The sequence below is a fragment of the Pieris rapae genome, chromosome 1 (assembly GCF_905147795.1).
Source record: "Pieris rapae chromosome 1, ilPieRapa1.1, whole genome shotgun sequence".
Taxonomy (NCBI): Eukaryota; Metazoa; Arthropoda; class Insecta; order Lepidoptera; family Pieridae; genus Pieris; species Pieris rapae.
Window position 1 is genome coordinate 6,022,206 of NC_059509.1, and position 71,632 is coordinate 6,093,837.

General features: G+C 32.4%; 1 protein-coding gene across 7 annotated transcripts; it reads left to right on the plus strand.

The window, feature by feature from the left end:
- Positions 1-702: 702 nt before the first annotated feature.
- LOC111004098 (band 4.1-like protein 4) lies at positions 703-41,697 on the plus strand. Of its 7 annotated transcripts, none has more exons than XM_045629385.1 (21): positions 703-1,031; positions 10,516-10,626; positions 14,658-14,762; positions 15,468-15,589; positions 20,357-20,454; positions 27,360-27,480; positions 28,220-28,307; positions 28,563-28,715; positions 29,649-29,803; positions 30,489-30,586; positions 31,332-31,410; positions 33,091-33,279; positions 33,699-33,848; positions 34,980-35,052; positions 35,488-35,573; positions 36,393-36,575; positions 37,202-37,330; positions 38,182-38,415; positions 38,760-38,991; positions 40,036-40,208; positions 40,707-41,697. In XM_045629385.1, exons 2-21 carry the CDS (start codon positions 10,540-10,542, stop codon positions 40,720-40,722), a joined length of 2,571 nt encoding a protein of 856 aa, XP_045485341.1. In that variant the 5' UTR covers positions 703-1,031; positions 10,516-10,539; the 3' UTR covers positions 40,723-41,697. The 7 variants fall into 7 exon arrangements, with proteins under 7 accessions (XP_045485341.1, XP_045485348.1, XP_045485354.1 ...); XM_045629392.1 differs by having other exon boundaries at positions 38,760-38,826; XM_045629398.1 differs by having other exon boundaries at positions 38,781-38,826.
- The last annotated feature ends 29,935 nt before the right edge of the window (positions 41,698-71,632 follow it).

A 71,632-nucleotide genomic window follows, 5' to 3' on the forward strand; every position in this document is an offset into this window, starting at 1 on the left:
AATTTTACAAAAACTACCAAGAACGTGTAAGGAGTTATGTTCATCATGCTCATATAGTATTAAGAGCAAACTCGCTTCAACTATAAAAAGAAGCGGAATAGAAGACAAGACTTTCATTATAATGGAACAAAAGAAAAATTCTATTTTTTACAATCAAAGTTCTGTATTGTCTAGAAAAGGACATAATAGTTCATTTAATTTTACATAATTAACATTACAAAAAAGCCTGAGCCCTACATCCTAACTACATTTATGAAAAATACTGTAGCGTACTCTAGTGAAACTATTTAAAGAATTGTAGACAAATATTATTTACCTTATGTATGTCTACTTCTGTTTTGCCGTCCTACAATTTTTATTTCAACGTAGTTCTGTTATTTGGGAATAGGTGGCACTATTTACTAAATTTGGTTTTTAAATAAACTGTAGGTGGCGCTGTAAGTAAAATATAAAATTGTAAAATTATAATTGTTACTTACTAGGTACTACGAAGTTTTTTCATTTGAATTTCGAATAAACTATGTCCCGATGGTTGAATAAGATCTAATAAGGAAAATAAATAAGATAGCGATGTACATGATTGAAAATAAAGAAACGTCTTAAGATGTAAACGCGGGAGGCCGGAGTAAATGCGGGTTCGGCTTGCCTCCGGTGACCGGCCCCGCCATCACAAAGTCCCGCGGCCCGCCATCCGCTCATTGCTCGAACGTCGAGGCGGCAGTGAATATTTGTACGTCGCGGTGACAGGTGGCACGTCACACCCTCATCGTTAGTCGTATACGCGATACCACCTTTTGTTTATAAACTTGGCATTCATCAAGAAACTAATAAACATGAACAAACCGGTTGATAAGTGACTTTACTAAAATCTTCATGTAAAAAGTTTCTTGAAAGTACTGTGAAAGTGCACAGAAAATACCGGCTCCGCGAGTCATGTCCACAAGTACGATTTGAATGCGAAATTGTCATAAAACTATGTTCGGGCCCGCGTATGGATATTAGTGTGGAGACTGGATAGACCTTTGGAATTTGTAAGTGCGTCTATGTTTGTTTGGATAGAGAATACTTAACTACAGCATAGCTGGGGCTATGTTCTTTTATATTGTAACGGGTAATTTGTGTGTGAATCAGAGCGCGGGGGGAATTATGAGGAGGGCTTAGTTTCATTAAATGTTAGTTCTGACAATTGTTGTGAGCAGCAGAGCCTGGTCATCGCACGAGGCCTTTAGAGTTGAATGGCCGGTATGGCAGGCCGGTCACGAAGTTCTTGCATTAATTTCTCACATTGACAATTATCTAATTCCTCAATTGACCCACTGTAATTTATCCTTGAGCTCTACTTGGACTTTTTAGAAAAATAATACTCCTAGTTTGATGACCTTTAGTGAAGTATCCTTTAGGAATACCTAAGTAGTTTGGTTGTGTCCTTAGTTATCAAAGTTCAAGTTTATTCAAGTATCAATCGGTAATCGTGATTTCAATTCAAATTAATCTATTTTGTTGGGCCTCCTGCCTCACTCGCGTTTAAACTTAAATATACACGTAATCATGTGACTAAATTTTAAAGAATATTTGAAAAAAAAACGGCATATTTGGTCTATTAATACATAATTAATGAATGTTTGCCCATTTCATGAAATGGCCAGGTTTCGTCAATGAACTTAAACGAGCTTGATTACTTCAGAATACTGGACCTATGTAAAAAAAAACACTTTCAAAAAATATGTGTCCAGGCCTTATTAAGAAACAAAAAAAAGTTTCAAGTCAACCTCAATTAAAAACGGGAATTTTTTAGGTAACAGTACATTACACTTTTCATTAACTGGAATACAGGCAAAAGCCTGAAATTTTTTAATGATAAATTGAAAAGCAAATAAATGAAAACTTGACTAATATTCTTAAGTACTTGTATTCTACTAAATATTAATTTTTCGTCTGTTATGGGATTGTATTTATTACATATATTTTTATCCCTGCAGTAAGGTTCTGTTTGATATTTTATTAAAATATCACATAACGATAACTATCAGGCCATACCGTGAAATACAATTTTAACAATTTTAAATTTGTGATCAATTTCACGATCAATAACGATATTGACATCTACTAAAATGAATCAGTTACTGTCTATCGAATTATAAAATAATAGCGTTTCTAAGCAATTATAGCCCTAGCAACTAGTAATCACCGAGTTTTTCCTTATACCTATTTATCTGGTACTTTTGAAGCTACATTATAGGCATATATACATATAAACCTTTTTATACTTAGCTACATGTTAGAAGGCTGACTTAATAGAATGTGTGGCGTCTGAGTTATAAGTCATATGGTTAGGGATGACAGCATCGAGTATGTTGATCTATTTATTTATCTATTAATCTATTTATTTTAGCCTATTAGATTTCTAAAGTGATTAAATTCAGTAACAGCGTTCCATATAAACTCAGATAATTTTATTGGATACTTATTTCGGGAGGATTTCATAATTCAATGAAGTATTTCATATAAAATTAATTGCTAACATATAAGCAATCTTAATACATAGTAAAATACTGTCGAGTCCGTTTATTACTATGCGTTTTCCATTACCATTCAAACGTTACAGAAAAATATTTAAATTCAATCAAAGAAATTCAATTACAGAGATGAGAATTGTTTTACATTTCCTTTTCTATATCCACGTATCACGGAACTGTTGGATAAAATTGAACTTATGACTGTTTAATCACTTTGATTAATTAAGTTCTTAAAGCTTAAGTAATTACATTGGGACCATTTAATAACAGTATGAATTACTTTTAGAGGACCGCGACTTTGGAGGTTTGCCAGGTCAAGAGTCCTCTTGTCCTCGTTGCGATTTGTTAATCGCATTCCTCTTTAGGAACCACGCACTCGAGATTCCACTTCGTCTCCCTTATCCAGATTTCATCTATGAAATACGGCTTTATAAGACAAATTAAAAGGAAGAAAAAATGCGCATATTTTAGCGTCTTATTGACGCTTTGATGGTGTCTTGAATAAATTAGGGGAAATAAATAAACCTGTTAATATTTGCATAATTCAATATCGTCTTGTATTCTCGTCTAGGGTCTATAAGTATAAGGGTTTATTTTTATACTAGAAATATAGAAAAAATATAAGACTTCTTGCGCAAATTCGGTTGATTGGTGCACAAATGTTATCTTAATTAAAGGTAGTACAGAGTTGTTGGTTTTTACATTGTTATTTGTGATGATGTTAGGTAGACTTTTCAAATACACCTATTCCCACATAAAGCACTTTATGTGTATATAATAAGACATAATTACACACATACAGTATATATATATGTACTATATATATGTATATATATTTTAAGTTGGATTAAACTGCCCACAGTGTACAAATTTCATGGAAATCGGTTAAGTAGTTTAGTAGTCCATGGCAACGTGACACGTAATTTATATAATATTTAAATGTCGAATCAGAATATCTTTATGTTAAGGAGTATTTTCTAATTTATCATTACTGCGTTATCTTCAATGCGGACACGGTTATTAGTTTTAATGACTTTTTCCTAATACGTACATACATATACATAGTTTAAAAATATAAACATAACTCCAGTTGCATATATGTTGTGAATCGAAGCTGAACGTGGGCGCGACGTGATTGTCATGCATTTACCACAAAGGTACCATCTAACGTTGGACAATGCCCATTTCCGATTAGCAGATTCAATTGTGTCCGCGTCGCTCCAAATTTATAACGAGGTATAGCAACAAAGACTAGACTAGAGCTTACGTATAATGAAAATGCCTTATAGAATATATTACTGTACTACTTGTGACCTTAATGGCTTAATCAGAATAAAGTGGGCGGCCTTTTACAAGTAATATTTCTTTATTTGACTTAAAATAAATAATAAATTAATAAACTTTGAAAATAAAATTAAATATTTTCAAAGAAAGTTTATTAATTTTAATTAGAGTAACGTTTAAGTTAGTAAAATAATCTTAAAAATACTGGTACTACGTAACACATTGTTGAATTTGCTATTTGTATTAAAAATTAAAAGTAAAATCTTTTTGTTGTAAATCCAGGTTGTGACCCATTTAAAAACCCTTTACAAGAAACAATAGAAGTTTATGAAAACTTTCATTACTGTTTCTGAAATAAGTAGTTATGGAAAGGCCTATACACCAAAACAAATGCTTTCAGTATTTATAAAAGGAAATAAAGAGTAATTATTGTGAACTAGCACGCATAAGCGCGGTCTACTTGCCGCTGAGTCGGCCTCTCAGGAACATTGCGGTCAAAACTTTCGATAGAAATCGAACTAATATCGTTCCATCTGCTTCACGGTACACCACTTCAGACGGTGAGATCCTCAAAGTTCCGTTGTTATTTAATTCAGCCTCTCGTTATGCGGGTTCCCGAAACGCCAAGCTACAAAACGAAGATGTTTCATTGTTGAAAGTTAGAATTTGCGACGATCGCGTTTAATTTGAAACATTTAGAGCGAAGGGCCTTATTACACAAAGTGAGTGCATGAGCGCCGGGGCTCTGTAATCTGTAGGGTTCTTCGTTACTAGGTACTTTACAAAGCTCTGAGGGGAGACCGCTGAATACTGGGATTGTTTTTTGTTTGTTAGCAAGCAAATGTAGTTAGTTTATGTTGAACTACCTGTATATTCAAAGAAAAACGCCTTTTTTAACGGATTGAAGTTATGTATTATTGTAAACGTATAATTATTGAAAATCTGTTAAAAAAGTGTTTTTCTTTAAATGTGTAAAAGTTATGTTAATAAAAGACAATAGTACCTGTATATTCACCAAAAATTGTGAAATCACAAGGCACAGTCATTATAGGGTAATCTATTTTCATCTTGGTCCGCTTATTAGTGTAGACACTGTAATAATCAGTGCGGCGAACTAGTTAATTCCCATGCCAGTTTTAAGAATTTTAAACTGTGGGCGTGGACAGTGTATGGGCCTTCACTCGGCTCACCGATTGTTTCGAGAGCGGGATCGCCGCGGGCTACCTGCTGTAATTTGTGAGTCAAGAAATTACTTGTAATAATGTAAGTCAGCGGCAAAAAACGTCTCGAGTCAAAGTCAAAATAGTAGTTAGGTTCTGATTCACACGATTCGTTTATTATATGCCCAAGCACTCTGGCCGCATTTTGTTAATCATTTTTTTACAAATTATCGTGACATTAAATCGATAGCCACAATTTAATGTAGAATTAAAAATAAATTTTATTTAAATTAAATTGAATATAAAATTGATAACAACTATATATATTACTATAAATGTCTGCTATTGCTACTACATTTATTTGTATAAATTAATAGGTTATGTAAATATATATCGATTTTTATACATAAATAACATATTAAACAGAAAATTGTTGCCTTCTACAATAATATTGATATACATATGTCTTTGCTAGTTTTTAAAATTCCCAAGCACTGTGAACAATTTGCTCTAGCAACGTATGTCGTTATATCATTCGTAAGCAATTCGTGCTTCTGGCTCCTTTCCAAGCAAGCACTTGAGTTCAAGTCATTTGTTAACTTTATTTCAAGGATACCTTCGATATTTGTCCTAACGTTTGTCTCTTTATCTTAATACAATAGTTCGGAAAATATTAAGACCCTCTTAATATTTACCCAATAGATAAGATGAAGATTGGTACGTTGTTTTAGTTTTTATAATGATGCAAACGATCTTTTTGATATATGTACATATATGGCCGATTTAATAGTCCGTCTGTTTACCTTTGGTGGTTCGGACCAAACTATATTGTCGTGGGTTAACCACAACGCGTTTCCCCAACTTACTGACACTGGCGGTGACTTTGTCAAAATGTTAATTCTTCTGCTATAATACATATTTATACACTATTAAACGGATATTAAAAGCTTTGGCCTTCTTTGAGGCATCTTTATCAAATCACAACGAAAATGTACTGGTGGTCGCTATGTACGGATGTTTGACAACAATATTATATTCTATTTTAATAAACAATTAAGTATACAGTATTTACAATTTTCCTAACCTACAAAGTAATAATATAATTAATTAAAATTAAAATCAAAACAAATTTTACAAGGTACCTTTAACGCTGGCAGCATTTCCTCTCTGGGTTCACCGTTACTATCTACTAGGCGCCAACTTAAATCTTTAATAAGCACCTGTGCACTTGAACCCGACGGCCAAGAGTCTCTACTCCAAAGGGAACATAATATTCAGACCCCCCTAATATGTACCCAATAGATAAGAAGGAATTTAATTTGGTACGCCATTGCGTTTGGTCGATTTTTTAATTCCTATAATGGTGCAAAAGATCTTTTTGATATATGTATATGGCCTTTACCATTGGTGATTCGAACATCGATATGTTAGTCGCGAGTATAATATATAGTACGATATTTCTATGATTTTAGCAATTGTATCTTAAATAGCACTAATGAAATAAAACGTTAAAGCTGTATAAATTAATTTGGTTTATAGCCAATAAAACACTTGAAAACCTAATTGACTCAGGTTTGACGGTAAAGCAAGTTTATTGGAAGCGCGAAAAGTGCTTGGTCGAGTGGAGGTTTACGAGCGACGTCCGCCGAGATATGGCCTCTCAGATCAATTTATTCCCTAACGTGAAACATCACCACCTATGTCCCTACACACATTGCGTGTAACTTATTGCCACATAAAATTCGAGTCGGGCCATTTGACATAATATGTAGGCACTTCAATTTCTGTTTTAACAGAAAATTTTCGTCTGCAAAATTACTTTTTAGATAAATTATTCATTCCGTACAACTCTTTATTAAGTTGCTCAATTATGACTCGCTCCTAAGCTTTGTCTTTGAAACTGCGTAGCCAAGCGTTTTGTGTATCTTTTGTTTTCTGAATATATAACTAATTTAGTAAGTGTTGGAAATATGGAACTCGTATGAAAAGCTTTTATAGAGATTGGACTTATCTGTATTTAGTTTTAGTACTGAAAATGTTTTCAATACATCATAGCGTTATATCAACAAATTGACGGTAGAATAAATGAATTCACGATCTGATAGTCAAACGTATGTCATTGGGCATCGAGTCTATCCCCTCATAGATATGTACAATCTACATTTGAATTGGTATAATAGCTATATATAATATGTTCATTGCTTATACCAGTTCGTCCATTAATCATTCTACGATTGAATGTCACATAAACAATTATTCAATAGCATTTTGGATGTGCTTTCTCTAATAAGGGTTTCACTATGAGCTTAATTTGTTAGGTTGTCTTTTTAAGAGTATGTGATAAAAAAATTCCTAATCTATACCGAGTGATTATGTAAAAACAGTGTGTATTTTAGACATTTGACAATAGATTGCAAAGATCACGCCTAGAAAACTAGAGTAGGATTGATAAGTCCTGAAATATCACCCCCACAAATTCACAAAGATGCAATGTTGCCGTGTTGTACATTTGCATACACTATGAACTATTACTCCTTTGGGTATGGTATAAAGCTGTGTGTCTCTGGGCATCAATATGCACAAGGCAGAGGCGTGACGGCATGCAGTGGCGTCCGCTTCGCCCGTCGCACCTAACTTTGCTAACGTCATATTACTATTTTGAATCTTCTATTATATTCAGTGTGTACGTAAAGGTCTCTTAGGTATTCGTAAGTCTACGAGGACGTAGTATGACTAAACATTGTCAAAATGTATACATTCGGGAGTAAAGTTCGGTACTTAAAAAAATCAAACCATTTATTACAATAAGATCTCCTAAAATTGCACTTTTGAACGTTGTATAAAATATAAAGATGATTCTAGTTGCCCCTTCCAAAAGGTAGCTAAGTGTGGAGAAGATACTTCACACATACTCTTTTAAAATAGGATTTACAATATTTGCATACATTAGTTAAATATATGTAAAGACAATACATATGGCTATATCTAAATTTAAAATTATAAAGGACACATACACCAATGGCAAAAGCCACAACCGGTTGGCAGTGAAAATTAATTAGAACATAGTAAAGGAGATTAAAATAATTTACTTTCATTAATTCAGTTAACATAATATATAGATATGAAGGTATATATTGTTATATGAGTACACAAGATCATGTTGATACTGTTTGCCTTGTAAATGTTACAACCTATTTCCTCAGAAATCAGAGCAGTTAATTGATTTGAAATTAGTCAGGCAGCTTCGGATTTTCCTAATTAAAGTAATGATTTATAAATTTGGCACGCATTATAGATATAGATATTTTTGGAACGTAACGTCTGTAGTCAGTTAAATAGCAAACAAAAGTGTTACAGTCTTAATCTTTTACATTTTTTTACATATTGGGATGGATTGGTCTTTCGTCGATGCTCTTTAAGCATGCAAGCATCGAAGTAAGCATGATTTCTAATTGAGTGTTTCGTTCATAGTATTTTTGAAGCGAATAACTTTTTTCTTATGGGACAAACAAACGGGTGGATGGGTCACTTAGAAACAAGTGCTCGCTGACGCTTACTGCAACGCCAACGCTTACTGGTGTACTGCTGGCCTTCAAGGGCCCACAAAAGGTGTCCGCTTTTTAAGTTTCCTACGTCGTACCTGTCTTGTTGGTATAGTGCGCGGCAGTGCCTCAAAAGCAGATAAAATTTAAAACTTCTGTAGAATTAAAATAAATTCAATATTCAAATATTTCTAACAATAAATATTCTGTCGCGCGAAATAAAAGTTTCATACAATAATACATTCAACACGAAGCATGAATCCATTACATTATTTTATCTAGAGTATTTTATTAAAGTTAAGTTGTTTATGCCACCCACTCAGCCTGCCAAATAACAAGAAAGAACGCGCGACGAATTTTAACGTATTAAGTATTTACATTTTATTTAAATGCAAAGTTTTATTTTTAAAAACAACCAAATTCCAAGAACTTTAATACTCTAAAAGAAATGCCTTTTGCTTGAATACATAAGCCATATAAGTGTTATGATACCAGTTATAACGCAAGAAAATTACTTTTATTGTAACAATGGAGTTCCCAACAGTACCATTAAATAGAGGAATTATTAAACAAAGAAAATTGTAGCGATGTGTTCTGATGTCGTCCCAACACAATTGTTCTTTCGCTAAAAGTGCATTCACATAGTTGTATATATTAGCTTCTGGCATTGACGTAGACTGTCTGACTAAATTACACAATTTACGTTAGTAGTACAGACAGTTTAAGTATCAGCGTATACCAAGATTATTTTCTTCTCAAGAATTTGATTATTACTTTAAATAAAATATGTGAACTAAATATTACAGTTGGCTGGAAACTTTGAGAGCTAAGTTATCTGCCAAATAGAGGGTTTTAAGAATTGAAACGTTGAAATTGAACCATTACACTGGAAATTCGAGCACTAGTTTATAAAGATTAAACGCCTTTCAAAGGCTGATTGTTTAAAGCCAATGCATTTATTCATAGTATTTATAATTTTAAAAACCATCTGTTAGTAAACAACTCAAGCATCCAGTGGTAAATTGTTTTCAACTGGGATTATAATAGTGTTATAAAAAGTAATATGTTCTTCTTACAATAATTATATGCAGAACGCTACTCGTCCTAATTCGTATCGTAGTTTTGTTTAAAAATATTTTGGAACTTTCAGTTTCAAGTTATGTCGGGCAATAGAGGCTTTAATCTCTCGCAGGATCGCTCGGATTAATAGGTCCTATTGCCGTCTTTGTTGTTTGTTTCCAACTTCTCAGTTTGCTCCCTGCTTTGTTAGAAGTTTCGTCTTGCACTATAATATAGTTTTCACCGTGTTTTAATGTTATTTGTTTGTACGTGTAGTTTCAAACTCATTACACTTCTGCATTGAATAATTAGATACTTTTACCTCTGTACATAAAACGAGATTTAAAAGCATAATCCGATAGTACAGGTACTTTTTTATTAACGTACAGGATGAAAAGGGAAAGTTCAATTAAGCGGCGGAAAGTCTGGCGTTCGGTAGTCACAATACGCGTCCATCAATACTCACTAATAAAATTGTATGCTAACATGAGCTGGAAAAATCCCGTCAAATCAAATCCGCCTATTAGAGAGGGTGCTGCTACTAATTAAAATAAAACTGTTAAAACAGCGAGCGGCACTCGCGTTTCCCTGGACTAACTTTTAACGAGGATATATTTGGTTTCGACCAACCCTTTGGTGATTTTACTATTGAGTCTCGCTGCAAATAACTCCGTAATTGCCTTCAAACAACTTTAGCTTTGAGAGAGAAAATGTATACGTTCATATTTTAGAATACCTGTAATACAAGATAAACAACATTAACAAGGAATTCGTGTGTGTTAAGCTTACAGCAGGGAAATGACTTTGTGCCAAAATATCCAAACCTTTTGTAATATAAGAATATTTAAGTGCAGTTTAGAGATATTTGTTGAAAAACATAATTATTATTAAATAAACATACTAAGTAATGTATTTTCACTTGTAAAATTTAAGTTCGGCTTTTCTTTGTTTCAGTTGAAGCGACTCAAGCTAAAAAAAATGATGGATTGTCTGTGCCCTGCGCCGCGAACTTTGGCTTGTCGCGTGGTTTTTCTCGATGAAAGAGAGTTACTTCATGAAATGCAGGTAAGAATAACATTATGATAAACATATTTACGTGTTTATTAGAAATATGGTATATGACCGTCATTTGTTTTATTCTATTTTAATTTATCTATACTAATAAAATTATAAAGAGGAAACATTCGTTCTTTTGTATTGTTTTTACACAACTGGACCGATTTCAAAAAATTGTCACCGTTAGAAAGCTCCATCTTCACTGACTCACAGTCTTAATTAATTTTTCAAAAATAATAGGTATCCCTTATAAAATGCAATAATATAAAGTGTGAAAAAATTATCCATAAATTATCCTGTCATCGCATACGCTGTGGAAACTATTGATAATAGAAAAAAAACCATGTTGTACAATACTATAGAAAGTATCTACAAAAAAAGTTATACCCTTGGGCAAATGTATGTGGGCCTATCCCGAGTCGAACTCCAAAAAATAAATTATTTTGCTGCCACAAAACAAATCTACGTCAAATGTTGTGTATAGGGAGTTCGAAGACACTGACGTTCTTCAAATAAATATTTTCTCTTCTCTTATTTTATAGAAGACATGTTTGCATTTTGAATTTTTGTTTTTATTTTTAACAATTTATCATAATCATGCTAAAAAATCCTAATCCACACTGTTACTAGAACTTGAAATCAAAAATTTTTCAATACATGTTACAAACTTGAAATTCTACGTAAAATTTGTTACGAATTTAAAATTGTATTGGCGGTAAAGTAAAATCTGAATAATTTGATTAGATTATGAATGTATGTAAGAGGAAATGGAACTAAACAGTTACTTCCATCAAAACAAAAAAAAACCTAAGTAAAATAAAATTTTATGTTAACAAAAACATGTATATTACATATATAGTCTGACTTAGTAAACTTTCCACTACCACGAGATCGGTGTGTACGCAAGTAGAACCGCGGGGCATTGCTAGTAGATAATAAATATCTTGTACAATGTTTAAATATATTATATAAGTACCGTAACTCCTCAGTGAAGGTGGATCAGTCATATTTCTGTCGCTGTTCCATTTTTAAAACAAATAACCTATTTAGCCTTCTGTCGGGAAAGCCTGTTTTCCGGGACCCTTTGACTCAATTATTTTACAAATATAATACTAATACAGTTGAAATATGTAGTAATATTTTCCTAAGTCAAATCGCTTTTTCGCAAAAAGAAAAGATTATTTAAAGCTCACAGCTGCCCTTTGGGACGCCAGCGGTATTTTCAATTTCGCCGTATCATGAAACAACGCATAGATTTTTTCTCCATTTCTATTTCATCACTTTTGAAGTGCAGCTATTCTGAGGCGAATTATTTGAAGTACACCCGGGGGTTCAAGAAAGGTCTTTTATATGCGGGGCCCGGGTCCAAGGTGCGAGCGATGAATTCACTGAATCGTACGTCTCTATGAATATTAAATTCTATTTGGCTCGCATTGTCGTCGCGTGGTGAATGTGAGAGTGGATCGCGAGTGTCTAGTACGGACTGTTTGTCCTCCCCACGTGGCAACATTTACATTCTACTTAAAACATACATAAACATGGTCGAATTCAGATCTTGAACTATTATTGTACTGTAAATCAATACTGTGATATTAATAGAAATAATTGATTTTATTATTACTCAAGATGTGATATGGATGATGGTGTAATGGTTGCAGCTCCTTACAAATATTGTGTAAAAAAACTTGTCGATTAAAAAGAGTGGCGGAGAGTTTATTGCCAGTTCTTCTCTTTCGTTCTACGCCCTTGATTTAAGAACTCGTAGTAAATGTAAAATTAGAATCATTGAATAATGTACATTTGTGTATTTCTTTTTTTTTTTGACGTTCATAAGTGTATATTATGTTAACTATATGAATAAATGATTTTTGATTTGATACTAAGGAATTATACAAACGCGTTCTAAAATTACATATTGATTGCATATGGTTAGCGGTACTTAACTTCCTTAATAAAACATGTTTTTAATCAAAATAATATTTGTTAAATAATAACTAATTTAATTAACATTTTTAGGCTTAATGACTTCTATGTATAGTTCCCCTAACAAATTTTCCCAAATTAAACGAATAACTCAGCCATTTTTTTAATGTTATATAGAGGAAAATCTCTTTGTGTAATGGTAAAAACTTGTAAGTTGTTCGCGAAACAAATACAGAAGCCGATAATATATTTCGCTAAAATCGTCCAATTTGGACGAAGTGCCGACGACGAGTTCGACGTTTCCGTTAAATTGTATGGTTATTTTAGATAAATCACCGTCCTTTTCTCAGTTTCCTTATCTAAAAAGGAGCGTTTATCACAAACACGACAAGTTTTCTCTAACAAACGATTCATATCAATGATAGTTTCAGAACTTATTGATTGCTGTTTACTCTTCCTATTACTAAAATGAAAACTCTCGTTCAAATAAATCTTAGGGCGCACAGTAATTTACGAGCAAAGCTAAGCGTAGAAATTGCGGGGTCATTGTGGAGTGTATTGTCACGGGAGCAAATTGAGACGACAACATTTCACGGTCTACTGCCTAGAATCTAGATGTGCCTGTTTTATTGAAGGCGTTCACAGCCTTTAACACAGCAACGAAGACAATTACCCTGGTAATTTCTTTAAACAATGACTTGGAGAATATTTCCCCGGAGTCTAATTGATGGGTAATTACTTAATTTTCCACGTTTTTATGAAGTTTCTAGAGTAAATCATTTCCGTTTAGTAGTACAAAAGTTAATTAAAGTGAAATTATGATTACTTCAAAAACCGTAATTTTGTGGGGATGAAAGGGAGTTTAGGAAAGTATTCGGGGGCTTGGGGGCGATATAAGAATTTATAGGGTCATTGTATAGTCGATTACGTATTTGGGAAATTTGTTTAAATTGCCACATCGACATTGTAGGGTTGCTATATATTTTCAGAGTTTAAAATTAAATGTTGCTGTCGACAAACAGTGTCGTTTTGTGTAGATAGTGCGCGTGGCCCGAGGCACATCGCGTGCACAATACAGAACCTACCATGTCTACCGTCAGATTTTCAAATGGTTACTTGTTTTTTTAACTGAGCATACCCGCTCGGAGCAAACGCGCTCTGTTATTAAATCATTTATTATTCAACTCTACGAACTGTTTCGCAATTATCCCACAAACTGACGCAGAATAACCGAATGTTGATATATGCCGTTTGTGTTATATCGAAACTAACCGCTTAGTCGTATTTGATTTAATTTGTTACGGCAAATATTTTACTTTTGTGGACAGAATAATAAAATAAACACCATGACATTTGTAATTGAAGTTTGAGTGATAAAGCTGCGTTCGTTTTTAGTGTCATACATTATTAAACACATAGGTATTTATATCGTTCGTACTCTACGTAATATTATCTAAACAGATAAGTTACAGGAAGTCTGAGATTAAGATGATACGTTGTCACAGGAAATTAAGAGGTCGTATTAAGAGATTTCTCAAGTATTATAATATAATACGCCATCATCCCGCGTTGAAGCGCGTGAGAGTTGATTGTGCCCCATCATTATATTCAACATCGCATCACTACTGGTCTTACAGGTCCTGGGATCGCGTGCGAATTAGCTTAATTGTGGAAAGCTCGGTATCGAGAAATGATAATTGGAGATAGCTGAACCGTGGGAGATCGATTTCGAACTGATTTTTTTTCTTATTGCGTGCCTTTCCACGGTTGAACTAATTTATTCGCTGTTACTATTTTGTACGTTTCTTTTTAAAGTTTTATTTTAGTAGATTTTTAAAGTCCAACTGCCGTGCACTATAAAACGATTCTTTATATATAATTGCTTCTCAACCGTTATAATATATAAAGACTATTTATTTAAAAATGTATATTAATTATTATTTTGATAAAGGATCAAATTATTATTGTTCTGTGCAGATATAAATAATAGAAATGTTCACAGATTTCTAAACAAAATGAATAGCACAGCTTTTTCCTTCAAAAGTTTCTTCAAAGTGATTGTTTGCGCTCGGCAAACAGTTTCTATAAAATGATACTAATACTGGTTTTGTTTTCAGGACAATAGTACGGGCCAAGCGTTGTTGGACGTTGTCTTTAGACATCTCGACCTTTTGGAGACGGCTTATTTCGGACTTCGCTACGTTGACCAAGATAACCAAACGGTAAACTTGTTTTAAACATCTTGTTTATATAGTATTGTCTTTTATTTACAAGTTTAATTATAAGTTTAAATATAATAATACATATCTATAATCCGTTAAAAAAGTGTTTTTCTTTAAATCTTGTTTATAGTTTTACTACCAGTAGAATACTACCAGAAATATTTGGTTTACTATATTATCCTTTATATTCATTAGGTTATAGTAATAGAACACTTTAAAATATATTTTTATCTTTTATACTGTGATATTTATGTCTCCTATGATAATAGAATACATCTAAGTAATTATATTATTAGCCGTACGAAGCCAGCTGCGAGCGCTAGTTTGAAATATTTTGGAAGTAAATAAATAACCTATGTAAACAAATAATCTAATAGCCTACCAGCAGTAAAATAACTTATAAAATGTGGGAGTTTTTTAACTCTTAACAACACATTATTACAAATATATCCTCTTTACGATATTAGTATAGATCTATTAGAAAATGTTAAGTTAGCTTCTTTTCTCTAAAAGTATATTTTGCTTATAAATAATAACAAAAAAGTTAGGCAATTTATTGTAATTCTACTCTCGTAAGTTGTGGGTAAGATGCACTGATCAATTACGTAATATTTCAGTTAAAATTATTTTTGTATTTCGATTTAATTTTATTAAATTTAAAACCATTTTAAGTGCTGGGTGCCATTATATTAGTATTTTTTTTAGCACTGGTTGGATGCCGGAAAACGACTTCGGCGTCAACTGCGTGGGTCGGATACTCACACTTTCTACTTCGGAGTTAAGTTCTATGCAACGGACCCATGCAAACTCTTAGAGGAGATAACGAGGTATTTATACATATCTATAGAAAGGTCATGAGCCATGACCATGCATATTATAATTTTTTAAAATTAATATAAATAATAAATGTATTTGATGACATTCGCGACAGTGTTCATCTTTATATAAATACAACTAAATCATCTATTATTGTATTTAATTGTTAGTAATAGAAGAGACTTTTGCCGCCCATTGATGTAAGGGAGGGATGGACGAGAAGAAAAAAATACTCTTCCACTTCTAATTTCCAATATGTGTGTGGGAATTTATATCTTAATTCAAGGATTATAATGACAAAGGTTGAGAATAGCGGTCTTACTGCTAAAAGCAGTTTCTTCCAGACAACTAAGACGTAATAATGAAAAACTTAATAAAATGAAATGGGAGACATACACATAACATAACTGCTAGATATATAAAACTACTATGTATGAGCAAAATATAAGAAATGTACGGTTATTCGACGTCTTAAGTGTCTCTCGTCATTTTACTGAGTTAATTACTATTTGCTTTTATATGAAATATCTTACCTAACGACATTTCCACGGTTATGACTTATGAAGGACTTCAGATTAAGTTCTGCAAAAGGTTTAAGAGTCGAAGTTTTTCAATGTTGTAAATTTTTCATTAAAATGTAAAAACTTTTTACAAGTTTACAATCTTGGTTACAAGGTAAATTTATGATCATATTTCATAATTAAAATATGCAATCGAATAATAATTTATATGTATTTTAATTTTTATTGGTTGTCATCCAATCAACTTAAATTCTTCTGTCGGAATCAATGCTTAATAAATAACCCAAAATCCTGATTTAGCTAACGCCTAAATATTTTTAGTTTAAAAATGTAAGGATAAAGAAAACTATATCAATGTTATTTTGGAAACACGAAAAGCATGGGTTGCGGCTATAAGTGATAATAAAACACATGTGCCCTGTACGTGTAACTGTCCACTCAGCAGTATACTACCCTTGAAACTGTAACTGTTATGGGTAGTAAGTGCTCGCTCTGTCCGTTACTGTCCGAGATCTGTGTAATAAAAACCCTCCGTGTTATATAAAATACACAGTTTTTTGGGTTTTTAAACAAATGACTCGCGTTTTTATTGAGTTGCAAGGCTCGCCAGGCGCTTTTATTCGATATTACAATATTATGTTTATACAGGCATTTTTATATATATGTAATTACTTTGACAAACTAAAACCTATGAAATCTCTTAAACATAAATTTTATATTCGCCTTTCAGCTTAAACAATTAACACAATATGCCAGTTGTAACAATGAGCTTATTTTTTTATTTACTATTTAATATTTTAACTAGATAATAAAGGCAGCATGAATGTTTCCGCACAAGTTTTTCTAAAACACACAAAAAAACTTGAAACTTATTTTTGGTATTAATTGATATCGGGATATTTAATGACCAATGTGTAATGGGCCTAAAGTAAATGTGTGAATTATTATTATTAATTAAAATTATCTACTATACAAATTTTATTATAATTTTGTACATTCAATTTCAGCGTTAGCATGAGTCAGACATCTTTAATTAAAATAATAAGAAATAAACAAAGTTTGTGAACGATGTTCTTTAGTAAGACTATCATCCCCTCACAGAAGTTGTCTTGAAAGTTAGTAAAATCCTATTCGCGTTTACAAAGCACTTTCTCCCTTTGTTAGGTCGAAGTAATTTTTTAAGTTACAGGCCCTTTATTAAAGTTTTTACTTCGAAGCTTTATTGTGAGAACTCGATTGACTTTAGTGTTGCCCAAAATCGGTCTTGGTCTTGCAGTCTTGGTCTTGTTCTTGCATTTTTGCAAGACCAATACCAATACCAAGACCGCCTTATCGTAGCAAGACCAATACCAAGACTGAAGCCTGCAAGACTTGAGCAAGACAATACTTAAGCCTGCAATACTCTTGCGTCTTGCAGTTAGGAAAAAACTGAGATTTGGGCGTTATCAAATTTTCAACTTTATCACTAGAAAAATAAGGTTCAAGGTTGATTGGGAAAATGTGACGTTCTGCGAATAAACTGTTGGTCGGTCGGTGTATTATATACCTACATATTTGATAATTTACCGACAAAGACGCCGCGGTTTGCAACAAGTGTATCACAGCATTTGACACGCTGTCACGATAGTGGGTGATTTAAACAAATTTGAAACGTGGAAAAACTCCAAATATGAGCGACGTCATATTGCTTTACGAATTTGGTTTTAAAATCACACATTTCCAAAAATCGAGATTTGCAGTGTCGGTTTATCATCTTCTATCGTATCTTCTCTAGTAGCTAGTAACCTCCATAAAAACAGCAGGCAACGTATAGTTCCAATAAAAAAGGAACATAATAAACAATATTATTTGCATAATTATCTACACTTTATTTTTGCGTAGGCACAAAACCTATTTGATTTTGATTCTCATACTTCTGTTTTTTAATCTTTCAAAGATTTATTCTATCTATCAAAGAATGCCGCATTTTTCTTTGTCGGTCTTCGGCTTGTGTGCTTATAAATATGAGTTTTTATTTCAATTTCAGTCATTTCTAATTGAGTTTCGCTTCGAGTCTATCTTATTTATTATTCTCGCCCATTTACCTAGCTAGGTACTCTAAATTCTTATTGCTTTCGGAGTGAATGTTTACAATTTGACATGAGTGACGAATAAATAGCAATAGGCTAATAGGTATTTGCAAGTCTTGCGAGACTTGCGAGACTCTTGCTGCAAGATCAAGACCAAGACCAAGACTGAGAGCGCAATACCAATACCAAGATCAAGACCAGGTGTATTGACGCAAGACCAATACCAAGACTGGTCTAAGTCTCGTCTTGGTCTTGCATTTGGGCAACACTAATTGACTTAATGTATATGTTAATACAAAAATGCTTTAATTTCATAAACATATATAAACTTCCATTTTAGAGCATCGTTCCTTTTTTTAATGGTCTATTATGAAAATAGTGTAATTATTTCTGTATACACATTTTAAAAACGTAAGTCATTGAAAAAAATATGATTTATCAAAATACATATATTGTCCTCCGTTTTATTTGTGTATTCGTTTTAAAAAAATGTTTTTACTATTGCATTTCTAAGCTTACTATTAAAAACATTATACATGATTTACACAATTTAATGTAACAGCTTAATATATATGTATACGGTATATAATCGTTTCGTTGTTATGTATTAATTGTAGTTGTTATTAATTCTTTGTTAAAAAATAATTTACCTTGTACTGTGGTGTAGCCCTTTAGGCACCAAGGTTAAACCCCTTAGTGGGTTTTGGTGTTTACATACTTAATAAATAATAAAATATCATATAACATGTAGTTAAAATAGGGGAAGTAACAAAGACAGCCTAAGAGCGCTCTCAGTAAGCCCGGTGAGGTCGTAAACACGTTACTCTGATAAAATGAATAGTTGAATAGAGTAGGCCGGCATTAGAGTACTTGGGACTTAGCTACATTCAATATAATATTCCTACGACTTTCATAAACAATTTTAATTGGACGGGGGATCCTTATACATACAAATGATGTCTCCATTTACTTTGTTATAAGAGTTAAAAATATTCAAGGGGAATTTTAAAAATACCACACCGATGTTGGTTTATTATTTCGCTGACATTCGCTAAGCCATGTCAGGCCTCCGCAAAAACTGTCTGCCCTTAAGTTAAATAAAGCCGCAGTTTATAATCTTTGAAAATCTTAACTTGATGGTCTTTTAATATTTAATTTCCTTCTAAGGGCGCTCCACGACGCTTTCATTAAGTCCGCTTTGGCTGAAGAAATATTAATGGTTTCGTATCTCTTAAAATATTCTGTCAGATCGAAAACTCAGAGACGCGACAAATATTGTCGTTAACTTAGAAGTACTTAAAAATCATTCTATATAGACTATACAAGTTATAGTTCTATATTTGAAATTATTTAAAAAATAACAGTGAATTCTATTATTTTCTATTGAAGATAGCCACAAATTTGTATTTACATAGTATTCGATCACGTTTTTCTTAAAATTTTATTAATTAATAAGTAAAGCCGTATTTTTTCATATTCATTTCTGGACATTTTTCTGGACGTTTTACTTAGAGCATATTCTATTGAAAACCATTGATATTACTTTAATTAGCCGTAAACTTTGTATGTCACTAATTTTCCAGCTAAACCATGTAATTTTACCATAAAAAAACACAAGTGATTTATTTAGGCATATTTAAAATGTATTTATTATAACATCTCAACTGATTTTAAGCACTATATCTAGCCAAACCTAGTGCTCTATTAAATATTTAATTTTTACGCACCTGGTACTGCCGGTGACCTCGGAGACAGTGCCTTCTTTGCTCCACTAATAAGTTTTGCAATATAGCGAGAAAATACTGCCAGCATTAAAGCTACGCTGCTTCAACCATTTTCAAATGTATATTCGATTTATATTTATATCATTTTTAATTATTATTATTACTTACTTGCCTATTAGAAAAGACAAATGATCACGAAACAAAAATCTCAAGCAGCAACCTAAAAGGTTTAGCGTACCTGGATTTATATTAAAATGTTCTCAACCACTGATCAGAATTCTTAAAGTATTATCTACAATGTTACAGTGTGTACTAGCACTTATCTACAATATCCACTTAACACTTATGACAAGATTACACTTGCTTTGTTCTTTTGTCTCCTCCGTGATGTCGCTTGCACTGGTCATTCAAGCATGGGAAGGGGGATTTTATAAATAGATGAAAAAGAAAGTCGTTGTTTCCAGGTACCAGTTGTTTCTACAACTAAAGCAAGATGTTCTGCGTGGCCGGCTGCCTGTAAATTTTGACCTCGCAGCTGAGCTTGCAGCCTATGTCTTGCAGTGTAAGTATCTCATTATTTTTCATTTAAAGTCTCGAAAATTATACTGTTAAAAATAACTTGTGTAGCTAATGTATTTGTGGTAAAGTGCAATAGAAACTTTTGATATAATCTTTTGTTAAATAAATGTTAATTACTCTTACTTAGATATTATATTGTTCTTTAGTCTCGTGCCATATTGGAAACGTATGATGATGTTTGATTAAACATACATTTTTTTTGTTAATGTTAAAGGAGAGTTGAAAATTTATTTCAGTCAAAATCTACACATTTTGATATCTAAACGTAGATTTAAAATACATATATCTAATGTCTCAATTATATTAATCTATTGGATAATCACGAACAAATTTACATAAAACATCAAAACTGGATTCAATCATAATATATAAACTTTCAAATAACCGTAATAAATGTAAATTAATGCAAAACTTAAACTATACATATTAATAGTAATATGTATGAAATACTTTCAAACCGATTAAGTATATTTGGAACTGATCTATTGAAAAAAAGATTTGGGCTGTAAGTCAATAGTATTTTTTATTAAATGCATATGTGAATCATAAAGAATTGAAGGTTACCTAGAATCTACGGTAACCAGTTATGTATGTTTTTTGGAGATCTTGCGCATGTATACTTAACGATTAATAATATATTGTAACTCTTTAACTGAAAACCACATAACATTTAAGCAGTTGGTAAAGTTTCTTTGTATATTATGTTTTAAAATATGCTAATGTAGGATCGTAATCTCGAGGAGTTATGAGGTTGATAGATTAATGAGTTTGCTTTATTGATGATGTTTCTACATACGCGAGTAGTAGTAACGAGTGCTTGACTTGACTCGAGACGATAATTCGGCCAAAAAGGGTCAAAGATGGGTCCACACGATGTTTTATTTTACTGTACAAAACAGTAAATAACTCACCAGTAAACGAACTCATGATCTCGCTTGACCAATTTCGCCACCACGGCTATGAGAACCTCGATTATGATTTTAAAACACATGGAGAACAAACTTATAATTTTATATCGATATTCTATTTTTAGCCTTTTATTCATAGTCCCTACATAGGTCCCACGTAGTCACTCCGATAACTATCTGTCAGGTATAAGTACAGATATTTTACGGTGGTGATAACTTGAGGAGCATATTAAGCAGTTCATATTGTTGGCTGTGGATGAAAGCATTGTTTAGTTGGCCTAACGCCAAACGTATGTAACAAATAACATAGGTTATGGGGTAAGGAGAATTTAAAAATGGAAAATTACTTTGACAATCCAGTACACAATAAAAAGTAATTGCCTTAATTTCCCGTGGGCACACTTATGCTCGACACAGGCAGGTGATAAATTTAAAATTAAAAAGTTAAGGTGATAATGGTAATTACTTAATTTTTTTGTGCAATACAATGTGTATTATTTATTATTAATTAAAAATATTAATTAAGCTCGCTATAACATGTCACTACAATATAAATAATAATTAAATAGTATTGCTAATAGGTCTCTTAGCTAATTTTAGGGCATTGAAGTAAGTCGGAGTCATGTTATGCTAAAAATTATAAAGCGATATCAGCAAAGTATAAACTGTATAACTTTTAAATAAAAATTGAAATGTACCAGGTACGGTACTGTTAGTTCTTACTACTACTACTGTAAGCATAGGCTTAATTGAAATTACATAGTAATTTTAAATAAATTTTGTAATTAAAATTACATGGGCGGCGGTATCACTTAACATCAGGTGAGCCTCCTGCCCGTTTGCCCCCTGTTCTATAAAAAAAAAAAAAGTAATACGTCGTATATTTTACTAATGAGAAAATAAGTAACGTTTGGCGGCCTTAGTAATGGCCTCGAAGTAACGAATAATACAGAAGGCATCCAATTAATAATAATTAAAGATGAAATGCTAGAGCGGAATTTTTAAACACATCTGTTATGGTCTGTACTGCACGAGTGTTTTGTTTTATTTTCTTATTCGATTGGCATATTTAAAATCAACAAGGCAGTCTCTTGTGTAAGCTTTTGCTGTCAAAACCCGAATGTTTTTACAAATCCCGCTCTGAGAACTAGGCTCAGATTTTTAAACTAAACTTTGTTCACAAGCATTTTGTTTATGCTTATGGTTCTAGATAAAAATAGTGAGCTATTTTTAGAACAAACCTGTAAGACAATTTATATTATAAGAAATCGAAAATTGTCCTATCAGAAAATGCGTTGCTAGAAACAGAATTTTACTAGATTAGATTAGGTTTTATTACAAAAAACTATTTACTAATAGAAAAATAAAAAACATATCTGAAAATTGAAATTTTAATTTATTTATCAAATATTCAAGTCCCATACTTATGATTAATTGTACTTAAATAAATTAAAAAATACAATTTCCATACAATAATGAGACGTATGTACATAACAAGGAATTACACAAATACGTAGACACAGTATTAAAGTAGCCATACATTGTAAAATGATTGAAATTTGCATGAATTAACACAAATATTGATTACTCTATAAAAATTGTCTCATTATGAGTTCAATGAAACCTTTTGTTAGGCGAATACTATTGAAACTCATTTGATGCTTCTGACGGACGCTGTTCGTTAGAAATGTTTTCCGTGGCTGCATATTGCGATAAGACAAAATGCTTATTTTTACGTCATTCATTGCGCCGTCAGTGGCAGTACCTTGAAATAATTAAAATTGTTAAACATAAACTCATTAACTGACTATTCTTTAGTGATTTTCTTTCATGAGACTACAGCATATATAGTGCCTGTATTTGTTCCATAGACAATGTTTACTGTAATGTAAACATTGTCTATAAGTATCTTATTACAACTTTGTACAATAATTTTATAATTAATTAAAAAATTTAATTTAGCTATAAAAATAATTGATACTTATTGAATACATTGTATAAAAGTAATAACCGTGTATTAAAATAACTGGCTGAAAATAGGTGTCACGAATAAAGCAATCACGTGGTCACTTGTCAAATGCGGTAATAAAAACAAAAATGTGGAATGCGCGGGAAATGGGAATTGAGTTTGTAGTTTCTTTGTGTTTTATTATTATTATTACATACATGAAGTTGTGTTGTTAACATGTTAGTTTCTGTTCATCATCATGTTAGGTTCATGCTTTTATGTACATAATTGAAATTCTTAAATTTAAACGCAACAAAATATGAAACGGTTTGGAAAAAACATTATCTGCCTCTAAGCACTGATAATAAAACGTGGATTAAAGTTAGTACCCTCTTTGTTACCATGGTTACGATGTTATTTTCTAATAATGGATGTAGCCATGGCAACAAATACCGTACTAACTTTAATCCACGTTTTATAATAAGGGCAGGGCGTAAAGGTATAAAATAAAGGATATATATAGGATATCAATTAAGTTATTCATAATATTTAAATTATTTAGACGGTCTTCATTATATGACTAATTTATTTATTTCATCTTAACATGAGCAATACTAACTTACTTTTTACTTGCTCCGTTTATTAGGACCTTTGATGGTACCAGAAGACAGTTAATTAAATCTTGACTCGAATATTTCCATTAATATTTATGTATTAATTATACGGGAGCATAATTAAATCTCTCCCCATATTGTTATGTAAGAGAAATTTTAGGTTTTCTTGATCTTTGTCAAATTAATAAATAATATGTACTTATGTCAAAGAACATAGAAGTATTTGGTACATTTTGATTTCTTATTATATTTTTATAATTCAAATAGACTTACGGCGAATGAGATTAGATGAAATTTTATAACGTTGTCTATATGTTGCTATTAAGCCAAGCGACAACGTAATGGGAATGGGTTATTCAAAAGGTAAACGAGCCCTCAGCGTACATCGTTTGCATCTAATCTCATTCGCATCAGCAAATGTCCCAGCTTCAGCTCCCAAGAGATACGACCCCACCCTAAACTACTTTGTAAGTGCAACGTTGTATGTTACTGTAATAATTAATTAATTATTTTTTCTAACCATTATCATTGTTATACTCCTTAGATAAACATGTGTAGTGTTACTGTGCTGTAAATCTGTTGCAACGATAAAATAATAACTTTATCAGTTTTTAACCATTTTAAGAAAGTGTGTTTTTCTAGGGTATAGTTAAGAAAACAAATAACTATCGTATTGAAAAAATATTGTTAGTTAAAGCATACATATATACATATACATATATACAATGCGCCTAAAAACGTAACCGTAATGTGGTTTTGCTACTCTTATAAGCAAAATGAGAAGGAATAACCAATGGAAGACCTATACATATATCCTGACGAGTCGGAATAACTTTGTTAATGGGTTTTAGGGTATGACGTCATCGCAGGTTGTAGGTGTTGCTTCAGATGTAGGTATTTAGTATTCGGTCGAAGTTCTACCCTATGTAGCTTAAGCCTTACCGATTTTTCCACAAGCATAACACTATAATAGAAAACAACAAAATGCTATTTGTCAGGAAACATCGATCTATACTAAGGGATCTGTTCTTGAAGTTGCTCTCAGTTTGGTAATTATTTTAGACAATGGCCCTTTCGTAACAGTTAACGTTCAAATTAATCAACATCACGCGCAATTGCGCAGATATTTAAGTAAACGACACCACGCGATGGTCGTTGAAAGAGCATTCAATCTAGCGTAAAGGCGATAAAAGTTTTGAATTACTATAACATGTAAAAAATAATATGTGGTGAGGAAGGTATTTAAAAACAATGTTAAGGAGGATATAATTATTGTATTTGCAATAATATTAATAATTAAAAGTATCACCCTTAATTTGTCGAGAAAGAACTATGTATTGAAAAAGTTAAGTTTTTTTTTATAGAACAGGGGGCAATCGGGCTGGAGGTTCACCTGGTGTTAAGTGATACTGCCGCTCATGGACACTCCTAATGCCAGAGGGCTCGCGAGTGCGTTGCCGGCCTTTTAAGAATTTGTACGCTCTTTTCTTGAAGGACCCTAATGTATGTAAAGTAATGTAATCATGGTCACGGTAAACGGCATTTTAGTAACAATCTTTTTTCTTTTTTTTTCTGGCCCTACAGTAACAATTTTATATTTACGATAGGGGACCGATGTGGATACGTAGGTATAGGTTTTAAGCTTACACAATTACAGTCCTGCAAATTTGAAAAGTAAGTGAGAACGAGTGAATAAAATGAAATGTCGAATTTGTATTGTTCTATCTTAAGAGTGTAAGCGGTTGCACGAGTGTTTAAATATAGTCGCTTTAAAATTTATGTTCCTCGTCCACCCCGCAATAAAACAAGTTACATCTTAAATATTGCGATAAAAATAACCTCTCACATTCTTAAAATTTTAAAGGTTTTTTGGGATAATTAGAAAGTCATGCTGTATATTATAAATAATAGATGTAAGTATTATAAATAAAATGGCCGATGTGATTAAGAAAAATATACAACAATACTTGTTCTGTAGGTACAAATTCCCTACGAATGTGAAAACGTATCGTGCCAAAAATAATTTGTAACGTCATAAGTTACGGAAGAATCTTTTTCACAAATTCACCAGATGTTGCAATTTCCGAAGCTGAAAAAAAAAAGATAAACGACGGGAAATAAGTGTCAGCATCACTCACGCCCTTAGTTTTTTCTAGTCTCCCAAACATGGCAGTTCTTTTCTCTTTACATCCGCCGTTTTCCCTCACAAGTAGCTTAGTGATCCACTTCCCTATAGTATCGAGAAAATACAACACGTTAGCTTTCACTATTAAGCTTCTTATATCGTCTGGGATAAGATTACATTGTGTGTATTTATTTAGGACGGCAATTCTCCCTACTTAAGTAAATTAATTACGTTTTGGTACGGTTCGTTATAGTGATATAATCAAATGTACATGACTTAGTTTTGATTCAGATTAGGAAGAACATTCGTAAATGCTGATTCTTTACAAACGTTTCTGAGTGTAATATAAGAAAATAATCTATCCTTTGCTAATATAACCTCTTCCGTAACAGATAATAATACAAAGATAATTTGATAGTATAATTAAGAGCTGCGTTCGTTACTTCGTGTATTACTTATTAATTAAGTTTTTATTTTAATAAAACTGGTTTTATTCCTCACGAATCATCATTTAATTACTCGATTACAATAAAATCTCGAAAAGTTTATTACAACTTGAGCTTTAAATAGTTTTACTATTGGGATTTAAGTCGTCATTGTACACAGGAATGTATGAACCTACCATATAACCAACGCATTGTCCATATTAGAGATGAGGCTTATTCCACATGGCCTAAATACAGATACGTCAAGCCAGCTCTTAGAATAATGAGAGTACTACTATAAGAGATTACCTGTTTCATAATGGATTTGACTTTGTCTATTTAATTGAGTGTTGTGCTGGATTAGAAAATGCATTAATATTTTCTCCTTCCGAGGCCCATTCATCTTTAACCAATTCATTAAAAACAAAATTATCACTAACATTACAAAAATCACATTACATACTTTTACTAAAAAAAACTCAAACAATATCTTGTTAAGCTGTCCTATACTGATACAGAAAACATTCTTATTGTACAATAATAGTATAGCTATAAATGTATTATGTAGAATTAATTAAGCAATACTGTTTAGATGTGAAAAGGAAGAGACTGGCTGCCCACAACACAGGGAATCCTAGTGTGGGGGCCAGTTCACACTACTTTATCGAAACATTCCTGTATATTGTGTCTAATAAAGTAAATTCTTCTCAAAAAAATAAACCTTGATGTTTTAATACATATATCTAAATAGTTTAAATATAAGCTCTATTAACGATAATCTGAATTTCAAAGGATATGGATGCCTATTCCTTACCTAAAGACGTTGGAATTTTTCAGCATTGTTAAACGTTTATTATTTTTATTACAGCTGAATTAGGAGATTATGATTCAAGAAGACATGGTCCAGGGTACGTTTCCGAGTTCCGAATCTTAGCGCATCAAACCCCTGAACTTGAAGGACGAGCTGCTGACATTCATCGGACATTGAAGTAAGTTTATCAATATTGAATATCGTATATTATGACGTCTGCAATAAAAGAAATCGTTTGACAATGTAATCTACTGTTTGCTTGATATATTATGTATGTGTTTTCGTATATGTAGTCAATCGTATATAAATAAAAAGAAGAAATGGAACTAGATTTAATAGTAAAAAAGACTAGCACATCAGCATCCGCCACGACGCCTCGCGGCAAGCATTTGGCATCGCAAAGCCACAATTACATGCAAATTGCGTTTATCTATCGTTTAAATGCGCCACCCATTGCATTTCTTGATAAATGGTTAGTTATTTTAAATTACGACACAAATGTGTGCTGAATATACGTTGCACCACCCATATCTAGTTTATAACTAGAATTTTTTTATAAGTAAAAAATTAACATATAACTCTTATAGGTAAGGTTAACTCGAAAAACCTCGTTACCATTTAATTATAACCCACCCTTATAGATAGCTACGAAAAATTATTGTATTAGTAATGATGCTGCTACAGCATATCTAGATATGTACGCTGTTCATGACCCTGTCTGTAGTGCAACTACGGACTTTGCTTCTTAGATATGCTTTATATCTAAGTTTAATTTTTTTAGAAAAATATGATTGTGCTTGCCAATTAATAATAGTAGTATGGATGTGTCAAATTGTAATCAAAATGTTTTATGGATATTGAGTTAGTTGCCATATTGATACTAAAGCAACAATAAAAATGTCTTGCGATTTTTACAGTGGCATTTCCCCCGCGCAGGCTGAACTAAGCTATTTGGACAAAGTGAAATGGCTAGACATGTACGGTGTTGATCTCCACCCTGTCTTGGTAAATATATTTCGTATTTTACTTTATTACCATATACCAATGTATCCAAAGCCAAAGACTCCGGCAATAAACAATTTCCCGGGAATAGATTCTTTGGCTCGATCAACTTTACTTTGTAAGTCGAATTTATGTAAAGACAATAAAAAAAATACTGTCAAGGATGAGGTTTGTAATAACTCGTAGTATGAGTTCACAAAAATGGCTTTCTGCCACCATATTTCAACACTGTTTCTTTTAACGAGCTATTTAATGCAGGGCGAAGACAGCGTGGAGTACTTTTTGGGACTGGCGCCAAGTGGCCTGTTGCTTCTACGAGGAAAGCATACAGTTGCCACTTATTATTGGCCGCGAGTTTCCAAACTTTACTACAAAGGACGATACTTTATGATACGAGTCGCTGACAAAAACGTGAGTGAGCTATTGCATGAACTACAAGTATAAATTATCTGCTATTAAATACTTCAGTGTCCTATAGTCGCACTAAGCTGTCCAGAAACAAAAAAACACACAACTTAGTTCTATGTTCTAGAACTTGCTAAGATGCATAGGAATCTACTTTATAATATAAAGGATACAACTTTTATAATAGAAAAATATATAGGCATTTTTATTATAACAACATAAAGAAATTTTTTCGCGATCTTTTATGTGATTACTGTCAGTACTAAAATCTGGCGTAAAACGACAATAGTAGGTTTGGTAAAATAAACATTGTGCGAATTGAAAGCTTGACCCGTTTCTCTATCTGATAAGGCGTCAGTCAAAAGACGTGGCCTACGTTTTCTTAAGACATTCGTAGCAGGCAATTACAGATAAGTCAGAGAACTAAGCGTGCCATTTACCGCACTGTCGAGTGAAGTGATAACCCACCCTTATTTGTATACGCCTTTGAAGTGTATAAAAATAGGGGAATGAACTTGAAATTGCTTTTAAATTTATTCCCTGACAGAACATTGATCAAAGCTCGAGAATTTTATTTATAAAAGTGTCGTCGCTCTATAAATTTATCTATTAAAATTGTAATGATACGTGACTTTCCATTGGCGTTGTAATTTCTTTTAGTTTATTTTAAATTCTGAAATGCCTGAAATTTGGGTTAGAAGATAATTAAAAGTCATAAAATTATCAAACATATACTCCAATTATGAACATCGTATTTCTTAATTTTTAAGCCAATTATGGCATTTCCCTGCGTTTCCTACATCTTTCCAGTATTCGATTCAGCGAATGCCCTGGTGTAACAAAATCGTTATAACCTTCTCCAGTGCTTAACTAAGGTAGCATTTACTCAAGTAACGGTGTTAAAAAAAATTATCTCGGGGAAAATCGCTTTGGTTCTAGAATGACACATCTACCTACGGTTTCGAATCTCCCACGAGAGCAGCATGCAGGCACTTATGGCGTTGTTGTTCTGATCACCATAACTTCTTCCGCCTCCAACAATCGTCGCCGGCTTCCGCGGATATATTCACATTGGGTTCCAGATTGAGAAATAGGTATTATATTATTTAAATACATCACTTGTTTAAATAATCTTAACAATAAAATATAAATGTAAAAATTTTGTCGTTAATAAATGGTTTAATTAATTTTCATAAAATTATTTTAGCTGTGTTAGCAACTTTATTTTTCAGACATAACACGGACTGCTTTGATATGCTTGTATATACATATTTGTTGTTTCTCCAGATTTCTACTCATCTAATACATATTTATTGTTTAAAGATTTGTACTCAATGTTTTTTTATTAATTTAAAAATACCTCTGTTGTTTGTATTTAATACTTAAAAAATGTGACGGACCTTCTGGATTCTTCTGTATTTTATTTATGACTGAGTGACGTGAGTTTGCTTTACTCGCGTTTTCTCAACTCTGTGAACGTCGCCGCGTCGATGGAGGAGATTAATGCGCTGCATTGTTTGACTTCTGTATATGACACATTTTTTTGCATCAAAGACATGCAGATTTCTTGAGCAAGTTTTTATTTATTACATAAAGTAAAAAATGGTATGATGAAATATATGTATTTTTATCTAAAACCACAGATTTCACTGAATACTTCTCCTACAGGAAAATATTTACGGCCTCTTTTAAATGTTCTATTATTCATAGACTATAGGAACAAAACCGAATTATAAGGCAAACGATATTTACTGGCTTTCAACAAACTTATCTTTGTAGTAGCGGGCGCGGAGCTCGGCCCCGTCCACCGCCTAACTTCACGCGGACTCCCTCCAGGCGATACATACGGCATGCTTCATATACATCTCTTCATGACAGTAAGAATATTTCTATTAAAAATTATAATCAAATTAGTGATACAGGATCAAACTATACACAAGTACTATTTTTAATTAAATAATCCGTTAATCAGGGATAATGTAGCATTCTTATGTTGATAGAATTTGGATTTGGTTCGGTAGTTTTTGAGTTTATTTGTTACAGATCGTTTCTCGTGATCGTCAAACATGTTTTGAGAATTTTCTAGACTTCAGCCCTTAAACGAATTAATAATTGAAAGGATAAGATGGCTTGCTCTTCATCTAAATCCTAGAAGAACTACTAATAATACTTACGAAACTTATCCTAAGATAATTGTGCAACGAAAATAATGTATACATTTTCTATTCAGCCTGCATGGTTATAGGTAATGTATTAATATAAGAGTTACGTCATTAACATCGACTTGTTAGGGACGATACTTTAAGTAAAATATATATTATAAATAAAACTTTTATGAAACGATAAAAAGTCAAATACGACATAAAATTATTCATCCTCTTGATAAGAACTTCTATTGACATTCTTACATGAGAAAATATAATTTTCTAGAAAAATAAACAGTTCTTTTACATATATAATCTATTGTGAAACATTTATCAAGCGTCTAAAACACAAAAACAAGTTCATAAATCTTGACAGCGAATAACTCTCTAGTGTAAGGGTCAACGCAAAAACATGCAATATTTGATATATTGCACGATATTTGAAATTATATATTAATTGGCGCCAAAACATTTTCAGTTCCAAAGTTAGAAGACTTAAGAATCAAAGACTGCCCCCCTGAAATGAAACAACCTACCTCAGTGCATCGCCCGAATTCGTAAGTATTCAAATTAATTTAGCGAATCATTTTTTTCCTTACATCTTTGATTATGCTACTTTTGCTGTTTCTTCAATCTTATATATAAAATTCTCGTGTCGCGATGTTTGTGGTTAAACTCCTCCGAAACGGTTTTCCCGATTTTCATGAAATTTTGTGTGCATATTGGGTAGGTCTCAGAATCGGACAACATCTATTTTTCATCCCTAAATATATTTTTTTCAATTTTGATTTAAACAAAAAATTATGATACAGCATAAGGACATACATATAACCCCTAATTTTCACCCCTCTACGATCAACCCCTATTTTTTAATTATAAATGATATACATGGCAAAACGATGTTTGCCAGGTCAGCTAGTTTACTATAATTTTCTTGAATTGTATGCTACAGGGCTGTCATGAAGTGCTCAAGGTAAATCAAATATTTTTTTTTATTCATACACGTAATTAACACTTATGAATGTCAATTTGCAATCTTGTTTACTGGCATATCTTGCCCCACACTTCGCCACTCTTTTTAGTTCTAGTTTTTTGTTCATTAGGAAATTTTAAAGTAAAGCACACATACTTTACTTAAATTATAAGTAATTATTTCTTATTTTACTCATTGATATGATAAAGTCTAATTAATAGTAACGGAATCCGTCTCGAAAGCTTAATTACATACTTTAGATTATGTGGTTTTTATTTAAGCTTGAATCGGTACTCTCTGTCCTTGTGAGGAAAAAATAACAGCTTGTCTCCTAGAGTTATGGAAGCTGGTCCAAACTCAAGCGGTTAAAATATTTTATTTGTATCTCTATAAAAATTATTTTGTTATTAAAAAGCGTTGCGTTAGAATAACTAGTGAGGAATAGGGAAACTGAAGGAACCTACTCTATCAGAATTTTTGTCAGTCTGATAGAGTAGGCAACAGCAACAAGCCACCGGACGTCAAATATTGGGTTTAAAAATTGCCTTCTACGGTAGTTAAGTGGCACTTTTCATTTGAAGCGAACTCGTATTCATTCCGAACATACGAGCACCTAGATACTGTAATAAACTGAAGCCTTTTACAGACTTCGACTGCATTTTCATGCTAGTATGTCAAGTGTGTAAAAATACTATTTTATTGAAAATATTGTTTTATTATGGCTTTAGGAAATTTTTATTTTTTTATTCATTATTAAGATCTTGTCGAGGGTCCAGAATAAACAGTAGTACTCCTCTGGTACTAAATTTATGTACGAGTTTCACTACTAAATTACACATCGTACCTATAGGCTTTTGAATTCATTAATACAAATATATGTAACGGTATAAAGAAGTGAAAAATGGTATAAAGAAGTACCTATATTTGGCAATAAGTTCATTACATCGACCATATTAAAAAGCTGGCGATAATAACTAAGAATTTTATATACATTTTTGATACATGTTTTATTTTATTTTAACATGCACATGTATTTCTCTTTGACATTCATAGTGTTACACTTACAAATAATATAATCAATTAATGTTTCACATTTCGGCTTTTCAAAATACAATTTTATATTGCATACAGAGTTGTAAAACATTTTTAATAACCCATATGCAGGATCAATAATCACGGTTACAATATTCCATTTAATTATCCATGTAGCTACACATTAGCACCAAGTTAATTAAATTAGATCTAAGCGTAGTATATTTTATAGCATCAACGGCGAAGCAACCTGTGAACCCATACATACAACGGGAGGATCGCCGCGATCGACGCGATCAGCACCGGCGCGTCGTGGCTTATATTCCGCTTCACCAACAGCCCACAGACCACCGCCTGCACCCAGACACAGATCTGCGTCCGTTGATTCGCAGAGCTCGAATGATTCTAGGTCAAATCGAAAGTAAGTTGTTAATTTTTTCCTTTTAATCCAGTGTTATTATGATTCCTTTCCTAATACACCACTAGGTGATTGGCCTAATTCTCTTGATTTTGGGTCTAAGTCATGCCGTATTACGTAAGGACTGTAGGTGTGAGGGTTCTGTGATTACGTCATCAGTAATTATTTACTTTTTTACACATTTAACATTGTCTATGCTTGAAAGCGATACGCATTTTCGAGGATCCCTAAATAAATGTTTATGCACTATTATTTTTGAGAACTTTGCTTATTTTTACCGAGAAGAGGTAGGGTGGGATAAATTGCAGTAAATCTGCTTATGTACGGCCCTTAACCCCATACTTAAACGCGAATTAATATGCAATAGAGGTGTCGAGTGGCTTTGGTAGAAATATTGATAAATTAAAAAAAAAAACCTCTAGACACAGACATAGATCGCGCCGCCAGCAATCAGACGCGGAAAGTGAGTTGTCCCGCGGCTCCGGCCGGTCCGGGCGAAGACATCGACGTCACCGGTCACGTCATAAGAACGATTCAGCTTCAGAGAGGGATGAATCACAGCCTGAATCCAAGTGAGTATTTCACAAAGACCTTTTTAGTGGCATTGATTCTTTTTTTCATTGTCTATCATGTTATTTGTTCATAATTTCATTAAAAAATATAAAAAACACCTCGTTTTCTGGAGTTATTTTGTTATTTTATTTTATTTATTTTTACTCTTGCAAAATTCTATACAATTAAAATAATGAATTTATAATAGGGCCACCGGGCATTAAGTATTTGTATCTGTATTTTTTCTTATTATTTACAAGGCATTTTATTTATTGTAAAATAATTTACTTTTTTTTTAAGCAAGTAAGGTATATAATATTAGTAAAATATTTTTTTTTCTTCGCGTGTTGATAACGGTTGATCCACTAAGAGCTCGTTAGAAAAGCAACATCTTTTATTTAAATTACTGTAAAATTGTGAATCTTTTTGTAATTTAAACTATAATGAGATGGTTGCGTAATATGATTTTCTATTTCTCTTTTTCTGTGTGTAATTTGAAGTAAAAATCTAAGGTTTTAATAAAAAAAAAGCTCTAAAAGTATGAGGCAATCAATATTAAGAGAAGACTTTTAAACACCCATTAGATATAGAGAAAAAAACCCTCCGATCTTTAATACTACATAATCAGACTATCGTGTTAAAAAAAAATATTTGTCTCCTGCGAAATCGAAAGCTAAAACTTTTGAGTTAAATTTATTGCCGTTAACCAAATATGTGTTTGGCTCACAAAGTTCAAAATTTATATTCAGTATGAAATTTAGGTATTTTTATAAACATTTTATAGGCGTTAATACTAGTAAACGTTTTTCAAAAGTGCATTCCAACTCCTTGCTTTGTAAAAACCATTATCCATTAAACCTTTGAATAAGGAAACGTATAAAAAATATACTAGAACGTCGTCGAATCCTAAATAAGAAAAGCAGTTACTAATCACCTTTCGTTTCATTTGTCGAAACACAATCTATATCTTTAAGAACGTCTCAACCTTTGACAAAAAAAACGCGTCTAAAATACACCAGGAACTTCGTGGTAGCTTTATTGCAATAAAAAAATGCTACTAAAGTACCTTTCGCTTCGCTTCGTTAAAGCACTTCAATCTATATCTTAAAGAACTGGTCATTGCGGGTTATTAATGGCTTAATTTCTTTCAGAGGGTACGAGCTAGTCGACTCGGAATCACAATGGAAGGAAGTATTAAGACAGACGGCGGGCGCTGGAGTGCAAGTAAGTGCACTGCTTGATTGACCTTTTAATTAACTTTATGATGCAGATTATCTTTATTATTTATTTCGTGCTCCGCTTTAAGTGTTATTGTCGGATTAGGAATGGGTAAACATTTGAGACTGTTTAGTAATTTTATTCGTTTATACGTCGTAAGATTCATTGTATATTTTATTTAGGGTTATATATATATGATAATTACAATGATTTTCTTGTCTGTAATAGATATTTATATATTCGAAGCATTGGTTAAAGTTTTTTTTCATTCAGATAATGTTGCTACATATATTTGGAAGAAACAGAGTCAAGTTTATTTTACATAGATATTCGTTCGAAATTCAAATAGACGCTGTTTATTCTATTTGTCACAGAATATGCAACCGAAATTTAAAAGCCAACAGTCATAGTTGACTTTTATTCATAGACTTATTTGCACAGGTTGCGAACGTTCGTCGTTCACAAATGGAGCCGGAAATCGGAACGCATCGATCATCGCACAGACCACGAAGACACAGGAAACATCGGTAAATATTAATAGTCTCATACACAAGTCTCAAATGGTTAAATGCAATGCAACTATACAATTCTTTTTGACGCTTTATGCTGAGAGTTTATGTGACTTTATTTTTATATGAAAAAAACCGCCTTCACAATTAAAATTAGCAATAAGGCAAAACCTAAAAGAAAACGCGTATGGATGGCTTGGAATTGAAATGGTTTCCAACTGAATTAATAGAAGAAACGTGATTAAATTCTCGAACATCGGCAATAAAAAAAAAATAATAATCTGATTCATAAGTAACTACAGATAAAAATATATCTCCTGTCATCTGAATAAGAGTTAGAACTACTAACAATAAAGAAGCTTAAATAAAAATTTCTTTTATAAAAAATGGCCCTCTATATCTAGCTAGGGAAGTTCAAACTGGTATCATTTTAACTTTTAACCCGAACCAACTTGGCACGCGTCCTAACCTCTTTGATAGCTTTGCCACAAACCGTTAGCAGTAAACCTAGAGTTTAACAGAGCCATTTTAAAAATACTTTAGCGCTTTTTATTTGAAAAATTTGGACTAGGTTTTGTTAATTATAAAGAAATACTGACTTAAGGTTAAAACGAAAACAGTTCTACAATCGATTTATTTTCTGTTTATTTTTTAATAATATCAACTAATAGTTTGGCTTATATAAACAGGAGATCTATTAAAAACTTAAAACTCTAAATTATTACCATACTAAACTGGTTTTTCAAAAACCAGTTTAGTATGGCTATCATCTTCATGTTATTACAAAAAAAAAAAGACAAATAAATTCGTCTCTTAATTGTATTAATGTTCCTTTAGATCACGGTCCGGTTCGCCAAACGACAAAAAATGGCTGCCAACTGAGTTGAAACAGCACTTAGAGTTTTCCCTTGTTGATACTACGGGTATGACTGAAGAGCAGTTAAAAGAGATTCCGTACACAGTTGTTCAGACCAGCCACGCTCGTCACACTAAACTCCGGACCACTACTAAGCATAAGCAGTAAGTTTTACGAATTTACTATTTATTTACTAATTAATTACAAACTATAATTTAGCGTATTAATTTGTTTAATTAGCTATTGCGGCGTATCACCCCAATGTAGCAAGAATTTACGTTTTTTTTATTTAGCAATTTGTAACAAACCATCTCAAAAATTATTGGACCTATTTAAAAAAAAGGCGCTTTTTAATTACCAAAGAAAAAAAAAACTATTATATAATAAATATAACTATTTGAGACTATATCAATCTGTGTATAATTTCAGTCTCATTCATTGTACCACTACGGCGAGACCAATAACAAACTTCCACCAAACTTACTCATTATAATATGTATAAGTAGGATTTGTCAAGAAAATAATATATCGTCAATATATATAATACCTTTTTACCTACGTACATTCCTCAACAAAATTTTTTCAATTCGTGCTGAGCAAATTTTTTGAAAAGTTAGACTAATTCCTCTCTATTTTGTTATTGTTCCGGGGTTGTAATTGTAGTATTATTATAAAAACCAGTATTAAAAATGTCATACATTCTTCAATATTGAATCTTACGGCACCAGCCCCTCGATCACCTATCAGAGTAAAATAATTGTATTAGTTACTTTTATTTATTATTACGCAGGAATGAGCACGGATCTCTGTCAAGGCGAGAGAAGGGTCACAAAAGTGATCACGACAATCACAATCAAGGCTCACTCAGATCGGTCTCAAGCACTCTCAGCGCGCATAGGACTAACGAGAAACATGGAAGGTTCGACTTTGCCTATTATCCCTTCTTATTGCTTTGTCCTCTGAAACGATACTCATCTTTGACGACATTAATGACATACAACTTTATCGTTGTTGTAACTTGTAAGATAACTTGGAACGACTTACGGTACTGTGCCCTCGTTTAAATACACCAAATGAATATGTATACTTTTATATCAGATAGTAAGAGGTCTATGGATTGAGTGTACATAACTGAATTGAGGGTGCGCTATCAAAAATATCCAAGGTTTTATGTTCGAAAAAGAGATGTCAAAGGTACTTTTTATAAACATATCTACGACATAAGGACTACGATTGCTTTAAATAATATCAATAATAATTTATTACTGTCTGCTGTCGTTACAAAAACTACTGTGACATTGCATAAAGTATGCAATGATGCTTTGATTCTGAGTTGATGATATCAACTGAACAATAATTAACAAACATCTCGTGGCCTTCAAGTTTCCGTATTATGGAACATTTTCACAACGAAATTTCGAGAGGTTATGAAGTTCTCTCGAGAGTTCTAAATATGAGCAAAGATAAGGCTTTGTCTTAGCCAACAAATATTTTTATATAAAATAAAGTTTATAAACAGAAACGTTGTAGACAGTCTTGTAAATTTAATGAGACATGACAGATACTCAGGGAAATTTTTCATTGAAATTTATCAGAAACTTCTATCGAACCTCTGTGCGTTCATTTCTGTTCAGATGTCTCATTTTGTTAGTATTGTAAAGCTTTTGTTGATTTTGTGTCTAGGCTAAACGTTTGAGCTAATCGACCACTAAGTTAATTTATGTCAGAATTCTCAACTATTTAGACAGAAAACCATAAAAATTGTTCCAGGCGGATTTATCCTTGCTACGATGACCCAGCGCTTCGTCCAGGCAATGATTTCCTCTCAAACAATGGGTACAAGGGCTCGGCGACTACTCCAGTTAATAACAACCCTTATAGTCCAGTCACAAACAGTAATAGCAATAGTTCGAGCGGGGAGTTGATTGGAAGCGCGCGAGTCTCGCACGAGCACACGGATTCTGGATTAGGAGCTGATCAGGACTACGCGTATTCTTCCGAGAGGTGAGAGTTATGATCTGATGAGATAAGCCTGAAAAGCATCAAATTGATACCTATCATATAAAAATAACTAGTGGTAAGAGGATAAAATTATAATCCCCTGGAATTATTTAGATTTTTTAGTAGCTTAATTTGAACCAGGATAACCAGGGTGACCTGGTCATAGACTTAACAATAAATCATTGGGTCGTTCTGGAAGAAACGAAAATACCTCTGTCTTCTTGTTTCTAATAAAAATAATTTGGCATATAGAAATTCTCATTCTTGGCAAAAACATTAATTTAGATACACAGTAAAACCTTTGTTACCAGCTATTTAAGATGTGATTTGCTGGTCATTATGATCAGGCTTTGCTTTATAACCCTTAGGTCTTCAGACAGCGCGAAGTGCGGCGCGGGCGCTTCCCTGGCTCCTGTGAGTAGGGCGTGGGTTGGCGAGGGGGTGGGGGTGTGGCGGCGTCCACCGGCTGCGCCCCGAAGGGTGTCAGGCTCCCAGCGTTCACTTGTCTCTGTGGCGAGTGATAGCGCAGCTACTAGGAGACATACGCCTGTACACCCCCACCCTGGCTTCTCTCTCTTCGTGAGTGCTTTGCTTTCTAACCGATCGGTGGCCCTCGTAATTTTAAAGTGAAATAATATCGATTATGCCAAAACGTATCAGAAATGTTTTAGTTTTGTAAATTGGAAGGCAAATTATCAAGAAAGGAGGTAATAAAAGCCATTGTCCATGGACAGCTGAATATTGTAGTACATTGCCCACATAGGATACACAGGATAAGAGTTCCTAGGATGCAATGTCCAGGTGATTAAGCTTACTTTATATTTACTGATAATTTATTTAAATGGTCCTTCGAGCCGGATAAGATCATTGTTTTCATTCAACATTATAATTGATGTGAATGAATGTACATTGTTTTCATTCAACATTAGATGTTGTAGTTTAAAAATTGTGTATCGATAAAATTCGTAAGGAATGTCATATAATCAAAGTTATTAATTTGATCAAAAAAGTGCTTTTAGATATACATATTTATATCTAATTATATTTAAGATAGTAAGTTCAAACACATTACGAGGGCTGCCGTGACCGCAGCTCCTGTTTCTGGGCCACTAAAACGTTAATTTTGTACAGGCTGCTGCTATGTAATAAAGGCCATTTCATTACTACTTTTTAATATCGAAAATTTTCAATAATGAACAATCAGAAGAATTGTATAATGTAAATTCTATTTCATAACTCTTGATCATTTTAATTTTAAATTTAATCACGCTCCGCTGAACTTGCTTTAAATGGGGCTTAATAAGTCTATGGTATATTAATCTTATTTCTGTAAGAAAGCATTATTGATGAACACTATGCCTTTGGGTAAAATTTTGGGTTCTTCATATTTATATTTATTATCAACTTAAAATTGACAAGTAAGTTGATATATTATAATTTGACAGTGAAACGGAATATAAATTTATGAATTGGTTTGTTTGCGATGGCTTGACCAATAATATAGTTAGGTAACTCAATATTGTTCATACAACAACATTCCATCAATAATTACGTACATATGAAGTGTTCCGTTTCACTGCGTGTAAATTGCACGCATCGGTAGTTTGTCGTATGATTGGGCAGAAACACGCTAGCAACAACAACATAGGCGACAGCGCTTCCTTGGCGAGACGTTACATGCGGCCTTCGCGCGAATCTCGCGACTGCAACGCGAATTTGCCCCGGACCCACGGCAGGCATATACGACACGACAACACCCTCGACATAATACTTAAACCTCTTATTGAAAGCACACAGTAAGTATAATTGTGAACAGGTGATGCGACTTACGACCTTATTGATATAGTGTAATGTACTTTTTAAGTTTTAGTTTCCTAAGCAGTTTCTTATAAAGAAAAGTGTACAGAGTGTGTATATTCAGTGTCGTTGTTAATTTTAACAGATACACAACAGATATTAATATTGTTTTTCATACTACTTTTTTATTTCTTAGACGAATAAAACAAAAGTTTAATAAAAATCATATTATTACTTTTTAGTTCTGTTGTTTAATATGGAATTGTTTCCCGTTACATTAAAATTCTTAAGAGTCGTAGTCGCATCAAAATCTTTGTGTTGCATCGTAGCGGAATGATTGCACGTTCGCCCCACCCCGATTGCAGGTATTCGCATGCCGGTGAAGGTTTAACTAACAATTAACTAACCACTAACTGAACCCATTTGTGTTTGTGTTAATTTGTGTCACTAATTGTCTAGGTTTTTTAGAAGAAGGTGTATTCTATCTTTTTTAACAGGCTTCAGAGCAACTGAATCTGGCGATGGGGGAGTCGGCAGATGGCAAAGGCACTGAAATGAGCACAGAGTTATAAACTATGCTTGCAAAAGCGCAGTTGTTATTTTCTATGTAAAATATAAAAGCATGTCTTTATGAAAATCCTTTTTCTGGAAAAGAATAGTTGGTTATTTCTAGGACGATATAAAATATTTTTGTGCCAAAGAATCGCTAGACGTATGCGTATTTGCGTATAATACTCGTAAATAAAATATTTAAGTCTGTAAGATTTTTTATGAACTATTCGTTTTTGTAAGTATTTATGCTCTCAGCAGTACGCAAGATACCAGAATCCCGGGTTCGAGCCTCGGTTTTTTTAATCAGAGAATTGTCTGCTGGTCTAAATAATATTCAATGGCTTCAATGAATGTTTTAGGAAAAATGTATTGTATGTACTCCGTGTAATATTTTTCTAACTTATTTATTTCATAACGGGTATAGACGTATTACTAGGATCTACTTATATATTAAGTATGGTATAAGTAATTGTGTACATTTGTTATGTAGATTTAAAGGTTATGTGTAAGGTTAGGGTTATCAAAATTCATTGTCAATGTTTAGGCTGCTTTAATACGATTTTTCTCGTAGTCTATGACTCCAAAATTCACGGTAATTTCATATTCCACTGCCAGTGCTTATTTTAAATTAAGAATAACAGACTTCACTTTATTCATTTTTTTTATTTAAATGTTTTCAATTTAAAAAGAGTCGTGAGAGGAAATCGTAATCAGCCACTTCTACTAATTTATTTGCCTCTAACTTCACGCAATGGATCCGCTATATACCCAATGCGGCTTCGGCGTAAGAATTCTGTTGTTTTTAAATGTTTATTAACAGTCAATTAGAACTGTACAAGACTGAAGTTGGTTTCTAAATTTATACAACCCCAGAATTCCAGTTCATAACTTATGTGTAAATTCCTGATGTTCTATATTAAAATTCTTATTTACAAACCATCGACTTTTGTTTCATACCCTTTGAAAAGTATATATACTTTTTATATATATAATTTAAATAAAAACGAAATCAATTACACATTTCGTATTGCCCATACAAAGGTATCATAAATGTCACAATGCAAAATTAATATACTAGCATTGTATAATAACTACATAAATCCTCATCAGGCTTCCTTGTTAATGAATGTTAATATCGAAGGCGATTATCGATTCAACAAAGGTAAGCGTATTAATTAAACTGTCGCAGATATTGCATGGACTATTACTACTAATGAGGATTTCATTAACTATGAAGTTTTAGTTTTGACAGGACTGATAAGGGCAAATATAAATTTACAGCCGTTTGGAGCCCCTTTATCCTTAACTATTATAAAGATATTTATTGTTATGTTAAGAAAATACAATACGTTTGTAAATGCAATTCAAATTTAATTTAGAATAACTTCTATGGAGAATTTATGGATATGTTATTAAATCAAAATTTATTCGACGTACCCTAAAAATTTATATTAGGTACTTAATTAAGTTTTTTGTGACATTCAACGAAGCTAAAGCATAAATTTTGGAAACTGATGTACATAAAACTGTATTAGTATCATATGACTCAGGTATATGCAAATAACTAGACAAATTTTGTTATAAAAGATAAAAATATTATTAAATCCAGTTAGCCTGTTCTGAATGCATGTATTGAAAAGCTCGTATGTTGCCATTCGAGCTCAATTGGCTGACATGAGAAAAAGTCGAAAAAGGTGCCATCCTGTCTACTCCGATGTCCACTATTCGACGAAGGGTGAAAACTCATTACCAGTGTTTAATGAAAGGGTTCCCGGGGCGTGTATGATTACTGGTTAATTGAAAGGCGTAAAATCAGAGCGCAGACAAGGCAATCCCGTAAATTGGAAAGTGAAATTGTGTGTTGTCGTAGATGTATGTTTTCATTTTAGCATAAATTAGATTCAAACTAGATTGAAGAAAAAATTGTCTTGTCAGAAGTAGATTTTCTATTTAAAAATTTTTGATAGGTAAATATTGAATTTTATAATTACTTTCTCGGTTTGTTTCCCAGCTTAAAATTTTTTTTTCTTTGAAAGCACAAAAACTACTATATCATAGATACTGCAATTGTGAGAAAAGCTAATGAAAGAACGGTATTCAGATGCAAAATGTGTGCCGGGTGCCTCATTGGAGAGTTACGGAAGAAAATTAATTTAATTACGAGGAACAGTAAAAAAATATCATTTATTCAAAATACATTTCTAAACATTATAGAGAAGACACCTTGACTGTAATCTCGCTGAGTGCACATCATATATTATGTTTAAGCGGGAGCTTATGGCCCCCGGTATTTAGCATTTATTGCTACAGCGAAACGAGTCTGTATTAAACCGTATATTTATTTTATTTTCCTTGTTTTGATATTCTCCACCTCGAACCAAATATTAAACAAGAATAGATTTTTTTTTATTTGATTAATTAAAAAATACTAAGTTTTCGTTTGTAGGTTGTATTAATGTTCTGGTGTCAAGAAGAAGTATTCCTCTACTCTTTAAGATTCATTTCCTCCTAAATTGCTTCAGCGGCAGGCATGAAGCAATTACACGTAGAATTATTTTTAAATTATATTAGCAAGTACAAACTTTTTCCAGAACAGCAATCAAAAATCGCTAGGCTGAAATATAAAGTCGCTATCTTTTTAACGGCGCAAATATGTACAAGGGGAAAATTTTAACAAGTGTTTGAAGTGCAATTTTCCTTAAGTGAAAAGGCAAAACGTTTCGAAACAAGAAATAAATATAGTCTGTAAATGATACTATGCTAAGTATCGTGCGCAAAGCTTGGAGTTGAAAGAATTTAAAGTAATGTAAACACGAAAAGTTTGCTTTCGAGTTGAGGCAAGCCGGAAACACATTCGAAGTCAACTGCCTGGAAAAATTAATTCGAAGCTGCGGCAGAGACGTAGGGCCGGTCCTCTACAACTTGCCTCAACCTTGCCTTTTCAAGATCGCTCTCGTGCTTTAGCAGATTTTTAATATTGCTCCCGCGACAAGTGGAACAATTATTGTACTGCTTGTTACACGTATTCACTTTTCGTTACTCAACGATTCCCGTATAAATGATTACTGCGGAAACATTAACTCCTTTTTTTATTGTAACCTTATAAATAAAAATAATTAAAAATAGATTACAAATTATATGAAGCCTATAAAAGACAAATTAATAGGAGATACGTGTATGTAGAAAATACGATTGCAATTTGTTCAAAACACCAATTATTATCATATTTACTCGCAATATATGCAAATTGTAACGTTGAATACAGCTCGTAATGTGGTCGCAATTAGCACAGTGACAATGACATTCAAAAGTGCAAATAGAATTCGGAAACTATTCGGTCCAATGCATACTGTTCATTACAAAAGATCGACATGTATGTCGCTTTCATGTGGGGCTTTGGATGGCAATATTCGAATAGTTTTGAATGAAAGGGATATATTCTATGTACACAAAAATGTATTAATAATATTAGTATGAAATAGATTATAGATTAATTTCTTTGTTTTGTTGGAAAACTGCATGTTTTTTTTCGATACAATTTAATTTACGCCGGATATCCAATCCAACCCAGGCTGTAGGCTACGTTACCAATAAGCGACCGAGGCGAATAAGTCTTAAAAAATATCCAAAATGTTGAATATATATTTTCTGATTGGACTTTATAGTTAATAATATTTTCTAATATATTCAACAAATATAAACGATAATTATTATACTTGCAAACCGTTTTATCTGTTTTCATTTGTGTATTTCATTTCAAAGGTTATTTTTTAAACAAATAAATCAGTGGCACTACAACCTCTTTAGGTTTTGGCCTCAGATTTCTGAATCTGTTTCATGATAATCTGAATCTGTTTCAAAAAAATAAATAAATAAAATAAATAAAAGATCAATTTTTAAATCTAATAGGCAAGTAGGTGATCAGCCTCCAGTCCCTGACACACGTCGATTTTTTGGGTCTAAGACATGTCGGTTCCCTCACGATGTTTTCCTTGACCGTTCGAGCAAATGTTAGATGCGCTCATAGAAAGAAAGTCCATTGGTGCATAGCCGGGGATCGAACCTACGTCCTCTGGTATGAGAGTCGCACGCTGGAGCCCCTAGGCCAACACTGCTCTCTATTTAAAACAATCAATGCCAAAATGCACGGTTGCTAAAATTTTAATTTAATTAGAACGCGGTTCCCTTATAAAATATTTCAACGTCAAAATTAATTTAACAAACAAATTAACACACTTTGCCTACACAATATAATTGCTTTCGATTTTAAATTTGAATTTCCTATTTGGCGTTTTTTGACAAAAGTTCTTTGTAAAAAGTTTATTCAATTAATATTTGCTTTGACTTTGATATAATAATTCCCATTAACTGGGTAGCAAATATTCTTAGCTAAGGTGTTTATTTTGGAGAGTTTATAAGTTTTATACATTATAAATCGCACAATACCTAGTAGTCTTACTGCTGTAGATGTGTGTCAATAACGCATTCAACATGCAGAAGAATACTTAACGCCATAACTCGAATACCATTACATTGAAAAAAATACATGGCATTGCGATGTCGTGATAAATTATGCTGCTCGTAAATGTATGTTTAAATACAATATTGAATAATGTCACCTAGCAAGGAGCTCGGTTATCAAAGGGCGTTAGGTGATTAAGGGCTTCACTGGAAATAACGTCTGATTTAGCCTTGTACCAACATTCAGGCAATGTAACACTACATACGAACGTCTACGAATGTTTCAGTACCTCTACATGATAACCTGTCATATAACTCGAGAAGTTCAATTAAGCCGGTGACTCCGAACTCGACTTACGACGTTACGAATAGAACTTTCTACATTAATAATATTCTTTATTACAAATGATGTTCCGTTTTTGTTATATCAGGAAAAGTGAAGAATTATTCGTATTTCATGAATAATTGAGCATAGTTTTAATAAAACGGGCATCTGTTGCTTGATTTTTTGGTTGAAAGAATATAACCATTAAATTTCACCTGTGTATGTATGCATTGTCTGTATAGAGAATCTATTAAAAATATATTTAATTATTTTAATACTTCGATACAATATAAAAATTGAACATAATTAAATAAAAAGGACAAGGGGCAACTGGCGGCCTTAACGCTTTCGAGCGATCTCTTCCAGGCAACCACTTAATATGCAATCGCACTATATTGTTATAACAATATAGTGTGATTCTTTCAACAAGTGATAGTATCTTAAAAATCAAATAATTTACGTTATTGAAATTTTCCTTCATCGTTCGAAAAAAGTCGACAAACTACACCTATTTTTGGACATGAGCATTGAACAAATAGATTAAAACTTAACGAAGAGTGATTTTCCTCAATACATCCGTTGGAGTTTTTCTTGTTTTAGAAATAACAAGCGGATGTCTCGATCCTTCGTAATAACTGTTTTGTTATTAATGTCTTTATACGGTTCTCCAATTATCTCGTAACAGAACACCCCTCGTGATTCAATAAACGGGAAACCCTCGCTTTGCCACGCCTGAATGTTGTGTGTTGCACAATATATTTTATGTGTGGCGACTTTTGATATTAAAACGTCTACCTAGTATATTTGTAGAAAAATTTTGAAAGACACATGTAGTTTACTAAGTAAGAGATATATTTGTATAAAGTTGCATTACTGCGGACATTATTAAATCGTATTTATTCTTTTTTGATACACCACATATTTTCCATAATTCAATCTGAGATTTGCGGAATATGTGGCGATGTTTTCTTTTGCCAGAATATTCCATTGCATTATCAAGCTTAATACTTGCTAAATCATGGATCCTATTTCACTATGCTTCTTAATGCCCGTTTTATTTATTTTAATACTTAATTAGCAGTGAGTAGTCGACTACGCCAACACATTGCTACCAAGCAATATCAATCCCTGAGGTCGTAAGTTCGAATCTCCCTTTGTGCCCCAATGTCCTTTCTATTAATATGCGCAAATAACACTCGCTCGTACAAAAAGCCAACGGTTGTGTGTGGCACACAAATCTGTTCAGCTACATTAAGAAAAATAAATGATCACCAAACAGTGACAAAAAGCTGAAGCCAAGACCAAAGGTTGTCGACTGTTTTACTATGAATATTTCAAGATGTGATGAGTTTTGCAAATGGTTTTGTAGGACGTGGTTGGAACTACTTACAAATATTTGGTAAAAAAAGTAGCGATTTAAACGGTATTTTAAGTTCATTTTGATAAACGCACTCTTACCACCCGTGACCAACAGTATAAATATTATTTTAATTATATAAATACCGTAAAGAATATTCTATTAAAAAAATTCCAAACGTAATTTCACTTGTGAAGAAATATCGACCGAATCAGCAGCAATTTATTCGCAGGTTGTATTGCAGACACTAGTTCTGGAAATGTCGTAGTGGAGCATTTACTTGTCAGCAATATATCTTCCATTTCGGCTTAAATTTTTTACAGAAGTCTTTCACCATTTGGATGTTTTAATTTAAGTAATTGCTTACTACGCAGGTCAGTCAAAGTAATGGATATAAGGAACGACTAGGATCGTTTATATTTAGTTTTGTACCTAAAGGCGAGGCAAGCTAAATAACCATTAAAGGCTAATATCGGAATTTATAGATTTTTTTTATATATAATAGGCGCGCCAACGAGCCTACGGGACGTTAATAAAAGCAGTCGTCGCAGACCATACACACCCATTTTTAGTGGGTGCGTTGCCGGCCTTTAAGGGAAGACTACGATCGAGTTTTGAATAGTTGGAGGTCGTATCTCTCAGGGAAGTAGTCAATTCCACAGTTTGCTAGTTCGCAAAAGAAAATGCCTTCTGAAACGGGCTGTGGAATATTTCCAGCCAAGATGAAATTTAGAATTCATACGGCAAAAATAAAAATATATAATTGCTAATTTATGTATATTAAATCACCCGTAATCGAAATTTATTTTCACTAGACAATTAGTGATTTTCAATTAATTAAATAATTATATTACTGTTATTTAACATTGCCTTCTGCCAAACCACGGTATTTTGTTTTATCTCTTGCTACGTTCATCCAACTCCATCACAATTAAGTGATTGTGCAACTGAAATTAAATGTTGATGGCGAAAACATTATAGTCAGCTTGTTTGTTAAAATTCTCATAACAAGTAATGGAAATTTCAATTTTTGTAACGTTACTTTAATAAAAATATTTATTTTGCTTACCATACGCGTTACATTGTGTCGCATTGTTATGAGATGGGCAATTAACCTGAAAACACTCAAGTTGAATCTTTCGACTTTAATTCCAAGATAATTCTTTGTTCCTGTTAGCAATTCTGTGTAAATTGAAAAAGTTGTATAAGTTTAATTTGCAAGGCTAACAATAGTTTATAAGACCAAAAAGAACAAAGTAAATTAAAATCCGACTATGCCACGCAATCTTTATTTTTTATCTTGTACATTTATGAGACAAAGGTGGAACGCCGAATATTAGGGATCATTTTCACTGGTGACCTGTTTTACGAGAAACAAAGCACTCTTTTGAACTGGCCAAACAGTAATAAATAATTTACAAAAGCAGTCATGTGAAAGAGAATCCCCTTTTCAGCGGGAGTAACCATGCTGCGGTTGGGTATTTGAATTGCTAATAAGTTTCCCGACCGAATAACTTGGTGAGGAGCGTTAACTGGTTTCGTAGACGTTAGATAAGGACACCGTCACTTGCCCGTGTGTGGCCCATGCCCCAGGCGCTCCATTCACAACAATGAGGATGCAGCGAACTTGAGTGCCCATCTCCGAGCTCCTCGTTTATTACTTTCATCTTATTATTTTAACTATAAACAATCAGCAAACAACGTAAATTACAATCTCACTTCCGCAACAATGTATGAAGTTTTCACTGTAAAAATCAAGTTCAAAGTAAAAAGAATGTTCAAACGAGAATTGTTATATACATTTATATTACAAAAAAACTTCGTTAGGCATTTCGTTGTTAATTATTAAAATACTTTATATGGTTTTACAAGCGGCCGAATATCGACAAAAGGCTATCCAAACCAGAAGGTTCATTAAAAAGTTATGCCCGGATTAAAGTATATAATGATATACACGGATCGAGTAACGTAATTTTGTAGATCATCGTTATTCAAATTTCGCTAAGTACTTTATCAAAGCATTTTTATGATTGCTGTAAACATATTTTAAAGCCGTCATGAAATTGATTGTAAAAATAAATTCCTGCTGTAAAATAAATCACTCTGATGAATGCGTTACAATAGGCCTGTGGCTAAGAGGCGGGATGCGGTCAGTGTCGTGGAGTAATTAATTGCAAATTGTGGTAATTGCCCCGTCTAGGTCTGGCCGGCCGCTGTCCCTTTCCATTGTCCAAATAGCATATAGGGGGACTCCACTTAAATCCCCAAGCAACACGTTATATTACGGAATGTGTAACAAAGCCGAGGCGCGATGTTGATATAATAATTTCATTACTCTCCGATAGTAATAAATCAGCGTGCACGTATGTTATCAGGCATGAATTTATTATGACGGAATGAAACATTTCATACCTTTGTGGCTTTACTGACAAAACCAATAGTTTTTATGAGCGTAGTCTCTATTCATCGAAATGAAAACTTAATCCATAAATGGATATTTTAGCAAAGTTATATTTTATGAATTGTACAGTAATAACTGAGGTGAAATTTAATTTAGTAAATAACGCTCGGTTGTATGTTTTCGTTAAACTTTGCAATGAGTTATCAACTTGGAAGACAATTTACTAAAGTTGGGGCAGTTACAATATTACTGTCTTAAGTATCTCATTAGAATAAGTTCGGTAGTTATAAGAATTTATGCTTCGATAAAACTGTATGAAACGTTCGCTGACAGAACATAGCTCTGTCAAAATGTCCAAAACAAAGTAATAGAAGCTTTCCCTAATTGGTGCAGCGTTCCGCTTGCCATTGAAATACTGTAGTTATACTTTGTATCTAAATCCGTAAAACCCATAGTTATATTGAATTAAACCGGCTTTAATTTATTAGTCTGCTGCAGTTGGGTTTCAATTAGACAAAGTCAACACGCCATGGAAAGTGAACCTAATTGATTTCTTTCTGAATAGTAACAACCAGGATATTTTATCAAATGACCACTAAATTAATATTGATTTAGGCGGACGGGGAATTGAAAAGCTAAAACTTCTTAAATAATTAATGTCTCTGAGGAAGTTATTGGTAACTTAATTTTATATAATTTTCCTTTTACCCTCTTTCTGGAGTTTGCTTTTAAAGTATACCTTGATATATGGTATAGTAAAAGCATTAAACATTTGTTAATATAGTGTATTATAATAATTTAAAAATAAATAATACGATCATTTCAAATATATACGTTTCGTTAAATTTCAAACCACACTACAGCTTTTCCCGTGTTCATTAAATTCATACGGAAATAATTTCATTTTGAATTAATTTCTGTATATCTACCAGCTAGCATATGAAAGCGGTTAGAAAATTGAAATTCCACGTACTATCAGTGAGGGCAAGGGTGAAAACCCTTTCACGGTCGTCCTTGTAGCGGAAAATCGAATTGTGACTTTAACTGTGGAGTTAATATGAAATGTTGCTACTTTTTTTTAACTGAATTTGAGAAGCGCTAATGATAACGTTTGACTTATTAAAACGTCTTTTACTTAACATTAGAGTCCAAAAAAAGGACCAAATAAAGATTCTATTTACGTATAAGTGTTACCACTTTGCGATGTAAAAATAAAAGAAACTAAAGCGAAAATAAAGTTGTACTTAACAACAAAATTCACCGCGCAAGAACAATTTAAAAAAGACTGTAATAATGCCTTTTAACTGAGATAAAAGTAGCGACTGGATGTCAGCCTTCCCCGTGAAACTTATTGCAACTTGTTTACCAGCCGTCTTCAGCACCTTTTGTTCATCTCCAACTTCACAGACGACTGCGGACAGAAGGTACGCCTTATATAAATACAATTTACATTTATTACTTAAACTTTACTTTAGTAATTTATGTAAAAATAGTACTATATAATGTTTTTATAATAGCTAAGTCAATAGGCTAAGTAAAGAATACGTCATATTCGTGACTTGGAAAGGTCTGGTGTCACGAATATTTTTTTGATTATGAAGGAGAAATCTATAAACCAAAAGCCAAATTTGACTAACTATAATCATTCGCCTTCATTCTTCAATAACATCTCTCTCTATCTAGTGACCTTCTATGAGATTAGGGGATCATATAACGCTCCAATACTTACGAGATACTATTGTATGTCAGAAATGTCGACGGCGTTTGGCAATAGCGATTACAGTTTTAACAAATCCATTACTTGCTTGAAAGTGGTATATATTACGATGAATGAATTAAATATAACAGAGATATAAAAATAGCATCAATTTATATTTATAATTAACAGCGCTTAAATTATTATTATCTCATATTCTATGTTAGTCTCTCAAAACTTCATTCTCGCACATATAAAAGCACCGTTAGTTTGAAAATTATGTCCATATCAATGCGGCTTGATATGCAAGATTTCAACTCCCCCAAACTTGGCAACATTAATCGAAGGAATTCAACACTTGCTTATGTACATAAGCTGCTTGTAGGGTAAATTTATTACCAGTAATAAAGCTAAATCAATCGTACTGAGTAAGAGGGTTGTCTATCGATTCAATCGGCTCGCTTAGTACCCTAGTATAAATTATTCTTATTTCGGGCAAAATATAATTGTTTACATTACGTAAATGTTACATATTATATTCTAAAACCATAGACAGAGAAAGCACAATATCCAATCAAAATGACAGCAGGTGATAAAATCAGCGCGCTAAGACTAATTATAAGTTTTATTATTTTTAATAAGGTAGATAATCTCATGACGAAAGCTGTTTTGTAATAGACGTTTTAATTTAAACACGATTAGGGAATTTGATTTCAGTTATATGCATTCGTAAAGGCAAGATTGCTGAAGCGCATTTCTCAACCTGGTGCTCAACGAAATCTCTATAATGAAGAACACTTGCACAGATGTAACCCACCTTAGGTTATCTTAGTTTATTCGCAAGGACGAGCTGAGAGGGCGAACTTTTAACCCCTATTAAAACATTCTTAGAGTTTTCCCTTCCATTGTTTTACGTCATTCTTTGCTTTATTCGCGGAATGTCAGCTTTTGGATAACTTTAAATTTATATACTAACTTTACTGCGTTTTGCGTATATATGCCAATATGTTGGTAAATAAAGATAGTGTGTTTAGGGTTTAGTATATTTGCAGAAATTTTATAGAAAAGTTATGACAAGGTTAGGTTATCGTTGTCATATCGAAATGGTCGACCTAAAGTCAATATATTTTAATTAACAAGAGATTTAAATTTAAATAATTTAATCTCTAAAAACTATACATAGAAATATGTGGAACCAGCTGATTTATAGAAAAAAAATTGCGATTTACCAAAGTAAAGAGTTTTTGTTTAAATATTCGTTTTACCGTTCTAGAAATAATTATAATAATTTATTTTTAATAACTCTTATAAGAACTAGTTTGCTTTGAGATAAAATCTCGTATGAAGCTCTAATAATGAACAGTTTAAATAGGAAAAAACGTAACATTTTTCTCATCTCGGGCGTTATTTTAAAGCGTGGATTTTAATTACAAGTCAAGTTACTCCAGGACATTATATTAATGGCAAAAAGTTATTTCAGTCAAAGTAAATACAAAATAGTATTTTGTAATGTAAACAAAATGTTAATTAACTCTTGTATGTTTCAAAAAGATTTCGAGGTGAAAGAATTTCAAGTTTTTTCCAACAATAAAATATCGGCCCGTATGTGAATAAAATGCCATAATAAGTATATATGTGTACTTATGTGCGAATGGAATCTTTATATGTGTAAATTAATTACACAATCGTTTCTGAACGTCACTTAAACATTAATTACTCTAATTACACCACTTCAACGAAATTCCTTTTTATCGCCACCTAAATAAAAATTGACAAAATATTAAATTACAGACTTTCCATTGATATTTTATTTATAGAAAATGCTAATTCCTATTACAATTGATGTTTTTGTAAATGTTATCATATCTGAGAAATGAACATTAAATAATAAAACTAATACTACGAGAGTAGTATAAGAGAGTAGTAGTACTCTCTAAATAAGTGAATCAAAATCAAAGCATGATATTTGTGCAAAAAATTGTTAAACGATAACGGTTTATGAAATATTAATGAATTTATCATTATGGTCCGAACCTCCAGCAATACCTATACATGATGAGATGATAAACATTATAAGCCTCTATGCATAGATAAATAAAGCTATTCATTACACTCAATCATTAATTACAGACCGACCGACTATTTCATTATCATAACCTATTGACTTCATTCTATTCTATATACCTCTTGCCTTATACAATAATTGAATACACGGATCTTGTAGCATAATTAACTTTAGATGTTTCTTATATATACGAGCTCGCTATATTAGTCTTTACACAAAAATACGTTTTACATGCCGAATTAAAATTTACCAAACATCGGGCGGTCCCTATGTGGTCCCATAAAACTGCTTTTAATTATTCCGTTTTTTATAAAAATGGAATTAAAAATATCAATATCGTTTATCCAAATGAGAACTCAAATGCTAATGAAATGAATGCACGATGTTTTTGGACATCTGGATAAACACGACAAATTTAATGAGGATATCTGAGTATTCATTTAAATACTAGCCGAAAAGCCTCAAATACTACTTCGGTATTCACGTAATCTGAAATCTGTTTCGGCCATAACAAATAACGTACAGACAACGCCTTTGTTTTGTTCATCTAAATTTTAGTTAACCACAAACAGGGTTTGAAATGACTGCAAACCAGGCATAGCCTGAAGCCAATAATATCCATTACGGGGAATGAGACTCTTCAACTGAATAATACCACAATATAAACTGGTTATATATTATCTGTTTCGTAAATTCGTGATGCTTTTAAAGATGTTTTCAAGCGGAAAATTAACTTTTTCCTTTATTCTTTTGCGTTAATAAAATTGTTGTTCGAGTTGTATGTATTGTTTGTTGATGATTATTATTTTCTACACGTTTTAATAAAATAATCAGAAAAAAACTTTACTTAGTTTAAGAAAATTCAAAGCCAAATTATCTTGTTATGACATAGCTATAAAAAATTACCGGCGCGTACTTGAAGATATATTTTATTTTGAAGTAAGATATTTCTTAAAGAACATCGTTATTTAAGATTCTAATCACTTTTTACTTTAACTTTTTCAGAATTCTTATTTTAGCGTCTAAATAAAAATGGTTATATAATTAAATCCCTTTTCAAATTCTAAAAATTACGACGTCTAAGAGACGACACTCGATTAAGACTCCTTTATATTAATATTATATTAGAGATATTAATTACCCGACGTTCGGCATAACTCAGTCGTTTATGTTCTCTGTGAAATAACCAAGTCCAGAATGACCAGCGCTGTGAAACAGTCTGCTCCTCAGCATAACGCTGAGCCAGGGTCAATGTGGTTGTACATAGCACACACGTATTACGCACTAAAAACGCACCTAACACTTTATAAGAAAAAGCATTGTTATCTCTCATTCTTTTTTATGTTATGTTATGTTTCTATGAATATGTTTTGTTTGAAATAAATGTTATGTCTTAGACCCAAAAAAATATACGAACTGTTCCATCCGCCAGCCTGGTGACACTTGACACAAAGAAGCGATTCATACAAGCTGAGTCCGTTTTTGGAGTCACAAATAATTGCTTTAGGTTTGGCATAATAATGATAAATAAAAAAAACCGGGCTCTATTTATCTTTAATGACTGGACCGCAGTATTCTGTATTTGTTTTGTGATCATTTTTTTTTCTAATGTAAAGTAGGTGGTCAGCCTTCTGACACACGCCATCGACTTTTGGCGTCATGACTGATGACCATACGAGCTAGTGTCTCAAAGGTGTTTCAAAAGAAAGTTGATACTTAGTTGGTTGATTTAAAAAAAGTAACTCAAGTGTATCATCAAGTGTTTATTCATCATTAAAGTTCACATCTTGGAAATGTATTTCATAAAAAAACTTTTTATTTCAGAATTTATGAAATTGCCATATTATGTTATTAATTTCTGAAACATATTTGTTGTTCCGTTATCTCTTCTTGGAGTAAACAAACAGTGACTTAGTAATTTTATTCAGGGATAAGCCACCAAACAGCCCACATTCAATTCGCCAGTATTATTGTGGAGATTCACAAAAAAGATTTCTTTTATCCTACGATTTGGACTCGTTTCCACAGTTTACATGTTAGGTATACTAATAATACAATATTATCTTAGATTAAAAAATAATCAGTGACGTTTGATATCCTTCTGGGCCCGAGATTTGCTGATCATATTTCGTCTTCATTTGTTTCTTTTAATAGAAAGATGTGATTAGCTGTCTGTGTGACACACGCTATCGACTTTTTGCGTTCAAACCACGTCGGTCATGTCTTCCTTCTGCGCACGAGTGATTGGTAAATGCGCACATAGAAAGTCCATTGGTCCAGAAAATCCACCCAAACACCCGGGAATCGAACTTACCACCTCAGGCATGAGAGTCGCTCACTGAAGCCACTAGGAATAGGAAAATTTGCAAAAACTTCTCTAAATTCTTAAACTTTGAATTAATTAAATAACCCGTGAAGTAAAATAAATTTATAAACTGGTTGATATGAATAAAAAATCATGTTGATAAATGTAGAGAATTATTGTAACCATCAAACAATATGTATTACTATCAAAACCTTTGCATAAACCTTTGTATGCATCGAGGTGTAAATTGAATTTCACGAGCTCTGTTATATTTTATATGTTTACTCGGCAGTGGATAAGCCATTTGTATATTGCAAATGGACGCGCAAAATACATGACGATATTTATATATACAATAAGATACTTTAAGTTCGTCTGCCAAGAATTTGTCTGAAGGACAACAGAAAGTTATATTATTATCTGTGACTGTTATTAAAAGTTTACTTAAAAACAGGTCAGTCATTTGTCAGATTTTAATTTTCATTAAATTATCTATGGGCAAAAGTTACTTGATGTAATTTTAAAAGATCAAGAGAGGTCAAATAAATTTTCCGTTACATTTTTAATAATTCTATTTAACCAGTTCATATCGTAGCTGTCAATTTGAACGCAGTTTGGATAAACTTTCCAATATGACCCGTCGATTTGAATGCTCAATTTTTTTTTGTAGATAGTACTCACCATAAGAAAGCGTTTTGTAAAGTATTAAGTTGCGGAAACTTACGGTTCATGAGATATATTTATTTATACTTTCCATACAAATGGACAAATATCATTCCATAACACGCCATAACACAATGAATTTGACAAATAACTGATGTCAAACATCAACCATTTCACGTATCGATTAGTGAAGGGTTCGAAAAATTTGACGTATCGATACTACTAAACTTTCCAATATGGACCATAGATTATTTGTAACTTATGATCAAATTAATAATTTGTAATCAAAAAACTTAATTATTATCTAGTTCGGTTAGGTTGGGTTAGTATATGAATATTTTTTTTAATAACATTTTATTTAATAACCTAAAAGTACCCAACACCGAATCAAAGCACCCCACTATCCACGTGGTCTTGTCTGTCCTACCCCTAGAGTGTATATAAATAATCGGAGCCGTTCAAAACCCGAATTATTATCTAGTTCGGTTAGGTTAGGTTAGTATATGAATATTTTTTTTAATAACATTTTATTTAATAACCTAAAAGTACCCAACATCGAATCAAAGCACCCCACTATCCACGTGGTCTTGTCTGTCCTACCCCTAGAGTGTATATAAATAATCGGAGCCGTTCAAAACCCGAATTATTATCTAGTTCGGTTAGGTTAGGTTAGTATATGAATATTTTTTTTAATAACATTTTATTTAATAACCTAAAAGTACCCAACACCGAATCAAAGCACCCCACTATCCACGTGGTCTTGTCTGTCCTACCCCTAGAGTGTATATAAATAATCGGAGCCGTTCAAAACCCGAATTATTATCTAGTTCGGTTAGGTTAGGTTAGTATATGAATATTTTTTTTTAATAACATTTTATTTAATAACCTAAAAGTACCCAACACCGAATCAGAGCACCCCACTATCCACGTGGTCTTGTCTGTCCTACCCCTAGAGCGTATATAAATAATCGGAGCCGTTCAAAAACCGAATTATTATCTAGTTCGGTTAGGTTAGGTTAGTATATGAATTTTTTTTAAATAACATTTTATTTAATAACCTAAAAGTACCCAACACCGAATCAGAGCACTCCACTATCCACGTGGTCTTGTCTGTCCTACCCCTAGAGTGTATATAAATAATCGGAGCCGTTCAAAAACCGAATTATTATCTAGTTCGGTTAGGTTAGGTTAGTATATGAATATTTTTTTTAATAACATTTTATTTAATAACCTAAAAGTACCCAACACCGAATCAGAGCACCCCACTATCCACGTGGTCTTGTCTGTCCTACCCCTAGAGCGTATATAAATAATCGGAGCCGTTCAAAAACCGAATTATTATCTAGTTCGGTTAGGTTAGGTTAGTATATGAATATTTTTTTTAATAACATTTTATTTAATAACCTAAAAGTACCCAACATCGAATCAAAGCACCCCACTATCCACGTGGTCTTGTCTGTCCTACCCCTAGAGTGTATATAAATAATCGGAGCCGTTCAAAACCCGAATTATTATCTAGTTCGGTTAGGTTAGGTTAGTATATGAATATTTTTTTTAATAACATTTTATTTAATAACCTAAAAGTACCCAACACCGAATCAAAGCACCCCACTATCCACGTGGTCTTGTCTGTCCTACCCCTAGAGTGTATATAAATAATCGGAGCCGTTCAAAACCCGAATTATTATCTAGTTCGGTTAGGTTAGGTTAGTATATGAATATTTTTTTTTAATAACATTTTATTTAATAACCTAAAAGTACCCAACACCGAATCAGAGCACCCCACTATCCACGTGGTCTTGTCTGTCCTACCCCTAGAGCGTATATAAATAATCGGAGCCGTTCAAAAACCGAATTATTATCTAGTTCGGTTAGGTTAGGTTAGTATATGAATTTTTTTTAAATAACATTTTATTTAATAACCTAAAAGTACCCAACACCGAATCAGAGCACTCCACTATCCACGTGGTCTTGTCTGTCCTACCCCTAGAGTGTATATAAATAATCGGAGCCGTTCAAAAACCGAATTATTATCTAGTTCGGTTAGGTTAGGTTAGTATATGAATATTTTTTTTAATAACATTTTATTTAATAACCTAAAAGTACCCAACACCGAATCAGAGCACCCCACTATCCACGTGGTCTTGTCTGTCCTACCCCTAGAGCGTATATAAATAATCGGAGCCGTTCAAAAACCGAATTATTATCTAGTTCGGTTAGGTTAGGTTAGTATATGAATATTTTTTTTTAATAACATTTTATTTAATAACCTAAAAGTACCCAACACCGAATCAGAGCACCCCACTATCCACGTGGTCTTGTCTGTCCTACCCCTAGAGCGTATATAAATAATTGGAGCCGTTCAAAAACCGAATTATTATCTAGTTCGGTTAGGTTAGGTTAGTATATGAATATTTTTTTTAAATAACATTTTATTTAATAACCTAAAAGTACCCAACACCGAATCAGAGCACCCCACTATCCACGTGGTCTTGTCTGCCCTACCCCTAGAGTGTATATAAAATCGGAGGCACGGAGGAAGAGCAGCCCCCACCCGCACCAAGATAGAGTTTGATTTTTTGAGTTACGCTTGCAATCAATTATGTCATTTGGGTCTATATCTGTGAAATCTATATACGCTGAACGAGGTTTTAAGTCTTTTTTTTAATATTGAAGATTTATGTAGAGGGTTTTCTAAGATACTGCAAAAAAATCTGATGTAATCTTTTAGTTCTTAGAAGAGGTAAAGGTACAGAGTAGCGTGTATCCATTATTATTGAACAGAAAATAAGATGACGTGAATTGATTTGAGGCTTTTCAATGTAAGTATTTTATTATCATTATTTTATAACATTCATTCTGAGTCGACATATATGTATAATTTTAGCCTTGAAAAGCTGGTAAGTAAATAATGTATGATATTTGTATAAAAATTGTCTAAATTTAAATATACTACTTTAGTTGTATTCCTAAGAAGATGAGTTATTTTAATCTTGGTAAAGTCAGTTTTTTAACATTTCTCTACTTATCGCAATCAATGAAATATATATGTTTAGGAGTGTTAAAGATAGTAATACAAGTGTGCAGAGGTAGTTGCTAGATGCTGTTTGCGGGGTGTACGGTACATGGCATGATGGGTGATGTTGAGCTCACCTAGCGGCCAGAGCAGCGCCAGCAGCAGCAGCAGAGCGCCGGGCGCCGCCGGCAGCGCGCGGCGCGCCCCGCCGGCCATGTCAGCGCCGCGAGCCCGCGCGTCGCGCTGCCGCGCCGCCTCGCCGCGCCATCCGCACACGCGCCTTTATACCGATGCTAGTACGATCACCTTAGAGTTAATTCTCCTATGGCTTTCATAAATCAAACTCTATCTAGCACCGTACCAAGGCACAGGCATTTCATGCCTGTGCCTTGGTACGCAAGGGTGGAGGGGCTGCGTTTTCCGTAGCGCCGGAGCCGTTCATAAACCGAATGATTATCTAGTTTGGTTAGGTTAGGTTAGTATATGAATTTCTTTTTTCTAAGAACTGTTTCTGAAATCATCAATAAACATATAAAAAACTAATATTTATCATATTAAAACTAATATTTATATTATATTTGAATAAAATTCAAGTTTTTATTCAAAAAATACTATCGACAAATTAAAAAAACGATTTTGATGCAAAATGTCACGTCTCTAATAACTAATGGAATCTGTATGGCTAAAGTCCTTTGCCTTTCCCATTAGGGATAAATTGAAAATAAAAAAAAAATAAGCAATGGAAAATGTACGATTTATTTACGAATTTCTATACATTATACAGGTTTAAATAATCTTTATTAATATTTAGACGGAACTCCGGCAGAAAAAATAACTTGGAGGTGTTCCATTAAAGGTAAAGAGACACTAACATAATCAGTATTATCAAATTCAGGGACACATTTCTAAATTGTTACCATTCTAGCCTTAAAATTTTAAACATGAATATCTCCGTAACTATGGGTTTCCGCAGGTTGGGAATGACACAGGGAGTATTTCTCCATCCCTTCTTCCATCTCCCATCAAAAAAACCTCAAAAATCGACGGGTCATATTGGAAAGTTTAACCCGCAGTTTTATTAAACATTCGCAAAACACTGTTTGCATTATAAAAAATAAGTATTTCAAAAAGAACTTCGAAAGTTATGAGAATTTTCACGCAAACAAAATAAGAAAGAAAATACAAATTTCCTTCTACGTCGCAGTAAAATCGTTCCGCGCACTTCCTACGTAAGTCTACAGAAAATGTTAAAATTATAATTCATTTATTCAATGTTGTTGGGCTTTCGATTCAAAATCTCGAATGTTCCTATTTTTGGAATACAATCTACGGGATCGAATCGAGAAAACAGAATAAAAAAATAGGATTTTCTAAATCACTGTAATAGTCATAAAGCACTATCATAACCGAACCGATCCTATTTGGGTAATACTCAATAGAAATGAGTTTGCCGCCAGGCAGGCGGGTATCGAATGAGAAGTCTGCTCAGCTCATTTTGGTGTGTTTACCAGTAGCATCGATAACCCATCATTGGGCATTTGATCGTGATCCCGCATTCTATTAGGATTGCCTTGGGAAATAAATTATCATTGAACTTTATAACTTAACTGTGCTTATGTCTATTGCCATAATCACTTAAGTTATACTGCAAATGTAAAGTTTGCTATGAGTTTTTGAATGTTTGGATAATAAATACTGCAATACTCTTCTGTTTTGTAGTAAATATTTTTTTATAATAGTTTAAGAAAAATTGGATATTAATAATTATGTACTACTAAAATGTATCGGTATTTAGTCATTTAACTGACTAAGATATTAGATCTCATTTAACAAAAACATGTTCTGTATAAGATAAATCACAATCTTAACAATAACAAGCAATCTTCACAATAATAACTTCCCAGCAAGCTTGCGGTTATAATTATAACAATTGTAATGTGTCGCTTGTTCCCGTGGTGCTCCCTTTGCAATCAAATAAACACATGTAAATATATGATGTTATGAAAGGAAGTAATAATACAATAAATGTAGATTATCTTAATCTTTTTCGACCGAAATAAATTTTTATATAAATACTAAAACTATACTTTGTACCTTGCATACGCTCGAAAAGCTTCTTTCTTTCGTTTAAATCGAAAAGTGCAGCCCTGAAACCATTGTGTTTAGATATCTAAACGCATTTCTGACAGAAACTTATAGATATGTATATTATTCCTTTTTATATAAAGCATAGTATATTTTAAGTCATGTCATATACAAATAAAGTATGTCAAAACAGTATGTATATACATTCAGTAATCAAAACTAACCGTACCTAACTCTCAAATAATATCAATGACGTGTAAATTCAAATAATAAATATTCTATCTCAATAAAGAGACATTATATGAATAGAAAATTTACAAAGAGCGTACTGAAATGTATATCCGCTTCAATGAATTCGGTATTATGAAGGTGCGTTCTCTACCTTTGACATGAATTTCAACGATTTTCACAAAGTCCATTCCATCACACGAAAATGAACACACTAATCATATTAATGCAAATACGATTTTTGGAGACAAATATTAGTGATGATTTGCATGAGCTTTCTCATGAGGTAAATAAGACTGTTATATACATTTATGCTGAAAGGTTATGTTATATAGTTATGTATTTCTATTGAATAAAATTATTATTATTATGGTTTCCAAGTACGTGTACCATCTGTCGTATTGTAGGTTCCACTACTTTAATAAAATACTATTAAAAAAAACATATCAAATGCGTGTCAGCTTTGCTGCGTTATTAAACTCTTAGCCTATGTTAGTTATTGTTATTTCCGTTTCCTTTTGTTCTGCAGTAGTGTTCTTCTGAATTTTCCATATGAATCGGTTGTTAGTTTCCTTCATCCAATTGTCCCCAGAAACCTTAACTAAGTCGGCAGCCCATCACATTTGTGGTCTTCCCACGTTTCCTTTTCCTGGACTCCGCTCAAGTCCATCTTTTACCTATACAATATAAGCCACGAGAAGAAGAAGAAATAAAGAAGAAGCCACGTATAATCTATTTAACTGAGTGATAATGTTGACAGATATTTAAAAGAAAAAGTTAAATTATTTGATTAAAAATACAAATAGTATTTAAAACATTTTTTTGAAGTTGGTTTAATTTCTTATATACTATATAAATTAATCTTGACATTTATTTTAAGTGCTTGTCTATGTTATATTTGTACATTTAGTAAAAGGTATACATTGGCTAAGATCTTATTTATGTAGGCAATATGTGTGAATCACGGAATTTCTCCCGCATGATTTCCCTTGAGCCGTCCAATATCACATAGACTTCTGGTATGAGATAAAAGATTCACTATTCTGCCGTTTGATGCAAAGATTTGCCAAATATACGGAATGAAGTCTTGAAGTATTAATAATTTAGCAGGTGTGGCGAAACACTAGATCAACTTAATCTCGACTTTGCACGTGTTGCTTGAATTATGTTAAAATATTTCTCTCATTAAATATATATGTACTTAAATCAGTTTCAATACCTACGAGTGGAACTATGCAATATGTGATAATATTGAAATTGGACAACACAATATCCTCGCAAGCGCGTGTGTAAAATTTCGTAAATATATATTTTGTTTGACAATGAATTTCTCGGAAAGGAATAGTGTAGATTTTGATTTGAATCGGGTAAATAATTTTAAGTTTCTATTTTAGGAACCGGTTTTTTTATTATAATTATTCGTTATCAATAAAATCATCTTATCTAAAAATGTCAAGATTTTCCTAATTATGAATATTACGTGTAAACTAATAATATTAACATCAGGTGAGCCTCCTGCCCGTTTGCCCTCTGTACTATAAAAAAAAAACTTTAACAAGCAACAATGATAAAGCTTTAAATGCGTTATATAAAAGCAAATTAAATTCATAAAAACCTGCATTCACATATATTGCACTGACACTTTATATTAAAATGCTCTTTTACGCTACCCGAGATCGTCACCCCTTCACTATTTATCTCAACTCGCAGCCTTTGTACTCAATAAAGCCTTTGATGTAATTGTGTACCGAACAATCACACTTCCCAAATATGCCTTTGTCCTGAACAACATAAGTGCTGTTAATGTTTCATTTCATTAATACGCCGTTAAATAGATTTAAATTTTAAAACAGAATTTCATTTAATCATGTTTCCTATTTATGTATCACGTAACGAAAAGTTCGCGAACACAGATAATCTATCTTTAACTGGTATGCTATATATACAATAATATGTTTTCATCACAGAGTAAATATGTTTACAAAAAGAGAGACAATCAATTAAATATCGCAGATCACTATTTGAGTACAGTAGTTAAAAGATAGTCTAATTTAAGTTTTAAGTGTCTGAGACGAAAGTGTTTCAGAAGTGGGCTATTTTTTAAATACTAAAAAAGTGTAATAAAGTTTTGGTTTTTATATGTTAATGACTATTTTAATAGGCTAAGATGACAATCTTAGCCTATTAAAATAGTCACCTTAACGTACACTACCTATTTAAAAAATATTACAAACACATATTACATAATAAGTGTAAAATCTATTTCAAAATCATATTAACAAATTAAGTTAACATACGTATTCAGCAAAATGCTCAAGTTATTGAAAAATCGAAGCGAATATTGAATGTAAGTACGACATATGGCTCCAACCACATCGGCTTATTGAAAGTTATTTTAAAGGCATCTCGATATGTCCTTACGACTATGGATCTATATAATCTGTTTGGAGCTACATATTAGAGTAATTGCTAGGTCCCCGAACGTTCTGATACGCTTTGAGTAAACTTTAATACACATTAAATACAGAGGTTTGATATTATACATAATAGTAATATATCATATATTATATTATAAGTTATATGAAGTTGGCCTTTTGTATGGTAGGAAAGGAAGATTTTTTTCAATCAGAATATATTTAATTAATCAATGTATGTACCGTTACTATCTACCCACTTTTGCTTTGCCCTTTTTTCATCTTATAGGTAGTTGATTGATCCCTTTACTTTTATATTTTATTAAAATATGAGAAGGAATAAAAGCGGCCACATGGTACATTTTTAACAAAACGTAATGGAGAGATATCACAATTAATACTTTGTTTGAAACAGAGTAACAACTATTTAATATAAATTGAATTTTTTATAGATAAAGATATGGATACTCTTTAATTTACTTTTATTTTTTATTTATTTTAATGACAATAATTAGGTTTAATTTTAAGTCATGCGTTGGGCAATATTGTCCAATAAATAAATTTATATTTTGTAAGATTGTTATTTGATAAACGGTTCGAATATTTTCTCTTTCACTTAGATAATACCTTCTACGCCGTAGCATTATGTCTAGTCTGTAGCGTTAGGTCGAGTAACTAGAGACTCCGTCTCGTAGAGTTAAAGTCATACGACGCTTACTAATTGTCTTAATAATAATACCTAACTCAAATCTCCTTCCAAGGCGCTATTTAGCGTAATGATAAATTAGCTTAATTACAGAATAGATTCATCTACTACCTCTATCATCTATGTATTTGATTTATTATTTTATAACGGCAGTCGTAGATTCAAGTTATGACGCATTCGTCATTACTTCATAAAGTAAATATAATTTAATATTTGGAAGTATTATCTGTTTTATAAGGCAGGGATATATAGAGTGATACCCGAAATCAATATTACAGTATGTTTTAATATGCAGGAATTGCTATTTTTAGTTCATATATATTTTGGATAGTACATTATTATACTGCACTTTAAAAAAAATATATTAAAAGTTATGGTAGTCGTTCAAACGCTGGTTTGGATGCTAGACTAGCGAAATCCCTGTGTTGACGGTGACCAGAAATTTTTTCGTGGTTCATATATACGTGGAAAAATATAAGACAGTTGATAGCTTTTGTATAAACAATTAATAAATTTTATAGTAACAAAATGTGTAATTAGGACTTTCTTAACAAGATTTGTAAAAACTAATTGGACTAAATAAAACTGCAAAAAAGGTTTTAAATCTTTGTATTTTCCTCATTATCATAATTGTTATACAAATCTTCATACAATTTATCAACCGACCAGTACACGGTAAAAGAGTTTCGGGAAATGGACCCTCGTGTCATCCCTTTCCGAGATTGATGACTCCACTATGCCGACTCAACATTGTTCATTTAAATCAATTTATTACAAAGCCCATTTTCATCGCATTTGATTAAAGAGTTTCAGATATAGTTATTTTAAAGTCTAGAAGTCTGAGTTTTTTAATACATAATACGAGTAAAATAAAGCCTAAACGAAAGAAGTAAATAATTTTCTGTTCATTTTTTTTATAGAACAGGGGGCAAACGGGCAGGAGGCCCTCTGGCAAGGAGGACACTCTCAATGCCAGAGGGCTCGCCATCTCCAATCAGCACTGATACACACTACAATAAACAAAAACAATGAATTTAAATTATTCTATATACAAGGCAACGTATAAGAGAAAAAAAAAAGACTTAGAAAACCGAGTTCATTTTCCTTAGTACTTGAAGTACAATTCCGCTTTGAAGATATAACATCACATTTAAACAACGTTCGATTTTATAGATATCTAACAGAATGTATGAATAATTCACACAAAGCGTGGCGTGAAAGAGCCTCAAAGGAAAGACGACCCGCTATTAGAGTTTAAAATTGCTGGTGCACTATGCAGTATGAAGAACGATTTAGTTCAAAAAGCAATTCTCGTACTTGAAATTGTTAAAGTATTATAACAGATACTGACGCGAGATGTGGTGTTGTGTACCAAGCAAATCGTTGTATGTTATGACTTAGTATTCGTTGTTGATGTATTGTGTTGTGTTGTAATTTAATGGCCGCTGAAGAACATATCTCTTAATTACGGTATATTATATATATATATATATATATATATGTTACATACTAATATATAACCACATTTATTGATATTTTATTTATTTGCTCATCAGTATGCACTAAAGTTAACAATATCCAAACAATTACATAGTATACAAAAACATTAACATAAAGCAAATAATAAAGTAATTTTACCTATTCCTACAAAAAAAATATTTTTATAATAAACTTTAAGATGCATTCATAATAATAATATTTAATATAAAGGAAGAACCATTATTAATAAGCGATACGAGATTTTTTTATATAATTTTAAGCATTTTTTGTTACATTAAACATTTATCTATTTGCTGGTAATTTATGTTATAATCTGAAGGTATACTTGACTTGAAATAGCTAACCTATTTAGTATGTGTATATGTAGTTAATATTACACCGAGGAAACCGAAACTGCTTGGTGTGTGTTGTATTGCATGAAAAAGGGAAGTGAAATAGTAAAAGCGACAATAAGTCAGGACAGTCAATTAAACCGTTGCAAATAGTGTTGCATATTGGTTACGTTTACATTCCAGAGTTTTAAAACCAAAGTACTTAAAGGAATCTATATAGCTACTGTACTTTCGGAAGTCCTTAAAACTTCTTTTGAATTACATCTATTGCTTCAATGTATTTCTTGTAGATATATCAAGATAACAATTTTGTAAATGGCTCCTTAACCCAAATTCAAGACACGTAACCTCCATTCAAATGACACGTTATGACGACAGCTTGCTGCAGCTGGCTGGAATACTTTATTACTGTAATAAAATATATGATAAAGTTACATATAATTGGCACAAGCTTAATGGCGGATTATCACTGAAATATTCAGATCCTAATATATGGTCAAATATGATAACTGCAAGAAAGTATTGTCTTTTATTAACATAACTTTTACACATTTTAAGGATAACGGATTGAAGTTATGTATTATCGGAATATCGGTTATGTTTAAAATTCAATCCTTCAAAATAAATAACTTCAATCCATTAAAAAAGTGCTTTCTTTAAACTACAAGAAAATAATTTAACATAAAAAACCCTAAATTGTCAATTATTGCAAAATTAATTTTATATTTTTCAGATTTTTTTTACTATTATCTATTTATAAATCTATAGAATAATTATATCTAAAATACCATTAAAATTCTGAATTTTTGTCAATTCGCATACATTTTATCTTCGGTTACGTAATATCTGACGCAAATGTCTATATTCCTCGCCAAGGAATACCTTAATACATAACAATCACCTATCTGTCGGATTTACGATAGATTTATGATTTTCACGCGTGCCCACGCAAAACACGGTAACAACATAAATATTCATTGTCAAATAAACATCTCTCCTACGCGTATCCTCCGAAATTTTTCTTTGCAAAACACCATTTTGTCAATAGGCTATCATTAATATCAATAGAATCCCAAAATATAATGTATGTCTACCAATTTTGAAACTTATATCGCAATTTTATTATATTATGGATTCTGACCTATTTGTTATTGAAGTACCGTATTTTATTATATTCATTTATTTATGTTTATATAAGTAAATTTATAGTTAGTAATTGTTGATAATTCCCATGAGACTCTATAGGTATATGTGATGACATAAGCTCAATATTGTTTTAATAAGATTATATTAGCATCTGAGAACGATAAATTGAACCCCACTATTAACGCTCCAATCGAGAACAATCATAATTATTAATATAGTTATATGCGTATTCTAGTTTCATTAAGGCAACTCGCGTATTTTTACAACGATCATAGTCGCTACCCGCTTCGAGAGGTTTTCGCTTTAAAACATTAGTAATTTACAATCGTCTATATTATTGTGCTTAATTGGGTCTTTATTAAACTTTTTGCGTATCCAAAAATATAGATGTAAAATAAGTATTCATATACAATGTAAATATTTCTTCTTTGTATGATAAAATACAATATAAAGGACATAATAACCCCTAATTTTTTCATACAATAGAGAAACGAGCTTGTGAATCTCTTGGTAAGTAAACATTGATGGAGGGATTTTAGTTACGAAACTGACCAAAAACAAGAATATATACACATACGTGATACGCATTTTTCTGTCAACAATATTACTTCTGCATACCTAATAGGCCAACTCAAATATTTTACATTTAACAAGTTGAATTTCTAAATATTACCGATATGGAAAAAAATCAGTGGCGCTACCACCTATTTATGTCTGTCAATGTGTATGGCGTCAAATTTCTGTATTTGTTTCATAATCGATCGAACGACTCTTATCCCTAAGGTCCTAAGATCGAACCCCGAACTGATCACTAATATATTTTTTGTGCGTATTTAATACTCGCTCATATGGTTAAGGAAAACATCGTGAGGAAACCGACAAGAAAAAAAAAATTTGGTATCGTCAGGCACAGGATTGATCACCTACTTGCCTATTTGAAAGAAATACCACAGAACAAAAGTTTTGACGCTCCTGGTATTTGGTACAAAGACGTAAAAAAAAATTAATAACTAATTACCTCATTATTCTATCCACAACCAAAAAAATAAGAAATTCAAAAATATTCGAATCACAAGCAAAAAGTAATCACATATTTAGAAAAGTTAAGTACAATATTTGCTATATATGAGAAAGCTTTGCGTTCACTTTGTAATATCATCTGGCATGGGAAGGATTATTAGAAATGTCACAGAAAGTTTGCAGAAACGAAATACTTAATAACGTTGATATTGGAAAACTTAGAGACGTTCGTAGATTCGGAGTTGGCTCAGGTTGATAATAACCAGTCTCTTCATATTTACTTGGCTTTATACATAGTGTCTACCGGAGTAAATTTACAAAAACTGTTTGTATTAACCCTTTTAAATTAGTATATTAAACATTACTAAGTATTATTTAATACCCTTCATTTGTTAGCCGTAATAGAAGTGTTACTTTATTAATTTGTATATATATAGAAGAAATATTCACAAGAATTTTAGAAGTGAGAGATCGCTTGTTAGCGATAAGCCCCCCTCTACAATGTTTTTTTAAGGTAATTTAGTCTATTTTGTATAACAGCGAAGAATATTACTTAAGTGGAGATAAACAAAAAAACGTGATTCAAATTATTTTTCATTCCTGGAATGAACACGACTCGTGTTTTGACAATTGAAGAGTTTTATTTACGATGACAAGGAAAATATTAAATATAATTTCAGTGACGAATTGTTTACCAGATCGTGATTTTTTTTTATTTACAATACAAAATAACTTGAGAGTCGTCTAAAATCCACATGAGTCAGTCAGTCCACATGTGCATAGAATAGGCAAAATTGTGTTACGTTTATTTTCTTGATAATATTTAATGCAAGTATGTGATAGCAGAAAACATTAAATCAAAATAATAAATATTCATAACCGTACAAAAGTCGGTTCCATGTTGGTAACACCAAAGAGTTTCTATTGCAATATGTCGCTAGAAGCCGTGAAATTTCTGTCTATTACTTACTTTATAACATATGTTTAGCCGAGGCTAGCATAGATCTTGTAACGGAAAGGTTAATTTTTAGAAATTTTCATTAGTTACGTTCTCACATAACGAATTCAAACACTTGTGAAATAATTAAAACCATCGCTTTGTCGATTTTAAAAACAAAGACAAATTTAAATAATAGTTTATTAATTCGTTTAGTGTTGTTAAAATGTTACATACATTTGCCATACGATCATTTGAAATACCCTCAATCCATAATTTACAAGATAGAAGACACCATTTGAAAAAAATATTCATAATTTAAGAGGGTTCTCGGTTTCCGTGACAGGGATCCTTCCACGTAATAAGTTTTAATGATGTCTGAAGTTTTGTAGAAGATGATACTTGCATGCAAATTACGGCCCATCGTTACTTAAGTGAGAATTTGTGCGAAAATATTTTACGCGAATATTTTTCACACTGTGTTTTGGAAACTAAATTTTATGTATATATGGCTGAAGGCGTGATTAAAGTACACTATTTCACGGCACTACCCCGTTGGCTTTTTTTTTTATAGAACCGGGGGCAAACGGGCAGGAGGCTCACCTGATGTCAAGTGATACCGGCTCTGTGATGGATACGTGTAAGCTTCGGAACAAGATACTTCTTGTGCCTTCTGTCGTCTGCCAATACTCGCCATTTCCTGCCTTTCAGTTGCTGTAGGTCCTCCTTTACTCTGTCTTATCTATTTACATCAGCTCGGCCCGGCGGTGGCTAGGTAGGCTCGTAGACCAACGGTTTAGGTCCTTCCTTGACTGGTCGATCTAAGCCCATGCGCTTAAAGTGCCCAAGAAAACGTAGTCGATGGGAATCATGGTCTACATCATAACCGAACCTAACCTTACCGAAACCGATAAGATTTCACCGGGAATCGACTGTGTACTAACCATATGCCATACAAAACAACAAATAGAGTCACTAATCATTTATACTTATCGTCATTTTAGTTTAAACTATAATAATAATAATCTTTATTTATTCTCTCACACATACATACCCGGTTATAATGATTAAACTAAGATGATAACATTTGAAAGTGTATGTGAGAGACTGGTCTCTGTTACAGGAGACCTGAGTGACAGATAGTCAGCCCCTCCACCACAGGAACGGAACACGTACTATCATGTCTATGTCATAATATACAATAGAAGAAAAAACTATATTTCGCAAATTAATAATTCCTAATTCCGTCTGCATCAAATTGAATAAATAAATGAAAACCCCAATATTACTTTATTAAACTCCATTCATACTAATAAACTTCACCTGGATACACTACAACAAAGGTAAATATCGCAATCAAAATACTTATGTTAAATTCGAATTAAATGGGATACGGTGAACCATGAATTATTTTCGTGAGAAACTCTACAGAACAACATCTGTATCAACATTGAAACAAAAAGAAAACCCCAAAATAATAAACTCGGTCGTTGTTATAGAGGAAAATACAATTTAGTCACCGTAAATTGATTATGTTATGATAATATACAGTATATTACGAAGATTATAAATCTTCATCCTATTACATAACATCATAGTTATTTAAAACGGTGGAACTTTAACTATTTATGGAAGCATGGTTTTGCATGGGTAAAACACCTTTCTTTAGCATGTAATTAAATTTTTAAATCGTTCCTCCATGAATTGAGTAATTGTTAACATTTTAATAAATACGTTTCTACCAATTTTCGCCAAATAGTAACTGAAAGTCACAAAATATAGGTATTCCAAAAATTCAGCTCTGTATACAAATACAATAAGCAACAAAAAGTTCCGCAGAGTCCGCGTATTAACGAATATTGTGATATGATTAACGAGAGAGCTATTGAGTAATCGAGTGAAGAGCACAATGCCGCATCAATGCTAGCCTGATTTCTTTGTTTTTTTCCTTTGTTCTTGCGGTACTTTCTAGAATTGTCAACGAGTCCATTTGAAGCGTTAATGAACGGCATTTCACGGCAACCGCCAGAGGACGCGGACGGGTGGCAAATTGACGATAATTATCGTCACTTTTATCTTAACGACTGCGAAATTAAACCGTGAGCTCGTCATACGAGATGTCCTTTAAACATTTTCTTTAATAATTATTTGTTTTTTATTAAAACCAATTTATTAACTTCTGTAATATTGGCTTCGTGCACTCTCATCCCTGAG

What these genes read in the sequence shown, in the direction of transcription:
- LOC111004098 (XM_045629385.1), top strand. Translation starts at nt 10,540, where the DNA reads ATGATGGATTGTCTGTGCCCTGCGCCGCGAACTTTGGCTTGTCGCGTG. An exon ending in GGTTCCAGATTGAGAAATAG is followed by an intron (nt 29,804 to 30,488) that starts GTATTATATTAT and finishes TTATCTTTGTAG; the next exon opens with TAGCGGGCGCGGAGCTCGGC. An exon ending in GATTCTAGGTCAAATCGAAA is followed by an intron (nt 33,280 to 33,698) that starts GTAAGTTGTTAA and finishes AAAAACCTCTAG; the next exon opens with ACACAGACATAGATCGCGCC.